The sequence below is a fragment of the Petromyzon marinus genome, chromosome 39 (assembly GCF_048934315.1).
Source record: "Petromyzon marinus isolate PM22_M1 ecotype Great Lakes invasive population chromosome 39, UKy_Petmar_22M1.pri1.0, whole genome shotgun sequence".
Taxonomy (NCBI): domain Eukaryota; kingdom Metazoa; phylum Chordata; class Hyperoartia; order Petromyzontiformes; family Petromyzontidae; genus Petromyzon; species Petromyzon marinus.
Window position 1 is genome coordinate 11,537,469 of NC_133705.1, and position 72,089 is coordinate 11,609,557.

The window sequence follows — 72,089 nt, forward strand, 5'->3', positions numbered from 1 at the left end:
CGAGTCTGTCTACTTTGTCACGCCAACATATTTGTACAGTTATTCACTGGGCATCTCGGTCATTAAACTGACGCTGCTGCTTTTTGGTGCGCAGGTGCTGTTGCAAGGTGAAGGCCACGAAGAGGATGAGCCTTCACCATCTCCCGAACGTCTTGGCCCTCTCCATCAAGAGATATGACCTGTTTGGAAACAAGATCAATCGGGTAATGTTTGGTTAATATACAAGTTTTTTTTACATTTCTCCTAAAATGTGGCTGCATTTTCTCCAATTTCTCATTGCATGTTTTTGTGCTGCTTCCTTTTTGAGTAATTTCTGTGATTTATTTCGCGTTATTTCTTTTGCCACGGTTTTAACCGAGATCACTCGTACAAATGTGACTTTTCATGTTCTCTCGAGCGCCCACCTGGTTAATCTACCTAAACTGGGCTCTATGGCGGTGAAATCTTAACCCCCTCCCCAAGCATACAGGTCGTGGGTTTGATCCCGATCCTAATGCCTGTATATTTGGAGTTTGCACGTTCTCCCTGTATTCACGTGGGTTTTTCTCCGGGTCCTCCAGTTGCTTCTAGAATATTTGGCTGCTAAAACTATTCACAGTGAAAAGCCACTTTGTTGAGCTATCATTTGTGGCTAGATCGCTTCTGAGAAAGAGCTATATAGTTCAGTCAGCATTACCTGGTAAAGTCAAAAAATAGAACAAAAATTATAATCAATAACTCGACCCTGCATCATTCTTCCCCTCTTCCCTGCCTAACACCATCTCTGTTTCTGCATCACTGCCTCCTTCCGCACCACTGCAGCATTGCCCGTACCCAGAGCACCTGGACGTGCGGCCATTCATGTCGCAGCAGGAGGACGCAGACCCTGTTGTGTACAGGTTATACTCAGTCCTTGTGCACTCCGGGAAATGCAGCACAGAGGGACATTACTACTGTTACAACAAGGTGATGTACTGCATTCATTATCACACAATCACACGCCAATCATTCGTACGCGTAGATCCTTTAAATAATTCGATTCAGTGAATAAAATCAAAACGATTCCTGCTCCTATGAGCCATGAGGTGGTGCTCATCTCCCATTTATAGGCCTCAGCCAGTGGTGAAAATTGTCCTTTGCTGTGACTGAGGGAGAGCGTATGCATAGAACAACCACTGGTGACTTCACCAAAAATGTGTAGTTACTTTATTGACCCTGGATAGATGATGGACCAAGTGAAGTCCCAACCAGGATTTGAACTTTCAAATGTAATTAATTATTTTTATGGATTATCGGTTCGATTACTCAACTTATAGGACAACACAATAATAGGTGGAATAAGAGGGTCACCTCTGTTCCTCATGTGTCATTTTACTAATATATGGGGAGTTTAGGTGCAATTGGATAATCGTCGTAATTAATCTTCGATGTTGTTTGCATACAGATCTGCGATGGGAGATGGTTCCGGATGGACGACGACTTGGTGACGCCGGTCGACACCAGGGTGGTCATGGAGAAACAGGCATACATCCTCTTCTACGTCAGGTGAGTAACCCACGAGTTGTATTTGTGGGTATGCACACAAGTGTGGTCAATGTGGAAGAGTAGACCAAATATCATCCAGAGTTTGTCTACTCGAGGATCCTCTGCCAGCAGTGGCATGAGCAAGAAATTTGAGCCACGCCGTTATCATTATAACTTTAACCTAAGTTGGGCAGGTTGCCTTCCACCTTTGCTGTTAAGGCTCGATCTCTGTTGAGCTCACGGGAAGTTCACCAGGTTGCCCTTTGGGCCAATGAAACTCACGTAGCGGTCGTTCCATGTGCTGTGTGCAGGTCTCCAGAGATGAAGGCCATACCCGTGTGCAGTCAAATCAACGGCGGACATGGGAAATGGCATCAAAAGAGGCGGCAGCGACGACCCCCGACCCCGGCGATCAACCGTCATCACTGATGGATGATATCACAAGGGACGTGGTCAAGTTGCTGCCCCTGCCACCACCGCTGCCACCACTGCAAGGGCGATGCACACCGGGTCCTGATGAATACCGCTGATACAACACAGCCCAGCAGCGCCAGCACCACATCCACAAAGAAGATTATTACCATTGTAAATGTGTACATTTTATAATTTTGTGAATACAATACGTACTTTAAAATAAAAAAAAGTTTGAATCAATTTCTTATTCTTGGGAATGATTCTGTATGTAGTTCGTAAGGCCATGTCCAGATCTAATAGCCAAGGGACATCCATACAGCAACGTGAACCTATGAAATGACTTAAATTTCGATTTAAAGCTTTCGTGACTGCAATGATTCATCTTCTTTGGTTCTTTCGGTAAAGTCACGTAAAATGAGAATAAAATAATAAATTGATCAAATAAAATAACACAATAATATTCTCACGACGTTTCGGCCACAACAACGATGGCAGCTATACAAAAATAAAAAGAGATCCCACCAACAGCCTGGTCACCAAATCGAACAAAATCATCTCTGATTCAACAGCATTAATTGATGAGATCAAACAGTTCTCGTTGAAACCCTCTGCTGCCAGACCACCAAGATTATATGGCCTTCCAAAGATACACAAAGAAGATACACCCCTTCGTCCCATCGTCTCTACTATCAACTCCCCCACCTACAAACTGGCACGTTTTCTTGCTGATATACTGCGACCTTTCACTGGAAAAAACACCTCTGCGGTACTAAATCCTACTCACCTGGTATCGACAATCAAAGGCATTTCCCTGTCCCCAGACGACCTGCTTGTCAGTTTTGATGTGGTGTCCTTGTTCACCAAAGTCCCGGTACCTGACACCATCGCTATCATTGAAGACCTGGTTCATCAAGGACTGCATACTGATGTACCCCCCCTGGTGAGACATTGCTTAACCAACACATACTTCACCTGGAATGGAACTTTCTACAAACAAACTGAGGGCACCCCAATGGGCTCCCCCCTATCTCCAGTTGTAGCCAACGTATTCATGGAAAAATTTGAAACTGACGCCATCCAGACTGCCACTCTACGCCCGACCTTATGGAAGAGGTACGTTGATGACACCTTTGTCATCTGGCCACATGGCCAGCCTGCTCTAGACCAATTCCGCGACCACATCAATTCCATACACCCAGCCATCAGATTTACCATGGAGGTCAAAAAAGATGGCAAACTACCCTTTTTGGATGTCTTAATTAAAAGGAGACATGATGGTTCAATGAGCCACTCTGTCTACAGGAAAGCTACCCATACAGATGCTTACTTGAAACCGGATTCCCACCACCATCTATCCCAGAAGAACTCCCTCATCAAGACTCTATACCATAGAGCCCAATGCATTTCCGACCAGGAACACATTTCCAGTGAACTCAAGCACGTACACCAGGCTCTCAGGGCTAATGGTTACTCCGACTACACAATCCGCAAAGCCATCACTCCAGTCATGAAGAAGGATCCTCTTGTGGAGCCACTCAAAACCATCACCTTACCCTACATTGCAGGGGTCACTAAAAATATCTCCAAGATCCTGAATAAACACAAGATCCAGGTCCGATTCAACACAGTACATAAAATCCGTGATTTAGTTCCATCTGTAAAAGATGCTGTTCCAGACATACAGTACCCGGGCGTTTACAAACTAAAGTGCCTCTGTGGTAGTAGCTACATTGGAGAAACCAAACGACATATCTCGGACCGCATCCGCGAACATAAAGCAGACTTGAAACACGGTAGGACGAACTCCTCTGCCGTGGCAGATCACTGTTATAATTCTGTGGGCTCACATGACATTGACTTCTCCAAGACGGAGGTTCTTTGCAAACCAACCGGCTACCATGAGAGATTCGTTCATGAGGCCATTCACATATACAAACACAGAGGCAATTTCAACCGAGAAGATGGATTCTGGCTTAGTAACCATTGGAAAGATGTTTTAAATCATTTCTGTTCTTAATTAATTGTATTTTACGATGACCTTCAGACCGCAGCTCTTTCGCCACCATTGACTCTTAATACCTCTCACACCACGGTTAATGGTATGGTTTACAACATGGAGTATGATAGCGCCTCGCAGCTGTCTCTCTCCCCCTCCTCTGTTCCGACCATGGATGAACTCGTCCGTCTGAACGGGGCCCGTAGCTATACGTGGTGCTAAAGTTGAGGGTAAGAATCCACCCATTTTTTCGCCATATAGCATTGTGATATATAACGACTTATTGTTGGTAGCTTAGCTGATTGGAGAATATAGAGTTTATTGATAACATTAAGGTAATTTATATTTTAGTTTTTTTTTATTGGTTGACTATATAGTACTGTGAATAGCTCAGATGTGTAGGCCTTGACTTCAACATAGTCATTTCTGTGACCAGTCACTAGCTAATCACTCAGTTATTTCAATGCTAAATTCGCCTAGTTATTTCAATGCTAAATTCTCCTGTTTGATTTGTACTAAGTGCCTCGGTGAATGTGTATGCTCTGACTTTAACGTAGCTATTTCTGTGACCAGTTACAAGCTAATCACTCAGCTATTTCAATGCTAAATTCTATGCTAATTCCTTTGTCAAGGGGTGCCTCTGCGGATATGTATGCTTTAACTTAGCTATTTCAATGCTAAATGCTATGCTAATTCCTTTATCAAGGGGTGCCTCTGCGGATGTGTATGCTTTAACTTTTAACATAGCTATTTCTGTGACCAGTCACAAGCTAATCACTCAGCCATTTCAATGCTAAATTATATGCTAATTCCTTTGTCAAGGCGCTTTGTTTGCTCTCACACAGCTTAAAGGTCGTGATCTGAACGTGGCTCTTTCACTCCAGCGCTGTCCTACCAGACAGTCTCGTCCCTTCATCTTTTGAAGGCCGCTTGTGTTGTGGCCGAAACGTCGTGAGAATATTATTGTGTTATTTTATTTTATCAATTTATTATTTTATTCTCATTCTACGTGACTTTATGAATGACTACTGCATTATTTCTGTGTTTAATAAAGTAGTGAATTTTGATGGCTGTTTTGCCATGCAGTTCAGATACCCACTTAATCCACGAGATGGCATCACTTCAGTGGTTGCAAATTCCAAATGTAGGGGCAAAAACAGTGAATTATTTGATAAACATTTGAAATGAGAGGTGTTGTATGCATGTTGAATTTATTTCGCACCATATGTAGCCGAGTGTATCAAGTAACACACTCATTAGGCGTATTTATCCGAAAGTGTGATTAAACATGCTACCTTACATTGTACCAATTACTGCTCTGGCCCATGGACTAAATAGCTCGATTACAACCGCTACATTTGAATGCATTAATTCCGCACGTAAATATACAATGACCAACGGTGTGTGGCTGCAATACCACAAGAGCTCCATGATAGAGTCAATGAAGCCTACAATCTCAATTTAATTGCCAGCTATGGGGAGCATCACTGGCTCGTGATACCTGAACCGATCCTACCACCCTGCACTCACCAGCGTGATGAAGTATGGCTCAACTCCTAGGAAATGTGTTTTTCGCCACACACTACACTATACATCACACCACATACGCTACACTTGACACCACACTACACTTTCCATCACATTTAATTTATTATACACGCTTTATGCAACACCACCTAAACAACACACAGTACAAAATATACACTGTACAACACACTATTCATATTCTAGATTTTAAGCTTTCGTGACTGCAAGGATCCATACTCTTTGGTTCTATTCGGTAAAGTCACGTAGGTAAAAAATAAAATAACAAAAATCACGACGTTTCAGCCACAACACAAGTGGCCTTCATCAGGTGAAGGGACCGTGCTGTCATGAGGACAGCGTTGGAGTGAAAACAGCCAAGCCCAGGTCGCATCCTTTATGCTGTGTGGGAGGAAGCAAAACGCTTTGACAAAGCAATTAGCATAAACATGAGCATGATGTACGTAGGAGGTGCATGGGCCATGATGGACCAGGAACGGGTGGGGACCATGACGGACCAGCAGCGGGGGGGGGGGGGGGGGAGTAGAGTGAGTGGAGTGAGTGAGTGGAGTGAGTGGAGTGAGTGAGTGGAGTGAGTGAGTGGAGTGAGTGAGTGGAGTGAGTGAGTGGAGTGATTGGAGTGAGTGAGTGGTGTGAGTGAGTGAGTGGAGTGAGTGGAGAGAAATAAGCAGCTGTGAAAGTTTGGGATACCAATACTTGAAAAAATTTACTGTACCATTGAAAATTAGTTTAATGTTTGGTTTCATTTAGAACATCTTTCCAATGATTACTTAATTTGAAACCATCCTCTCGGTTGAAATTGTGTCCGTGTTTGTAAATCTGAATTGCCTCGTGGACAAATCTCTGATAAAAACCCGTGGGTTTGCAGAGAACCTTGGTATCGGAGAAAACTATATCGTGATCACCCACAGCGTTGTAACAGTGGTCAGCTACGGCAGAAGAATTCGTTCTGCCGTGTTTCAAATCTAATTTGTGCTCGCGAATTCGGTCAGAGACATGTTGCTTCGTCTCCCCGATATAGCAATCACCACAAGTGCAGCTCAATTTGTAAACCCCGGGGTACTGAAAGTTAGGAGCGACATCCTTCACGGATGGGATCAGGTCACGGATTCTGTGTACTGTATTGAACCGGACCAGGATCTTGTGTTTGTTTAGAATTTTGTAGATCTTTTTAGTAACGCCTGTTATATATGGTTCTGTGATGGGTTTGACCGGAGTATCAAGTGGTTGTTTCTGTATGGAGGGAGAAACAGCTTGGCGGATGGTACGGTCAGAGTATCCGTTTCTCTTGAGGGCCAGGTGTACATGTTTTATTTCACTGGTCAGGTGGTATTGGTCCGAAATGCAATGTGCCCTGTGGTATAACGTTTTGATGAGAGAATTATTTTGAGCTGGGTGGTGGTGGGAATCAGGTTTCAAGTAGGAATCTGTGTGGGTGGGTTTCCTGTAGACAGAATGCCCCAGTGAGCCATCAGGTCTCCTCTCAAACAGAACATCCAAGAAATGTAGCTTGCCATCTTTCTACACTTCCATGGTGAACTTGATGGTGGGATGTCTAGAATTGATGTGGTATAGGAAAAGGTTGAAAGCTGGGAGGCCATGTGGCCAAATGCCTAAAGTGTCATCCACATATCTCTTCCACAGGGAAGGTCTGAGGGTGGAAGTCTGGATGGCGTCTGATTCAAATTTCTACATCAAAACATTGGCTATCACTGGTGATAAGGGAGAACCCATGGGGGTACCCTCATTTTGTTTGTAGAAGGTGCCATTCCAAGTAAAGTAGGTATTGGTGAGGCAGTGTCTAATCAGTGCAGGTGTATCGGGCCTAGTCCATGTTGTACCAAATTTTCAATTATTTCAATGGTATCAGGTGCCGGGTCCTTGGTAACAGGGAGACCACATCGAAGCTGACAAGGATATCGTCAGGGGACAGTACAACGTAGATGATATCATCTCTCAGGTCGATGTGGCCCTGAAAGGCATAGGACACATCCAAGCAGACGTTACGAGAGCTGAAATAGCCACTATTGTTAAGAATGCTAAGAAACCCATTGACAACATCAGCAAAAATGAACGCTCTGAACTCGCGAATTTAAAAAACAGAAGTGATATATAGGAATAGGTTTTACCCTTTTAACTGGCACAAAAACTGACACCTTTATTCAAGGCATCATGTTTGCAATAACCACAACACAAGCAGTCAAATATTTGCATTTTGGTTATTGCAAACATGATGCCTTGAATAAAGGTGTCAGTTTTTGTGCCAGTTAAAAGGGTAAAACCTATTCCTATATCTTGTTACTGGCAAAGGAGGTCTCATAATGTATAAGTGATATAGTCATCCTCTCAGCCGACAAAGGCAACGCTACTGTAATAATGGATAAAGATTCGTACAACAACAAAATCCAGAACCTACTCAACGATGGAAGTCACTCAAAAATTAAAAATGACCCTACTAATAGGCTAACTATAAAAACCAACAAGATCATCACAAGTTCGACCTCCCTAATCAAACCAACTAAACGTCCCTCCTTAAAACCTTCTGCTGCAAGACCCCCTAGATTCTATGGTCTCCCCAAGATTCATAAAGAAGGCACTCCACTACGACCCATCGTATCCACGATCAACTCCCCTACCTATAAGCTAGCACGTTTTCTGTCAGATACCTTGCTACCTTTCACTGGCAAGACCTCCTCAGCAGTACTTAACTCAGCTCATTTAGTCTTTATGGTCAAAGACGTTGTACTGTCCCCTGACAATATCCTTGTCAGCTTCGATGTGGTCTCCCTGTTCACCAAGGTCCCGGTACCTGATACCATTGAAATAATTGAAAATTTGGTACAACATGGACTAGATCCCGATACACCTGTGCTGATTAGACACTGCCTCACCAATACCTACTTTACTTGGAATGGCTCCTTCTACAAACAAAATCAGGGTACCCCCATGGGTTCTCCTTTATCACTAGTGATAGTCAATGTTTTCATGGAGAAATTTGAATCAGACGCCATCCAGACGTCCACCCTCAGAACTTCCCTGTGGAAGAGATATGTGGATGACACTTTAGGCATTTGGCCACATGGCCTCCCAGCTTTCAACCTTTTCCTATACCACATCAATTCTAGACATCCCGCCATCAAATTCACCATGGAAGTGGAGAAAGAAGGCAAGCTACCATTCTTAGATGTTCTGTTTGAGAGGAGACCTGATGGCTCACTGGGGCATTCTGTCTACAGGAAACCCACCCACACAGACTCCTACTTGAAACCTGATACCCACCACCACCCAGCTCAAAATAATTATCTCAACAAAACGTTCTACCACAGGGCACATTGCATTTTGGACCAACACCACCTGACCAGTGAATTAAAACATGTACACCTGGCCCTCAAGAGAAACAGATACTCTGACCTTACCATCCGCCAAGCTGTTTCTCCCTCCATACAGACACAACCACTTGATACTCCGGTCAAAACCATCACAGAACCATATATAACAGGCGTTACTCAAAAGATTTCCAAAATTCTAAACAAACACAAGATCCTGGTCCGTTTCAATACAGTACACAGAATCCGTGACCTGATCCCATCCGTGAATGATGTCGTTCCTGACTTACAGTACCCCGGGGTTTACAAATTGAGCTGCACTTGTGGTGATTGCTATATCGGGGAAACGAAGCGACATGTCTCTGACCGAATTCGCGAGCACAAATCAGATTTGAAACACGGCAGAACGAATTCTTCTGCCGTAGCTGACCACTGTTACAACGCTGTGGGTGATCACGATATAGTTTTCTCCGATACCAAGGTTCTCTGAAAACCCACGGGTTTTTATCAGAGATTTGTCCACGAGGCAATTCAGATTTACAAACACGGACACAACTTCAACCGAGAGGATGGTTTCAAATTAAGCAATCATTGGAAAGATGTTCTATATCAAACCAAACATTAAACTAATTTTCAATGGTACAGTAATTTTTTTCAAGTAGTGGTATCCCAAACTTTCACAGCTGCTTATTTATCTCCACTCACTCCACTCACTCACTCCACCCACTCACTCCACCCACTCACTCCACCCACTCACTCCACCCACTCACTCCACCCACTCACTCCACTCACTCACTCCACCCACTCACTCCACCCACTCACTCCACCCACTCACTCCACCCACTCACTCCACCCACTCACTCCACTCACTCACTCCACTCACTCACTCACTCCACTCACTCACTCCACTCATTCACTCCACTCACTCACTCCACTCACTCCACTCACTCCACTCACTCCACTCACTCACTCTACATCCCCCCCCCCCGCTGCTGGTCCATCATGGTCCCCACCCGCTCCTGGTCCATCATGGCCCATGCACCTCCTACGTACATCATGCTCATTTTTATGCTAATTGCTTTGTCAAAGCGTTTTGCTTCCTCCCACACAGCATAAAGGACGCGACCTGGGCTTGGCTGTTTTCACTCCAACACTGTTCTCATGACAGCACGGTCCCTTCACCTGATGAAGGCCACTTGTGTTGTGGCCGAAACGCCGTGATTTTTGTTATTTCATTTTTTACCTACGTGACTTTACCGAATAGAACCAAAGAGTACACTATTCATACTATACTTGACACTTCACACAACACTATATATGACACAGACTGTACTATCCACGTTATTGCACACTATACAGCACAAATTACAGACACTAGACGATAAACCACAAACTACAGACACTACACTATACACAACACTGTATACCACACTGCACGACACACTCCACACACAATACTCACTTTACACCACTCTCCAGTACATTACAACCCAGACACAAAATATACACCGAAAACAATACCGTAAAGGACGACCCCTGTGGAGACGAAGCGATGAATGAGTTCACGTGCAAGAGATGGACGGACGGTGGGAGCGATGGACCGTGAGTGAGGGCGACTGGTGGAAGATGCCTTCATCCAGCAGTGGAGAGACAATGGCAGGAGCCGACTGCAACGCGCGGCGGCACTCTCCCTCTTGAGTTTTGTGAATCTACAGAGGCACAGAAATCACAGAGACGGTTGCCTACAGCCACATTCCCCGAAATCCATGAGACGCGTCAGAAAGTAAGACGCACAAATCTGGTGACAAGTAAAAGAATCCTCGTGTAGCCTGTAACAGACTGTTGGGGCAAGTGCTGTTCGAGCGAGTAAGCAGCACCTATGAAAGATGAAAGCCAGCAGGGCACACGAGGGGGCGGGTGGTCAACAACCACGCCCGGCCGCCTTTGTCTCCGCAGCGGCGATGTTTACTGCACACCGCACCGGGAACTAACTTGAGGCTGAGTTGACCAAGGGGAGGCCCACAACCGGTTTAAATAATCGTCACCTGCTGTTGGTGGTCGTGAGCGGGAATCGAACTCGGTTCGCCGGGTTCGTAGAGTGCGCTAACCACTGCTCCAGCGCTCTACAAAGACAAAGCTCCCCCGTGTAGCCTGTAACAGACTGTTGGGGAAAGTGCTGTTAGCGAGTTGCACCTATGAAGACCGGAAACTGCACACGAGGCGTTGGGTTGGTCAGCACAACGCCCGGCCGCCTTTGTATCCCCACACACACATACAGGATTGTAAGTTGCACCCCCGACTTTTGCTTCACACTCGTGGGGGCCGGGCAGAGAGAGAGGAGGCGTCTGTCGTGTGTTGGGAGCGATGGTGCAGCGGTTAACGCTGCGCTACGAACCCGGTGACCCGAGTTCGAGTCCCGATCACGGCCACCAACACCAGGTGACGATTAACTGAACCGTTCCCGGGCCTCCCCAAGGTTGACTCAGCCTCAAATGAGCACCTGGTGCGGTGTGTAAACATCGCCACTGGGAAGACAAAGGCGGCTGGCCTTCAAAGGTGCTCGTTAACAGCAATTGCCCTCAACAGTCTGTTAAGATAATACGGGAAGTCTGTGTCTTGTATCTCGTTTGACCCCAGGCTGAGTGGACGCGACTCGCTGTGATGCGTAAACCTCCGCCCTCCAGTGGCCACATTGGTTAATTTCACTGCACCTGCTGAATCATTATCAGAATGAAACTAAAACTAGACTATTGTTTTTACGTTGCCAGGTAAGGCCCGCTGAGCTACATAGCTCTTTTTCAGAAGCGACCTGGCCATAGTTGATAGCTCAACGAAATGGCTTATTAAGTGGTCATTTATAGCAACCAAATACTCTAAACGCATGTTTATAAATGTGAAGGGGAGAACCCGGAGAAGAAAAACGACGCGACCCTGGGGAGAGAGACATGCAAACATCAAATATACAGAAGGTGTTAGGGTCGGGATCGAATCCACGACCTCCTGCACACCAGGCGAGGTAGTTAATATCTCGCCACCGGGGCACCCAAAATAGGCGGATATAAGGGTCCATGGGGGGGTCCAGAATATTTTAACCGGTTCTGGGCACCCCCTAGGTCGACTCAGCCTCAAATGAGTACCTGGTTCCCTGTGTAAACACCAGCATTTGGCAGACAAAGACGGCCGGACGAGGTGCTGGCAACCCACCCATCAGAATAATCGGCTATGATCTATCCACTGCTGGATGGTGGACTCCTCCAAATCCGTCGTCACCTGTCTCGAACTGGTGCCGCAACAATCCATGTCATCTCCAGCGCGTGAGCTGATGTCGTCGCTCCATCTCCGCGCTGGATTTCCTCCCCGCGGGCGCGTTCACACCCTTTGGGTGTCTCTCCGTCGTTAGTCTCGACCACTGGTCGTCGTCTCTTCTCGTGACGAGTCCTGTGTGGCTGGCTTCACTGGCGAGAGGAGCGGTGGTGCAGTGGTTAACGTGCTGTGTTATGAACGGAGTTTGATTTATGGCCACGGTTAACAGTGGAAAGTAATACTAGAACCGATCCTGCCCACTTCTCCTTCCCCCCCCACCCCGCTCACCTTCACCAACACTGAACACCGTGGGGGAAGTAAAATCAACCATCGCCAACATGGCGTGGGGGAGGTCTTCATCCAGCAGGGGACTGACAAAGGCGCTGTAAACTATACATTATTTTTATTTAATTATTGCAGTACTCAAAGACTGTCTACATAGTAACTGAGCCAATGCATTTTCAACCCAGCTTGTCTTCAATTTCTATCCTTGTGATGAGGCCAATGGGTCTGTCGTTCTTCAAGTCAAGTTTATATATATCAACGTTGAAGCGAGCAGTGGGTGGGGAACATTTTCCTTACTGAGGACCGAATAGGAGTTTTTGCGGGCCAATACAAAACCCCTACATGAACTTAACAGACTGTTGGGGCAAGTGCTGTTCCCTAGCACCTATGAAGACAAATACGGCATATGAGGGGGTGGGTGGCCAAAACTTCACCCGGCCGCCTCTGTGTCTCCCCAGTGCTGATATTTACACACCGCACCGGGTAACTCATTCGAAGGCTGAGTCGACCTAGGAGATGCCCAGGACCACTTCAAATATCCGCACTGTTATTGGTCGCGAGTAATCATATAAATTAATACAGCAGTCACTTGTAATAAAATAAACATTTAACAAATTACTTTCTGATCTGGATTCAAAACTGAATTTTGAAGATCACATTGATTATATTGGAAAAAAGACAAAAATAAAAATTGGTTTTCTGTATCGACACAAGCACTGCTTCCCCCCAATGTTCCGTTTGGAATTGATAAAAGCTACCATTCTGCCTCTACTTGACTACTGTGACATCGTGTATAAATCAGCCCCAAGCACTGTACTGAAGAAGCTTGATTCCATCTATCACTCGGCCTTAAGATTTACATTGAACTGCCCATATAGGACTCACCACTGTGATCTCTACATTGGGTCAAACTTAACATATCTTAATGTTCGACGGCTTGTGCACCAGATCTTATTTATTCACGATGAACTTACAAAAAAATCCGCAGACTACCTGCTGGATCTCCTCTCTGTTTCAAAGAACAAATTTGACCTCAGGTCTTCGCTCATTTGCCAGCTTCACCTTCCCTATTGCCGTACAAAAACTCGAGGAAGGGCCTTTGCTATTGATGCCCCCAGAGTCTGGAATGCTATTGCCAATAAACTGCAACTTGAATCTCTACCAATGAGATCTTCTCTCAAAACTGCTCTAGAGGAGTTGTACACCCCTAGCTGCCACTGCTATTCATTGGCGTAAAATAAAATAAAATGTTTCGCTCCGGATGACGCTGCCAAGTATTATGTATTTTGATTTTGCGTGCTGATCTTAAAGGTGCATTGAAAAATTTGATACTCCGACCGATGCTTCTGTTGTTGTGGAGTAACTAATGCAGCCAGCTATGTTTCTAGGGTTTGGTGTTACATGTTATTTATGTAGTTTATTGTAAAAATTCGGTTACAGCCCTTGTGATCACTGTTACGTTGCAATTATAGCTTTATTTTTTGGTGATTAGGAAAACGTTTTTTGGCTTGGACATGTTTGTTTTGTTGCAGTACGGAGTTAGACTGATGGCCTTAATCTAAGTTTTTGTGGTTATTGTTGTTTGACTTGCATCCCACTGGGATTTTTTGCACACAGCGTTGGTGTACGGTGCTTTTTTTTCAAGGATTTTCTGTTTGCACAGTCACATAGTCACTTTAAGATGTTTTTCTTGTTCGTGTTTTTGTTTTTTGTTGTGGTTGCACCCGCTTCAAGAGCCGGATGGCTCACAGGGCTATACCAAAATAAACTGAAATATAGAATTATTGTAAAATGGTTAAACCATTACAGTATTATGATTTAAGCCTTAAGACAAATAATTAATGATTTGCCTCAAAACTTTAATTACAGCATATTTCCCTATCGATTTTATTGTAATCATATACAAACATGCAAAATAGTTTTTTTTTTTTCGGGTAAGCTACGGAACTATGTTATTGTGAGTGTTTAAATATACATATCACATATTTAACATGCTTTTATAGACTTTAACAGCTATAAATGCTATATTTATTTCAAAAATATTTTTTATACAGAATTCTTACCAATCATATCGACTTTTGATTCTAGTCATAATTCCGCGTTTTGAGAATTACCTCAACTATATAACTGTTACTATGAATGTTGACATTAGCAACTTTAATCTGTAATGTTATTAAAGATTTACCTCAGAACGCTTGCAGACGCGTTAAACCCTTAATCAAATAACTCTTATGCGTACAAGTGGTGACCGTATCCCACTGCTACTTAACTCCAAGTATAATACATTAAACCAACCCAGTGACCCTTTATTTCACGTACCTGCACGCAAAAAGCGACACTTTGATTTCAGCCCTTTCCACTGGGGCGGAGACGGAGAGACGGAACGAGTTTGACGTGCAAGAGACGGACGCACGCTGGGAGCGAGGGACCGTGAGCGACGACCGGTGGAAGATGCCTTCATCCAGCAGTGGAGAGACAATGGCAGAAGCCGACTGTGACGCGCGACACTCTTCTCCCTGTTGAGCGACGCGGCGTCTCTCGTTCCTCGTCTCTACTCTCAGCAGACACCGACACAGAGGCCGCGAGGCCTTCCCGCGTGCCTACACGCCGCCCACGGGCACGTGGTTATTTTACCTCAGCTGAACAAATATTTGAGGCAAACATTAATTTGTGACGAAGAAACGACAACAATCCGACGAGTGGCAACTCTCCCTGCGCTTGTACTCACGCAAACGTTAACCATAACTGTGAACAAAAGTTGAGTAACTTTCATCGCGGCACAAATCATTATCACGATTGCTCCTATCTCCGAGAATGTCCGTGTCTCCGAGCTCTCGACAAGATGGCGATTCCCGCCAATCTATGCCGCGGCCACTTTCCCTTACGAAGATGCCTGCTCCTGTTTCCCTTGGTGATGCTGCCCCTTGCACTGCCCTATCCAAGATGGCAGGTCCTTTTAATTCTCAGGGGACTTGTTTTCCATTACGAAGATGGCCGTTAGTGCCTCTTCACTGGGGCGTCTCGGGTTCAGCTGGCGCTTTGCATTACCCTTACCAAGATGGCCGTCGCCGCCAAATCTCGTAAAAAGGTCGCCGGTACCGTTTTGTACGATGAAACACAATCCTCGTGAATAAAGAAATTGAGAGGCTACATGACATAGGGAGGTGGAACCACAACGGGGAACTGCAGAGATTAGACTCCTGACCCATGCTGCTGAATGTGAACGTTAAGAGCACCACTGAGTGGACGGAGCCCCGCCCCTACAGCTCGTGGCTGTGACGTGCGGCGTGATCGACGGGCAGCCACGAGGCTGTCGGTTGGGGCAATTAAACACAGGAATGAGATAATAGACAAATAGGGGAGAAATAGCAGTTGGAGTTCTGTTAAGCCTGGAGAGGAGAGGGAGTGGCTGCGTAGTCAAACTTAGACGTTACACCAGTGCTGCGGGGATTATTACATTAAGTGAAGCGATTTGAAGACAGTTTTAAATGTATTTTGCTTAGAGACAAGGACGGTGTCATTTGCAAGAGTAACTTAAGTCACCAAAATTACAAATACAAGAACATAAAGTACAACAATCATCTCGATTGAATATATCGTGAGACAAAGCATGCAAAAGGGCACAATCATAGATCAATATAAACTAAAATACATTTCCTGCAACGAATGTTATCTTGAGATAAATTACTTTTAAAAACAATTCATTATTAACATTCGTACAATTACAGACATAAAATGAATAGAGGGTGCTTGTTGCACAGGCAACGAGAATCACATTCCCACGGGGCACCATGTGACCTCAGTGCGCTGTGACATCAGTGTGACGTCACCATTATATCACGAATACATAGACCGTGTGACTCCAGTGCAATGACATCACTGTGACGTCACCATTATATCACGATTACATACACAACCATGTGACTCCAGTGCAATGACATCACTGTGATGTCACATCCGCCCACAAATTCAGTTGCTCATCTGGCACCGTGAGGTTCAGACATGTTCTGGGTTTTCTGTTGCAAATTTTTCAAAAAATCAAATCCAGCCATCATAATCTTGAGGACACGTTTTTGGATGCATTTTTATACTTTGCAACCACATCGCCACAATGTCGAAGGCCAAGAAAAAGGGCTTCATTAAACATCTCAAGAACATCTTCTGTTGCTTCTGCAGTGCTTCAGATGATGAGGTTTATGAGCCAAGCAGCTGTGTTCAGAGCTCTGCAGCAAGCCATGAGACGAGCCCAGTGGCTAGTCATGAGAAGACCGAGGTGGCAAGTCTTGAGGCGAGGCCAGTGGCTAACAATGAGATGGACCTGGAGACAAGCCGCGAGGTGGACACAGTGGATAACCGTGAGATGAGCCTGGTAGATAGCCATGAGATAGGCCCAGAGGCAAGCTGCAAGTTGGACCCAGTGGATAACTATGAGATGAGCCCGGTGGCTAGCCATGAGAAGACTGAGGTGGCAAGTCATGAGGCAAGCCTGGTAGATAAACATGAGATGGGCCTAGAAGCAAGCCACAAGGTGGACCCAGAAGATAATTGTGAGATTAGCTTCGTGGCTAGCAATGAGATGAGCCTGGTGGCTAGCCTTGAGACGAGCCCGGTGCCTAGCCAAGAGGCAAGTCAGATGGGTAGCTATGGGCCCAACCCAATAGCGGACAGCGGTTCAAACCGGGTGGCAGACCATGGGCCAAGCCCGGTGGTAGATCGGGAGCCGAGCCAAGATGAAGGGGACAAAGCGAGTCCAATTGCAAGCCACCAAGATATTCGTGCTGCTAGCAACAAGGCTGCTGAATGGAAGGGATGCCAGGTTACAAGCCACCAGGGCAGTCCAGGTTGCGGGAGTGCTCAGTCTGCTGGTCAAGGGCAAGGCGAGGCAGCAAATTGCGGGTTAGGCCAGGCAGCCGCTCAAGTGAGGAGACCAAGACGCCGGGGTGGCCAAGCTGCCCGAAGGAGGGGCAGCCAGCATACCGCTCATGGGAGGATGCCGGATGACAGACAGAAGAACGCCATTCCATCGACAGCGTCTGCCATCATCAGGCCCACCTCCCAGAAGCTAGCTGCCCATTCTGTGCCAGAAAAGATTGCCGTGGAAGGTAAGCTTGTACCAAAGTGACTCTGTAACCACTAGCTTGACTTTGGAATTCGCTCTCATGGTATCTTCTCCCAAGTTCTTATAACCTTGCTTAATCCCAAAAAGGTGTTAACGCTTATCTACTATAACTTCCCTGCTGGGTAATTGACGTGTTTGGCATTTGGGACTGCGTTCAGAAACAGTGGATAAAAACACGTCAATGTAGTTCAACTGCAATCTCATAAGCAACTCTGCAGTAGGGATTAGTTCCAGATAAAACGTTTGTCAGATATTTGCACAATGTACTGTGTTATATACTTACGTATAATCGGGATGGCAAAAGTGACACGAAGCCATGAGACACAATTTATGGAGGAAAATCAACGTGATATCCAGGATCCATCGATGCCCGTCGATAACCGTTCATTTCGAGGCAAAACTTGCATAGTCAAAATATTGGACAAGGACCAGGTTTATGCCCTATCCGTTGAATATTGTTACCCTGACCACGTTAACAGAAATTACGTCAAGAAACAGCTCACTGCAAGGTCACCTAGAGTTGAAAAATACATGGTTGTGAAAGGGTTAATAAAGAGCACCGCTAAAACAATATCACAAGTTCTGGCTTCACCACGCAACTTTCGAGCCAGTCTCCAGAGTGCCTCGAGTGTAAAGAGAAAATTTCCTGTATGTTTTGTGCGCAGATAACAACGATAATGGAGCTCCACGACTCGCGCCAGAATCGGGGGAAAACCTGAGCCTCACGTGGCAGTGGAACGCATGCGAGGGTGCTGGCCTTGACAACATGGGGAACACCTGTTTCCTCAATGCCACCCTGCAGTGCCTCACTTACACCGCACCACTGGCAAACTACCTGATCTCCAGGCACCACTCAGGAAGATGTGAGTTCCCAGAACACTTTGAAATACCAAGCTGAAAATAATTGTGTTCTGTGAAGATGTCCTTGCTGTGTGCTGCACCTACAGCTTAGCTGTTTGATCCGTGTTGTACTGATAGCATGTGCCACCTCTGCCTCATTTCACAGGTACATATAATGGATTTTGCATGATGTGCATAATGGAAAGGCACACCATTGCAACATTCAGCTCCAAGGGCAAGGTCATCAAGCCCTTGGAAATCGTCCAAAACCTCAAACGTGAGTTCTGTTCAGTACAACACAATTGTGCACATTGAATTTAGAACATATTCATTGGGTGGCAGAGTGGCGCATTGGTAAAACGTTTCCCTTGTAACCTTGTGGTCAAACCGCTTATGACCTCCATCCATTTACCCACAGGGATCGCCAAACACCTGCAGTTTGGCAAACAGGAGGACGTGCATGAGTTCTTCTGCTACATCGTAGAAGCTCTGCATCTCTCCTGCCCAATCAACCACCACAAGTAAGTAGTGCACGTCCTAGGCCACTGGTTCCCAACCTGTTACCAAAAATTCACAACAAAGTTTATAGAATATTATTTAAATAAGCGCTTGGCTGCAAAGTAACGTAGGGTCGAAACAAAAAGGAGTATAACTCTCCCATGAGCGCACTTGGTAAAGATGATGCATCTGGAAGCCACCGAATGTGTGATGTCATTCATTTCCACGTGCAGGCCAGAAGAACATGTGGAGAAGACCTCGGTGATTCACCAGATCTTCACAGGGCAGCTAAAATCGACAGGTGTGTGCCAGCTCCATGTGCAAAATCATCGCTGCAAGTAGCAATCACACCGAGTATGACGACGCATGCTGCACAGTGCAGATGAACCCTGCACTCATACGCATGTACCCAGCAGGACATAAGCAAAACACACAAATACAGAGATCTCCCTGAAGCCTTAACAGAATGCTGGAGCAATTGCTATTAGCAAGTACCTATGTAGGCCAACAGGGCACATGACAAGGTGGTGTGGCTAGCACCATGCCCGGCCACCTTCGGGTGGCTAGCACCAGTGCTGATGTTACACAATGCACCAGATACTAATTTGAGGCTGAATCGACCGTGAGCGAGGATCGAACTCAGTTCACCAGTGCGCTAACCGCTATATTTCCACTCCCCGCACAATAGAAAAATGCACAAGCACACAGACACAACAACCCATTTGATCAGATACAAACACATTTTATTCGATTCTGCTAATCAGAATGCTAACTTCCTCTAATTGCACGTGTGGATGTGTGCGCGTGCGTTTACTTGTGTTCCACAGTGGAGTGCACGCAGTGTTCCTGCACCTCGGACAGATTCGAAAACTGCCTGGACATCAGTCTTCACATCAACGTGAGAATCGAGGAATTCTTGATTTAATTAAATGGTATCTTTGCTCGTGACGAGTTTCGAATTTAAACGTTGGGATGAATATTTTCTCATTTTCAAGCAACACTTTTGATCTTTTTCGGATCGTGTACATTACACTAGTCGCGTCACTCAAACACATTAAGTTTGCCCATCGTCTGGAATGCTGCACATTGGATGAATCTGAAAATTGGGAGCACGTCCTTAATTACTGTCAACTAATGATAATGCCCTCTTATGTCACACAACAGCCAGTACAACATAAGGACTCACTGTTTTAACGGCTGCAAAATGTTTCCAGTGTTCTTTTCAAGCACTCATTTGCCTTCACATCGTTCTATTTGACAGAATTCGCCAGATCTGCTGACTGCTTTTGCAGATTTCACCAAGACAGAGACACTGGACGAATACACTTGCCAAAGGTGAGTATGGCACGACGTCAATGTCACGCGAGTCTGTCTACTTTGTCACGCCAACATATTTGTACAGTTATTCACTGGCATCTCGGTCATTAAACTGACGCTGCTGCTTTTTGGTGCGCAGGTGCTGTTGCAAGGTGAAGGCCACGAAGAGGATGAGCCTTCACCATCTCCCGAACGTCTTGGCCCTCTCCATCAAGAGATATGACCTGTTTGGAAACAAGATCAATCGGGTAATGTTTGGTTAATATACAAGTTTTTTTTACATTTCTCCTAAAATGTGGCTGCATTTTCTCCAATTTCTCATTGCATGTTTTTGTGCTGCTTCCTTTTTGAGTAATTTCTGTGATTTATTTCGCGTTATTTCTTTTGCCACGGTTTTAACCGAGATCACTCGTACAAATGTGACTTTTCATGTTCTCTCGAGCGCCCACCTGGTTAATCTACCTAAACTGGGCTCTATGGCGGTGAAATCTTAACTCCCTCCCCAAGCATACAGGTCGTGGGTTTGATCCCGATCCTAATGCCTGTATATTTGGAGTTTGCATGTTCTCCCTGTATTCACGTGGGTTTTTCTCCGGGTCCTCCAGTTGCTTCTAGAATATTTGGCTGCTAAAACTATTCACAGTGAAAAGCCACTTTGTTGAGCTATCATTTGTGGCTAGATCGCTTCTGAGAAAGAGCTATATAGTTCAGTCAGCATTACCTGGTAAAGTAAAAAAATAGAACAAAAATTATAATCAATAACTCGACCCTGCATCATTCTTCCCCTCTTCCCTGCCTAACACCATCTCTGTTTCTGCATCACTGCCTCCTTCCGCACCACTGCAGCATTGCCCGTACCCAGAGCACCTGGACGTGCGGCCATTCATGTCGCAGCAGGAGGACGCAGACCCTGTAGTGTACAGGTTATACTCAGTCCTTGTGCACTCCGGGAAATGCAGCACAGAGGGACATTACTACTGTTACAACAAGGTGATGTACTGCATTCATTATCACACAATCACACGCCAATCATTCGTACGCGAAGATCCTTTAAATAATTCGATTCAGTGAATAAAATCAAAACGATTCCTGCTCCTATGAGCCATGAGGTGGTGCTCATCTCCCATTTATAGGCCTCAGCCAGTGGTGAAAATTGTTCTTTGCTGTGACTGAGGGAGAGCGTATGCATAGAACAACCACTGGTGACTTCACCAAAAATGTGTAGTTACTTTATTGACCCTGGATAGATGATGGACCAAGTGAAGTCCCAACCAGGATTTGAACTTTCAAATGTAATTAATTATTTTTATGGATTATCGGTTCGATTACTCAACTTATAGGACAACACAATAATAGGTGGAATAAGAGGGTCACCTCTGTTCCTCATGTGTCATTTTACGAATATATGGGGAGTTTAGGTGCAATTGGATAATCGTCGTAATTAATCTTCGATGTTGTTTGCATACAGATCTGCGATGGGAGATGGTTCCGGATGGACGACGACTTGGTGACGCCGGTCGACACCAGGGTGGTCATGGAGAAACAGGCATACATCCTCTTCTACGTCAGGTGAGTAACCCACGAGTTGTATTTGTGGGTATGCACACAAGTGTGGTCAATGTGGAAGAGTAGACCAAATATCATCCAGAGTTTGTCTACTCGAGGATCCTCTGCCAGCAGTGGCATGAGCAAGAAATTTGAGCCACGCCGTTATCATTATAACTTTAACCTATGTTGGGCAGGTTGCCTTCCACCTTTGCTGTTAAGGCTCGATCTCTGTTGAGCTCACGGGAAGTTCACCAGGTTGCCCTTTGGGCCAATGAAACTCACGTAGCAGTCGTTCCATGTGCTGTGTGCAGGTCTCCAGAGATGAAGGCCATACCCGTGTGCAGTCAAATCAACGGCGGACATGGGAAATGGCATCAAAAGAGGCGGCAGCGACGACCCCCGACCCCGGCGATCAACCGTCATCACTGATGGATGATATCACAAGGGACGTGGTCAAGTTGCTGCCCCTGCCACCACCGCTGCCACCACTGCAAGGGCGATGCACACCGGGTCCTGATGAATACCGCTGATACAACACAGCCCAGCAGCGCCAGCACCACATCCACAAAGAAGATTATTACCATTGTAAATGTGTACATTTTATAATTTTGTGAATACAATACGTACTTTAAAATAAAAAAAGTTTGAATCAATTTCTTATTCTTGGGAATGATTCTGTATGTAGTTCGTAAGGCCATGTCCAGATCTAATAGCCAAGGGACATCCATACAGCAATGTGAACCTATGAAATGACTTAAATTTCGATTTAAAGCTTTCGTGACTGCAATGATTCATCTTCTTTGGTTCTTTCGGTAAAGTCACGTAAATGAGAATAAAATAATAAATTGATAAAATAAAGTAACACAATAATATTCTCACGACGTTTCGGCCACAACAACGATGGCAGCTATACAAAAATAAAAAGAGATCCCACCAACAGCCTGGTCACCAAATCGAACAAAATCATCTCTGATTCAACAGCATTAATTGATGAGATCAAACAGTTCTCGTTGAAACCCTCTGCTGCCAGACCACCAAGATTATATGGCCTTCCAAAGATACACAAAGAAGATACACCCCTTCGTCCCATCGTCTCTACTATCAACTCCCCCACCTACAAACTGGCACGTTTTCTTGCTGATATACTGCGACCTTTCACTGGAAAAAACACCTCTGCGGTACTAAATTCTACTCACCTGGTATCGACAATCAAAGGCATTTCCCTGTCCCCAGACGACCTGCTTGTCAGTTTTGATGTGGTGTCCTTGTTCATCAAAGTCCCGGTACCTGACACCATCGCTATCATTGAAGACCTGGTTCATCAAGGACTGCATACTGATGTACCCCCCCTGGTGAGACATTGCTTAACCAACACATACTTCACCTGGAATGAAACTTTCTACAAACAAACTGAGGGCACCCCAATGGGCTCCCCCCTATCTCCGGTTGTAGCCAACGTATTCATGGAAAATTTTGAAACTGACGCCATCCAGACTGCCACTCTACGCCCGACCTTATGGAAGAGGTACGTTGATGACACCTTTGTCATCTGGCCACATGGCCAGCCTGCTCTAGACCAATTCCGCGACCACATCAATTCCATACACCCAGCCATCAGATTTACCATGGAGGTCGAAAAAGATGGCAAACTACCCTTTTTGGATGTCTTAATTAAAAGGAGACATGATGGTTCAATGAGCCACTCTGTCTACAGGAAAGCTACCCATACAGATGCTTACTTGAAACCGGATTCCCACCACCATCTATCCCAGAAGAACTCCCTCATCAAGACTCTATACCATAGAGCCCAATGCATTTCCGACCAGGAACACATTACCAGTGAACTCAAGCACGTACACCAGGCTCTCAGGGCTAATGGTTACTCCGACTACACAATCTGCAAAGCCATTACTCCAGTCATGAAGAAGGATCCTCTTGTGGAGCCACTCAAAACCATCACCTTACCCTACATTGCAGGGGTCACTAAAAAGATCTCCAAAATCCTGAATAAACACAAGATCCAGGTCCGATTCAACACAGTACATAAAATCCGTGATTTAGTTCCATCTGTAAAAGATGCTGTTCCAGACATACAGTACCCGGGCGTTGACAAACTAAAGTGCCTCTGTGGTAGTAGCTACATTGGAGAAACCAAACGACATATCTCGGACCGCATCCGCGAACATAAAGCAGACTTGAAACACGGTAGGACGAACTCCTCTGCCATGGCAGATCACTGTTATAATTCAGTGGGCTCACATGACATTGACTTCTCCAAGACGGAGGTTCTTTGCAAACCAACCGGCTACCATGAGAGATTCGTTCATGAGGCCATTCACATATACAAACACAGAGGCAATTTCAACCGAGAAGATGGATTCTGGCTTAGTAACCATTGGAAAGATGTTTTAAATCATTTCTGTTCTTAATTAATTGTATTTTACGATGACCTTCAGACCGCAGCTCTTTCGCCACCATTGACTCTTAATACCTCTCACACCACGGTTAATGGTATGGTTTACAACATGGAGTATGATAGCGCCTCGCAGCTGTCTCTCTCCCCCTCCTCTGTTCCGACCATGGATGAACTCGTCCGTCTGAACGGGGCCCGTAGCTATACGTGGTGCTAAAGTTGAGGGTAAGAATCCACCCATTTTTTCGCCATATAGCATTGTGATATATAACGACTTATTGTTGGTAGCTTAGCTGATTGGAGAATATAGAGTTTATTGATAACATTAAGGTAATTTATATTTTAGTTTTTTTTATTGGTTGACTATATAGTACTGTGAATAGCTCAGATGTGTAGGCCTTGACTTCAACATAGTCATTTCTGTGACCAGTCACTAGCTAATCACTCAGTTATTTCAATGCTAAATTCGCCTAGTTATTTCAATGCTAAATTCTCCTGTTTGATTTGTACTAAGTGCCTCGGTGAATGTGTATGCTCTGACTTTAACGTAGCTATTTCTGTGACCAGTTACAAGCTAATCACTCAGCTATTTCAATGCTAAATTCTATGCTAATTCCTTTGTCAAGGGGTGCCTCTGCGGATGTGTATGCTTTAACTTAGCTATTTCAATGCTAAATTCTATGTTAATTCCTTTATCAAGGGGTGCCTCTGCGGATGTGTATGCTTTAACTTTTAACATAGCTATTTCTGTGACCAGTCACAAGCTAATCACTCAGCCATTTCAATGCTAAATTATATGCTAATTCCTTTGTCAAGGCGCTTTGTTTCCTCTTACACAGCTTAAAGGTCGTGATCTGAACGTGGCTCTTTCACTCCAGCGCTGTCTTACCAGACAGTCTCGTCCCTTCACCTGATGAAGGCCGCTTGTGTTGTGGCCGAAACGTCGTGAGAATATTATTGTGTTATTTTATTTTATCAATTTATTATTTTATTTTATCAATTTATTATTTTATTCTCATTCTACGTGACTTTATGAAATGACTACTGCATTATTTCTGTTTAATAAAGTAGTGAATTTTGATGGCTGTTTTGCCATGCAGCTCAGATACCCACTTAATCCACGAGATGGCATCACTTCAGTGGTTGCAAATTCCAAATGTAGGGGCAAAAACAGTGAATTATTTGATAAACATTTGAAATGAGAGGTGTTGTATGCATGTTGAATTTATTTCGCACCATATGTAGCCGAGTGTATCAAGTAACACACTCATTAGGCGTATTTATCCGAAAGTGTGATTAAACATGCTACCTTACATTGTACCAATTACTGCTCTGGCCCATGGACTAAATAGCTCGATTACAACGGCTACATTTGAATGCATTAATTCCGCACGTAAATATACAATGACCAACGGTGTGTGGCTGCAATACCACAAGAGCTCCATGATAGAGTCAATGAAGCCTACAATCTCAATTTAATTGCCAGCTATGGGGAGCATCACTGGCTCGTGATACCTGAACCGATCCTACCACCCTGCACTCACCAGCGTGATGAAGTATGGCTCAACTCCCAGGAAATGTGTTTTTCGCCACACACTACACTATACATCACACCACATACGCTACACTTGACACCACACTACACTTTCCATCACATTTAATTTATTATACACGCTTTATGCAACACCACCTAAACAACACACAGTACACAATATACACTGTACAACACACTATTCATATTCTAGATTTGAAGCTTTCGTGACTGCAAGGATCCATACTCTTTGGTTCTATTCGGTAAAGTCACGTAGGTAAAAAATAAAATAACAAAAATCACGACGTTTCAGCCACAACACAATTGGCCTTCATCAGGTGAAGGGACCGTGCTGTCATGAGGACAGCGTTGGAGTGAAAACAGCCAAGCTCAGGTCGCATCCTTTATGCTGTGTAGGAGGAAGCAAAACGCTTTGACAAAGGAATTAGCGTAAAAATGAGCATGATGTACGTAGGAGGAACATGGGCCATGATGGACCAGGAACGGGTGGGGACCATGACGGACCAGCAGCTGGGGGGGGGGGGGGAGTAGAGTGAGTGGAGTGAGTGAGTGGAGTGAGTGGAGTGAGTGAGTGGAGTGAGTGAGTGGAGTGAGTGGAGTGAGTGAGTGGTGTGAGTGAGTGAGTGGAGTGAGTGGAGAGAAATAAGCAGCTGTGAAAGTTTGGGATACCAATACTTGAAAAAATTTACTGTACCATTGAAAATTAATTTAATGTTTGGTTTGATTTAGAACATCTTTCCAATGATTACTTAATTTGAAACCATCCTCTCGGTTGAAATTGTGTCCGTGTTTGTAAATCTGAATTGCCTCGTGGACAAATCTCTGATAAAAACCCGTGAGTTTGCAGAGAACCTTGGTATCGGAGAAAACTATATCGTGATCACCCACAGCGTTGTAACAGTGGTCAGCTACGGCAGAAGAATTCGTTCTGCCGTGTTTCAAATCTGATTTGTGCTCGCGAATTCGGTCAGAGACATGTCGCTTCGTTTCCCCGATATAGCAATCACCACAAGTGCAGCTCAATTTGTAAACCCCGGGGTACTGTAAGTCAGGAACGACATCATTCACGGATGGGATCAGGTCACGGATTCTGTGTACTGTATTGAACCGGACCAGGATCTTGTGTTTGTTTAGAATTTTGTAGATCTTTTGAGTAACGCCTGTTATATATGGTTCTGTGATGGTTTTGACCGGAGTATCAAGTGGTTGTTTCTGTATGGAGGGAGAAACAGCTTGGCGGATGGTACGGTCAGAGTATCCGTTTCTCTTGAGGGCCAGGTGTACATGTTTTATTTCACTGGTCAGGTGGTATTGGTCCGAAATGCAATGTGCCCTGTGGTATAACGTTTTGATGAGAGAATTATTTTGAGCTGGGTGGTGGTGGGAATCAGGTTTCAAGTAGGAATCTGTGTGGATGGGTTTCCTGTAGACAGAATGCCCCAGTGAGCCATCAGGTCTCCTCCCAAACAGAACATCCAAGAAATGTAGCTTGCCATCTTTCTCCACTTCCATGGTGAACTTGATGGTGGGATGTCTAGAATTGATGTGGTGTAGGAAAAGGTTCAAAGCTGGGAGGCCATGTGGCCAAATGACGAAAGTGTCATCCACATATCTCTTCCACAGGGAAGGTCTGAGGGTGGAAGTCTGGATGGCGTCTGATTCAAATTTCTACATCAAAACATTGGCTATCACTGGTGATAAGGGAGAACCCATGGGGGTACCCTCATTTTGTTTGTAGAAGGTGCCATTCCAAGTAAAGTAGGTATTGGTGAGGCAGTGTCTAATCAGCGCAGGTGTATCGGGGCCTAGTGCATGTTGTACCAAATTTTCAATTATTTCAATGGTATCAGGTACCGGGACCTTGGTAACAGGGAGACCACATCGAAGCTGACAAGGATATCGTCAGGGGACAGTACAACGTAGATGATATCATCTCTCAGGTCGATGTGGCCCTTAAAGGCATAGGACACATCCAAGCAGACGTTGCGAGAGCTGAAATAGCCACTATTCTTAAGAATGCTAAGAAACCCATTAGCAACATCAGCAAAAATGAACGCTCTGAACTCGCGAATTTAAAAAAAACAGAAGTGATATATAGGAATAGGTTTTACCCTTTTAACTGGCACAAAAACTGACACCTTTATTCAAGGCATCATGTTTGCAATAACCACAACACAAGCAGTCAAATGTTTGCATTTTGGTTATTGCAAACATGATGCCTTGAATAAAGGTGTCAGTTTTTGTGCCAGTTAAAAGGGTAAAACCTATTCCTATATCTTGTTACTGGCAAAGGAGGTCTCATAATGTAGAAGTGATATAGTCATCCTCTCAGCCGACAAAGGCAACGCTACTGTAATTATGGATAAAGATTCGTACAACAACAAAATCCAGAACCTACTCAACGATGGAAGTCACTCAAAAATTAAAAATGACCCTACTAATACGCTAACTATAAAAACCAACAAGATCTTCACAAGTTCGGCCTCCCTAATCAAACCAACTAAACGTCCATCCTTAAAACCTTCTGCTGCAAGACCCCCTAGATTCTATGGTCTCCCCAAGATTCATAAAGAAGGCACTCCACTACGACCCATCGTATCCACGATAAACTCCCCTACCTATAAGCTAGCACGTTTTCTGTCAGATACCTTGCTACCTTTCACTGGCAAGACCTCCTCAGCAGTACTTAACTCAGCTCATTTAGTCTCTATGGTCAAAGACGTTGTACTGTCCCCTGACAATATCCTTGTCAGCTTCGATGTGGTCTCCCTGTTCACCAAGGTCCCTGTACCTGATACCATTGAAATAATTGAAAATTTGGTACAACATGGACTAGACCCCGATACACCTGTGCTGATTAGACACTGCCTCACCAATACCTACTTTACTTGGAATGGCTCCTTCTACAAACAAAATCAGGGTACCCCCATGGGTTCTCCCTTATCACTAGTGATAGTCAATGTTTTCATGGAGAAATTTGAATCAGACACCATCCAGACGTCCACCCTCAGAACTTCCCTGTGGAAGAGATATGTGGATGACACTTTCGGTATTTGGCCACATGGCCTCCCAGCTTTCAACCTTTTCCTATACCACATCAATTCTAGACATCCCGCCATCAAATTCACCATGGAAGTGGAGAAAGATGGCAAGCTACCATTCTTGGATGTTCTGTTTGAGAGGAGACCTGATGGCTCACTGGGGCATTCTGTCTACAGGAAACCCACCCACACAGATTCCTACTTGAAACCTGATTCCCACCACCACCCAGCTCAAAATAATTATCTCAACAAAACGTTCTACCATAGGGCACATTGCATTTTGGACCAACACCACCTGACCAGTGAATTAAAACATGTACACCTGGCCCTCAAGAGAAACAGATACTCTGACCTTACCATCCGCCAAGCTGTTTCTCCCTCCATACAGAAACAACCACTTGATACTCCAGTCAAAACCATCACAGAACCATATATAACAGGCGTTACTCAAAAGATTTCCAAAATTTTAAACAAACACAAGATCCTGGTCCGGTTCAATACAGTACACAGAACCCGTGACCTGATCCCATCCGTGAATGATGTCGTTCCTGACTTACAGTACCCCGGGGTTTACAAATTGAGCTGCACTTGTGGTGATTGCTATATCGGGGAAACGAAGCGATATGTCTCTGACCGAATTCGCGAGCACAAATCAGATTTGAAACATGGCAGAACGAATTCTTCTGCCGTAGCTGACCACTGTTACAACGCTGTGGGTGATCACGATATAGTTTTCTCCGATACCAAGGTTCTCTGAAAACCCACGGGTTTTTATCAGAGATTTGTTCACGAGGCAATTCAGATTTACAAACACGAGCACAACTTCAACCGAGAGGATGGTTTCAAATTAAGCAATCATTGGAAAGATGTTCTATATCAAACCAAACATTAAACTAATTTTCAATAGTACAGTAATTTTTTTCAAGTAGTGGTATCCCAAACTTTCACAGCTGCTTATTTATCTCCACTCACTCACTCCACCCACTCACTCCACCCACTCACTCCACCCACTCACTCCACCCACTCACTCCACCCACTCACTCCACCCACTCACTCCACCCACTCACTCCACCCACTCACTCCACCCACTCACTCACTCCACCCACTCACTCCACCCACTCACTCCACCCACTCACTCCACTCACTCACTCCACTCATTCACTCCACTCACTCACTCCACTCACTCCACTCACTCACTCTACATCCCCCCCCCCCCCCCCCCGCTGCTGGTCCATCATGGTCCCCACCCGCTCCTGGTCCATCATGGCCCATGCACCTCCTACGTACATCATGCTCATTTTTATGCTAATTGCTTTGTCAAAGCGTTTTGCTTCCTCCCACACAGCATAAAGGACGCGACCTGGGCTTGGCTGTTTTCACTCCAACACTGTTCTCATGACAGCACGGTCCCTTCACCTGATGAAGGCCACTTGTGTTGTGGCCGAAACGTCGTGATTTTTGTTATTTCATTTTTTACCTACGTGACTTTACCGAATAGAACTAAAGAGTACACTATTCATACTATACTTGACACTTCACACAACACTATATATGACACAGACTGTACTATCCACGTTATTGCACACTATACAGCACAAATTACAGACACTACACGATAAACCACAAACTACAGACACTACACTATACACAACACTGTATACCACACTGCACGACACACTCCACACACAATACTCACTTTACACCACTCTCCAGTACATTACAACCCAGACACAAAATATAAACCGAAAACAATACCGTAAAGGACGACCCCTGTGGAGACGAAGCGATGAATGAGTTCACGTGCAAGAGATGGACGGACGGTGGGAGCGATGGACCGTGAGTGAGGGCGACTGGTGGAAGATGCCTTCATCCAGCAGTGGAGAGACAATGGCAGGAGCCGACTGCAACGCGCGGCGGCACTCTCCCTCTTGAGTTTTGTGAATCTACAGAGGCACAGAAATCACAGAGACGGTTGCCTACAGCCACATTCCCCGAAACCCATGAGACGCGTCAGAAAGTAAGACGCACAAATCTGGTGACAAGTAAAAGATCCCCCGTGTAGCCTGTAACAGACTGTTGGGGCAAGTGCTGTTAGAGCGAGTAAGCAGCACCTATGAAAGATGAAAGCCAGCAGGGCACACGAGGGGGCGGGTGGTCAACAACCACGCCCGGCCGCCTTTGTCTCCGCAGCGGCGATGTTTACTGCACACCGCACCGGGAACTAACTTGAGGCTGAGTTGACCGAGGGGAGGCCCACAACCGGTTTAAATAATCGTCACCTGCTGTTGGTGGTCGTGAGCGGGAATCGAACTCGGTTCGCCGGGTTCGTAGAGTGCGCTAACCACTGCTCCAGCGCTCTACAAAGACAAAGCTCCCCCGTGTAGCCTGTAACAGACTGTTGGGGAAAGTGCTGTTAGCGAGTTGCACCTATGAAGACCGGAAACTGCACACGAGGCGTTGGGTTGGTCAGCACAACGCCCGGCCGCCTTTGTATCCCCACACACACATACAGGATTGTAAGTTGCACCCCCGACTTTTGCTTCACACTCGTGGGGGCAGGGCAGAGAGAGAGGAGGCGTCTGTCGTGTGTTGGGAGCGATGGTGCAGCGGTTAACGCTGCGCTACGAACCCGGTGACCCGAGTTCGAGTCCCGATCACGGCCACCAATACCAGGTGACGATTAACTGAACCGTTCCCGGGCCTCCCCAAGGTTGACTCAGCCTCAAATGAGCACCTGGTGCAGTGTGTAAACATCGCCACTGGGAAGACAAAGGCGGCTGGCCTTCATAGGTGCTCGTTAACAGCAATTGCCCTCAACAGTCTGTTAAGGTAATACGGGAAGTCTTTGTCTTGTATCTCGTTTGACCCCAGGCTGAGTGGACGCGACTCGCTGTGATGCGTAAACCTCCGCCCTCCAGTGGCCACATTGGTTAATTTCACTGCACCTGCTGAATCATTATCAGAATGAAACTAAAACTAGACTATTGTTTTTACGTTGCCAGGTAAGGCCCGCTGAGCTACATAGCTCTTTTTCAGAAGCGACCTGGCCATAGTTGATAGCTCAACGAAATGGCTTATTATGTGGACATTTATAGCAACCAAATACTCTAAACGCATGTTTATAAATGTGAAGGGGAGAACCCGGAGAAGAAAAACGACGCGACCCTGGGGAGAGAGACATGCAAACATCAAATATACAGAAGGTGTTAGCGTCGGGATCGAATCCACGACCTCCTGCACACCAGGCGAGGTAGTTAATATCTCGCCACCGCGGCACCCAAAATAGGCGGATATAAGAGTCCATGGGGGGGTCCAGAATATTTTAACCGGTTCTGGGCACCCCCTAGGTCGACTCAGCCTCAAATGAGTACCTGGTTCCCTGTGTAAACACCAGCATTTGGCAGACAAAGACGGCCGGACAAGGTGCTGGCAACCCACCCATCAGAATAATCGGCTATGATCTATCCACTGCTGGATGGTGGACTCCTCCAAATCCGTCGTCACCTGTCACGAACTGGTGCCGCAACAATCCATGTCATCTCCAGCGCGTGAGCGGATGTCGTCGCTCCATCTCCGCGCTGGATTTCCTCCCCGCGGGCGCGTTCACACCCTTTTGGTGTCTCTCCGTCGTTAGTCTCGACCACTGGTCGTTGTCTCTTCTCGTGACGAGTCCTGTGTGGCTGGCTTCACTGGCGAGAGGAGCGGTGGTGCAGTGGTTAACGTGCTGTGTTATGAACGGAGTTTGATTTATGGCCACGGTTAACAGTGGAAAGTAATACTAGAACCGATCCTGCCCACTTCTCCTTCCCCCCCCCACCCCGCTCACCTTCACCAACACTGAACACCGTGGGGGAAGTAAAATCAACCATCGCCAACATGGCGTGGGGGAGGTCTTCATCCAGCAGGGGACTGACAAAGGCGCTGTAAACTATACATTATTTTTATTTAATTATTGCAGTACTCAAAGACTGTCTACATAGTAACTGAGCCAATGCATTTTCAACCCAGCTTGTCTTCAATTTCTATCCTTGTGATGAGGCCAATAGGTCTGTCGTTCTTCAAGTCAAGTTTATATATATCAACGTTGAAGCGAGCAGTGGGTGGGGAACATTGTCCTTACTGAGGACCGAATAGGAGTTTTTGCGGGCCAATACAAAACCCCTACATGAACTTAACAGACTGTTGGGGCAAGTGCTGTTCCCTAGCACCTATGAAGACAAATACGGCATATGAGGGGGTGGGTGGCCAAAACTTCACCCGGCCGCCTCTGTGTCTCCCCAGTGCTGATATTTACACACCGCACCGGGTAACTCATTTGAAGGCTGAGTCGACCTAGGAGATGCCCAGGACCGCTTCAAATATCCGCACTGTTATTGGTCGCGAGTAATCATATAAATTAATACAGCAGTCACTTTTAATAAAATAAACATTTAACAAATTACTTTCTGATCTGGATTCAAAACTGAATTTTGAAGATCACATTAATTATATTGGAAAAAAGACAAAAATAAAAATTGGTTTTCTGTATCGACACAAGCACTGCTTCCCCCCAATGTTCCGTTTGGAATTGATAAAAGCTACCATTCTGCCTCTACTTGACTACTGTGACATCGTGTATAAATCAGCCCCAAGCACTGTACTGAAGAAGCTTGATTCCATCTATCACTCGGCCTTAAGATTTACATTGAACTGCCCATATAGGACTCACCACTGTGATCTCTACATTGGGTCAAACTTAACATATCTTAATGTTCGACGGCTTGTGCACCAGATCTTATTTATTCACGATGAACTTACAAAAAAATCCGCAGACTACCTGCTGGATCTCCTCTCTGTTTCAAAGAACAAATTTGACCTCAGGTCTTCGCTCATTTGCCAGCTTCACCTTCCCTATTGCCGTACAAAAACTCGAGGAAGGGCCTTTGCTATTGATGCCCCCAGAGTCTGGAATGCTATTGCCAATAAACTGCAACTTGAATCTCTACCAATGAGATCTTCTCTCAAAACTGCTCTAGAGGAGTTGTACACCCCTAGCTGCCACTGCTATTCATTGGCGTAAAATAAAATAAAATGTTTCGCTCCGGATGACGCTGCCAAGTATTATGTATTTTGATTTAGCGTGCTGATCTTAAAGGTGCATTGAAAAATTTGATACTCCGACCGATGCTTCTGTTGTTGTGGAGTAACTAATGCAGCCAGCTATGTTTCTAGGGTTTGGTGTTACATGTTATTTATGTAGTTTATTGTAAAAATTCGGTTACAGCCCTTGTGATCACTGTTACGTTGCAATTATAGCTTTATTTTTTGGTGATTAGGAAAACGTTTTTTGGCTTGGACATGTTTGTTTTGTTGCAGTACGGAGTTAGACTGATGGCCTTAATCTAAGTTTTTGTGGTTATTGTTGTTTGACTTGCATCCCACTGGGATTTTTTGCACACAGCGTTGGTGTACGGTGCTTTTTTTTCAAGGATTTTCTGTTTGCACAGTCACATAGTCACTTTAAGATGTTTTTCTTGTTCGTGTTTTTGTTTTTTTGTTTGTTGTGGTTGCACCCGCTTCAAGAGCCGGATGGCTCACAGGGCTATACCAAAATAAACTGAAATATAGAATTATTGTAAAATGGTTAAACCATTACAGTATTATGATTTAAGCCTTAAGACAAATAATTAATGATTTGCCTCAAAACTTTAATTACAGCATATTTCCCTATCGATTTTATTGTAATCATATACAAACATGCAAAATAGTTTTTTTTATCGTGTAAGCTACGGAACTATGTTATTGTGAGTGTTTAAATATACATATCACATATTTAACATGCTTTTATAGACTTTAACAGCTATAAATGCTATATTTATTTCAAAAATATTTTTTATACAGAATTCTTACCAATCATATCGACTTTTGATTCTAGTCATAATTCCGCGTTTTGAGAATTACCTCAACTATATAACTGTTACTATGAATGTTGACATTAGCAACTTTAATCTGTAATGTTATTAAAGATTTACCTCAGAACGCTTGCAGACGCGTTAAACCCTTAATCAAATAACTCTTATGCGTACAAGTGGTGACCGTATCCCACTGCTACTTAATTCCAAGTATAATACATTAAACCAACCCAGTGACCCTTTATTTCACGTACCTGCACGCAAAAAGCGACACTTTGATTTCAGCCCTTTCCACTGGAGCGGAGACGGAGAGACGGAACGAGTTTGACGTGCAAGAGACGGACGCACGCTGGGAGCGAGGGACCGTGAGCGACAACCGGTGGAAGATGCCTTCATCCAGCAGTGGAGAGACAATGGCAGAAGCCGACTGTGACGCGCGACACTCTTCTCCCTGTTGAGCGACGCGGCGTCTCTCGTTCCTCGTCTCTACTCTCAGCAGACACCGACACAGAGGCCGCGAGGCCTTCCCGCGTGCCTACACGCCGCCCACGGGCACGTGGTTATTTTACCTCAGCTGAACAAATATTTGAGGCTAACATTAATTTGTGACGAAGAAACGACAACAATCCGACGAGTGGCAACTCTCCCTGCGCTTGTACTCACGCAAACGTTAACCATAACTGTGAACAAAAGTTGAGTAACTTTCATCGCGGCACAAATCATTATCACGATTGCTCCTATCTCCGAGAATGTCCGTGTCTCCGAGCTCTCGACAAGATGGCGATTCCCGCCAATCTATGCCGCGGCCACTTTCCCTTACGAAGATGCCTGCTCCTGTTTCCCTTGGTGATGCTGCCCCTTGCACTGCCCTATCCAAGATGGCAGGTCCTTTTAATTCTCAGGGGACTTGTTTTCCATTACGAAGATGGCCGTTAGTGCCTCTTCACTGGGGCGTCTCGGGTTCAGCTGGCGCTTTGCATTACCCTTACCAAGATGGCCGTCGCCGCCAAATCTCGTAAAAAGGTCGCCGGTACCGTTTTGTACGATGAAACACAATCCTCGTGAATAAAGAAATTGAGAGGCTACATGACATAGGGAGGTGGAACCACAACGGGGAACTGCAGAGATTAGACTCCCGACCCATGCTGCTGAATGTGAACGTTAAGAGCACCACTGAGTGGACGGAGCCCCGCCCCTACAGCTCGTGGCTGTGACGTGCGGCGTGATCGACGGGCAGCCACGAGGCTGTTGGTTGGGGCAATTAAACACAGGAATGAGATAACAGACAAATAGGGGAGAAATAGCAGTTGGAGTTCTGTTAAGCCTGGAGAGGAGAGGGAGTGGCTGCGTAGTCAAACTTAGACGTTACACCAGTGCTGCGGGGATTATTACATTAAGTGAAGCGATTTGAAGACAGTTTTAAATTAATTTTGCTTAGAGACAAGGACGGTGTCATTTGCAAGAGTAACTTAAGTCACCAAATTTACAAATACAAGAACATAAAGTACAACAATCATCTCGATTGAATATATCGTGAGACAAAGCATGCAAAAGGGCACAATCATAGATCAATATAAACTAAAATACATTTCCTGCAACGAATGTTATCTTGAGATAAATTACTTTTAAAAACAATTCATTATTAACATTCGTTCAATTACAGACATAAAATGAATAGAGGGTGCTTGTTGCACAGGCAACGAGAATCACATTCCCACGGGGCACCATGAGACCTCAGTGCGCTGTGACATCAGTGTGACGTCACCATTATATCACGAATACATAGACCGTGTGACTCCAGTGCAATGACATCACTGTGACGTCACCATTATATCACGATTACATACACAACCATGTGACTCCAGTGCAATGACATCACTGTGATGTCACATCCGCCCACAAATTCAGTTGCTCATCTGGCACCGTGAGGGTCAGACGTGTTCTGGGTTTTCTGTTGCAAATTTTTCAAAAAATCAAATCCAGCCATCATCATCTTGAGGACACGTTTTTGGATGCATTTTTATACTTTGCAACCACATCGCCACAATGTCGAAGGCCAAGAAAAAGGGCTTCATTAAACATCTCAAGAACATCTTCTGTTTCTTCTGCAGTGTTTCAGATGATGAGGTTTATGAGCCAAGCAGCTGTGTTCAGAGCTCTGCAGCAAGCCATGAGACGAGCCCAGTGGCTAGTCATGAGAAGACCGAGGTGGCAAGTCTTGAGGCGAGGCCAGTGGCTAACAATGAGATGGGCCTGGAGACAAGCCGCGAGGTGGACACAGTGGATAACCGTGAGATGAGCCTGGTAGCTAGCCATGAGATAGGCCCAGAGGCAAGCTGCAAGTTGGACCCAGTGGATAACTATGAGATGAGCCCGGTGGCTAGCCATGAGAAGACTGAGGTGGCAAGTCATGAGGCAAGCCTGGTAGATAAACATGAGATGGGCCTAGAAGCAAGCCACAAGGTGGACCCAGAAGATAATTGTGAGATTAGCTTCGTGGCTAGCAATGAGATGAGCCTGGTGGCTAGCCTTGAGACGAGCCCGCTGCCTAGCCAAGAGGCAAGTCAGATGGGTAGCTATGGGCCCAACCCAATAGCGGACAGCGGTTCAAACCGGGTGGCAGACCATGGGCCAAGCCCGGTGGTAGATCGGGAGCCGAGCCAAGATGAAGGGGACAAAGCGAGTCCAATTGCAAGCCACCAAGATATTCGTGCTGCTAGCAACAAGGCTGCTGAATGGAAGGGATGCCAGGTTACAAGCCACCAGGGCAGTCCAGGTTGCGGGAGTGCTCAGTCTGCTGGTCAAGGGCAAGGCGAGGCAGCAAATTGCGGGTTAGGCCAGGCAGCCGCTCAAGTGAGGAGACCAAGACGCCGGGGTGGCCAAGCTGCCCGAAGGAGGAACAGCCAGCATACCGCTCATGGGAGGATGCCGGATGACAGACAGAAGGACGCCATTCCATCGACAGCGTCTGCCATCATCAGGCCCACCTCCCAGAAGCTAGCTGCCCATCCTGTGCCAGAAAAGATTGCCGTGGAAGGTAAGCTTGTACCAAAGTGACTCTGTAACCACTAGCTTGACTTTGGAATTCGCTCTCATGGTATCTTCTCCCAAGTTCTTATAACCTTGCTTAATCCCAAAAAGGTGTTAACGCTTATCTACTATAACTTCCCTGCTGGGTAATTGACGTGTTTGGCATTTGGGACTGCGTTCAGAAACAGTGGATAAAAACACGTCAATGTAGTGCAACTGCAATCTCATAAGCAACTCTGCAGTAGGGATTAGTTCCAGATAAAACGTTTGTCAGATATTTGCACAATGTACTGTGTTATATACTTACGTATAATCGGGATGGCAAAAGTGACACGAAGCCATGAGACACAATTTATGGAGGAAAATCAACGTGATATCCAGGATCCATCGATGCCCGTCGATAACCGTTCATTTCGTGGCAAAATTTGCATAGTCAAAATATTGGACAAGGACCAGGTTTATGCCCTATCCGTTGAATATTGTTACCCTGACCACGTTAACAGAAATTACGTCAAGAAACAGCTCACTGCAAGGTCACCTAGAGTTGAAAAATACATGGTTGTGAAAGGGTTAATAAAGAGCACCGCTAAAACAATATCACAAGTTCTGGCTTCACCACGCAACTTTCGAGCCAGTCTCCAGAGTGCCTCGAGTGTAAAGAGAAAATTTCCTGTATGTTTTGTGCGCAGATAACAACGATAATGGAGCTCCACGACTCGCGCCAGAATCGGGGGAAAACCTGAGCCTCACGTGGCAGTGGAACGCATGCGAGGGTGCTGGCCTTGACAACATGGGGAACACCTGTTTCCTCAATGCCACCCTGCAGTGCCTCACTTACACCGCACCACTGGCAAACTACCTGATCTCCAGGCACCACTCAGGAAGATGTGAGTTCCCAGAACACTTTGAAATACCAAGCTGAAAATAATTGTGTTCTGTGAAGATGTCCTTGCTGTGTGCTGCACCTACAGCTGAGCTGTTTGATCGGTGTTGTACTTATAGCATGTGCCACCTCTGCCTCATTTCACAGGTACATATAATGGATTTTGCATGATGTGCATAATGGAAAGGCACACCATTGCAACATTCAGCTCCAAGGGCAAGGTCATCAAGCCCTTGGAAATCGTCCAAAACCTCAAACGTGAGTTCTGTTCAGTACAACACAATTGTGCACATTGAATTTAGAACATATTCATTGGGTGGCAGAGTGGCGCATTGGTAAAACGTTTCCCTTGTAACCTTGTGTTCAAACCGCTTATGACCTCCATCCATTTACCCACAGGGATCGCCAAACACCTGCAGTTTGGCAAACAGGAGGACGTGCACGAGTTCTTCTGCTACATCGTAGAAGCTCTGCATCTCTCATGCCCAATCAACCACCACAAGTAAGTAGTGCACGTCCTAGGCCACTGGTTCCCAACCTGTTACCAAAAATTCACAACAAAGTTTATAGAATATTATTTAAATAAGCGTTTGGCTGCAAAGTAACGTAGGGTCGAAACAAAAAGGAGTATAACTCTCCCATGAGCGCACTTGGTAAAGATGATGCATCTGGAAGCCACCGAATGTGTGATGTCATTCATTTCCACGTGCAGGCCAGAAGAACATGTGGAGAAGACCTCGGTGATTCACCAGATCTTCACAGGGCAGCTAAAATCGACAGGTGTGTGCCAGCTCCATGTGCAAAATCATCGCTGCAAGTAGCAATCACACCGAGTATGACGACGCATGCTGCACAGTGCAGATGAACCCTGCACTCATACGCATGTACCCAGCAGGACATAAGCAAAACACACAAATACAGAGATCTCCCTGAAGCCTTAACAGAATGCTGGAGCAATTGCTATTAGCAAGTACCTATGTAGGCCCAACAGGGCACATGACAAGGTGGTGTGGCTAGCACCATGCCCGGCCACCTTCGGGTGGCTAGCACCAGTGCTGATGTTACACAATGCACCAGATACTAATTTGAGGCTGAATCGACCGTGAGCGAGGATCGAACTCAGTTCACCAGTGCGCTAACCGCTATATTTCCACTCCCCGCACAATAGAAAAATGCACAAGCACACAGACACAACAACCCATTTGATCAGATACAAACACATTTTATTCGATTCTGCTAATCAGAATGCTAACTTCCTCTAATTGCACGTGTGGATGTGTGCGCGTGCGTTTACTTGTGTTCCACAGTGGAGTGCACGCAGTGTTCCTGCACCTCGGACAGATTCGAAAACTGCCTGGACATCAGTCTTCACATCAACGTGAGAATCGAGGAATTCTTGATTTAATTAAATGGTATCTTTGCTCGTGACGAGTTTCGAATTTAAACGTTGGGATGAATATTTTCTCATTTTCAAGCAACACTTTTGATCTTTTTCGGATCGTGTACATTACACTAGTCGCGTCACTCAAACACATTAAGTTTGCCCATCGTCTGGAATGCTGCACATTGGATGAATCTGAAAATTGGGAGCACGTCCTTAATTACTGTCAACTAATGATAATGCCCTCTTATGTCACACAACAGCCAGTACAACATAAGGACTCACTGTTTTAACGGCTGCAAAATTTGTTTCCAGTGTTCTTTTCAAGCACTCATTTGCCTTCACATCGTTCTATTTGACAGAATTCGCCAGATCTGCTGACTGCTTTTGCAGATTTCACCAAGACAGAGACACTGGACGAATACACTTGCCAAAGGTGAGTATGGCACGACGTCAATGTCACGCGAGTCTGTCTACTTTGTCACGCCAACATATTTGTACAGTTATTCACTGGGCATCTCGGTCATTAAACTGACGCTGCTGCTTTTTGGTGCGCAGGTGCTGTTGCAAGGTGAAGGCCACGAAGAGGATGAGCCTTCACCATCTCCCGAACGTCTTGGCCCTCTCCATCAAGAGATATGACCTGTTTGGAAACAAGATCAATCGGGTAATGTTTGGTTAATATACAAGTTTTTTTTACATTTCTCCTAAAATGTGGCTGCATTTTCTCCAATTTCTCATTGCATGTTTTTGTGCTGCTTCCTTTTTGAGTAATTTCTGTGATTTATTTCGCGTTATTTCTTTTGCCACGGTTTTAACCGAGATCACTCGTACAAATGTGACTTTTCATGTTCTCTCGAGCGCCCACCTGGTTAATCTACCTAAACTGGGCACTATGGCGGTGAAATCTTAAGTCCCTCCCCAAGCATACAGGTCGTGGGTTTGATCCCGATCCTAATGCCTGTATATTTGGAGTTTGCATGTTCTCCCTGTATTCACGTCGGTTTTTCTCCGGGTCCTCCAGTTGCTTCTAGAATATTTGGCTGCTAAAACTATTCACAGTGAAAAGCCACTTTGTTGAGCTATCATTTGTGGCTAGATCGCTTCTGAGAAAGAGCTATATAGTTCAGTCAGCATTACCTGGTAAAGTAAAAAAATAGAACAAAAATTATAATCAATAACTCGACCCTGCATCATTCTTCCCCTCTTCCCTGCCTAACACCATCTCTGTTTCTGCATCACTGCCTCCTTCCCCACCACTGCAGCATTGCCCGTACCCAGAGCACCTGGACGTGCGGCCATTCATGTCGCAGCAGGAGGACGCAGACCCTGTTGTGTACAGGTTATACTCAGTCCTTGTGCACTCCGGGAAATGCAGCACAGAGGGACATTACTACTGTTACAACAAGGTGATGTACTGCATTCATTATAACACAATCACACGCCAATCATTCGTACGCGTAGATCCTTTAAATAATTCGATTCAGTGAATAAAATCAAAACGATTCCTGCTCCTATGAGCCATGAGGTGGTGCTCATCTCCCATTTATAGGCCTCAGCCAGTGGTGAAAATTGTCCTTTGCTGTGACTGAGGGAGAGCGTATGCATAGAACAACCACTGGTGACTTCACCAAAAATGTGTAGTTACTTTATTGACCCTGGATAGATGATGGACCAAGTGAAGTCCCAACCAGGATTTGAACTTTCAAATGTAATTAATGATTTTTATGGGTTATCGGTTCGATTACTCAACTTATAGGACAACACAATAATAGGTGGAATAAGAGGGTCACCTCTGTTCCTCATGTGTCATTTTACGAATATATGGGGAGTTTAGGTGCAATTGGATAATCGTCGTAATTAATCTTCGATGTTGTTTGCATACAGATCTGCGATGGGAGATGGTTCCGGATGGACGACGACTTGGTGACGCCGGTCGACACCAGGGTGGTCATGGAGAAACAGGCATACATCCTCTTCTACATCAGGTGAGTAACCCACGAGTTGTATTTGTGGGTATGCACACAAGTGTGGTCAATGTGGAAGAGTAGACCAAATATCATCCAGAGTTTGTCTACTCGAGGATCCTCTGCCAGCAGTGGCATGAGCAAGAAATTTGAGCCACGCCGTTATCATTATAACTTTAACCTAAGTTGGGCAGGTTGCCTTCCACCTTTGCTGTTAAGGCTCGATCTCTGTTGAGCTCACGGGAAGTTCACCAGGTTGCCCTTTGGGCCAATGAAACTCACGTAGCGGTCGTTCCATGTGCTGTGTGCAGGTCTCCAGAGATGAAGGCCATACCCGTGTGCAGTCAAATCAACGACGGACATGGGAAATGGCATCAAAAGAGGCGGCAGCGACGACCCCCGACCCCGGCGATCAACCGTCATCACTGATGGATGATATCACAAGGGACGTGGTCAAGTTGCTGCCCCTGCCACCACCGCTGCCACCACTGCAAGGGCGATGCACACCGGGTCCTGATGAATACCGCTGATACAACACAGCCCAGCAGCGCCAGCATCACATCCACAAAGAAGATTATTACCATTGTAAATGTGTACATTTTATAATTTTGTGAATACAATACGTACTTTAAAATAAAAAAGTTTGAATCAATTTCTTATTCTTGGGAATGATTCTGTATGTAGTTCGTAAGGCCATGTCCAGATCTAATAGCCAAGGGACATTCATACAGCAACGTGAACCTATGAAATGACTTAAATTTCGATTTAAAGCTTTCGTGACTGCAATGATTCATCTTCTTTGGTTCTTTTGGTAAAGTCACGTAAAATGAGAATAAAATAATAAATTGATAAAATAAAATAACAATAATATTCTCACGACGTTTCGGCCACAACAACGATGGCAGCTATACAAAAATAAAAAGAGATCCCACCAACAGCCTGGTCACCAAATCGAACAAAATCATCTCTGATTCAACAGCATTAATTGATGAGATCAAACAGTTCTCGTTGAAACCCTCTGCTGCCAGACCACCAAGATTATATGGCCTTCCAAAGATACACAAAGAAGAAACACCCCTTCGTCCCATCGTCTCTACTATCAACTCCCCCACCTACAAACTGGCACGTTTTCTTGCTGATATACTGCGACCTTTCACTGGAAAAACCACCTCTGCGGTACTAAATTCTACTCACCTGGTATCGACAATCAAAGGCATTTCCCTGTCCCCAGACGACCTGCTTGTCAGTTTTGATGTGGTGTCCTTGTTCACCAAAGTCCCGGTACCTGACACCATCGCTATCATTGAAGACCTGGTTCATCAAGGACTGCATACTGATGTACCCCCCCTGGTGAGACATTGCTTAACCAACACATACTTCACCTGGAATGGAACTTTCTACAAACAAACTGAGGGCACCCCAATGGGCTCCCCCCTATCTCCGGTTGTAGCCAACGTATTCATGGAAAAATTTGAAACTGACGCCATCCAGACTGCCACTCTACGCCCGACCTTATGGAAGAGGTACGTTGATGACACCTTTGTCATCTGGCCACATGGCCAGCCTGCTCTAGACCAATTCCGCGACCACATCAATTCCATACACCCAGCCATCAGATTTACCATGGAGGTCGAAAAAGATGGCAAACTACCCTTTTTGGATGTCTTAATTAAAAGGAGACATGATGGTTCAATGAGCTACTATGTCTACAGGAAAGCTACCCATACAGATGCTTACTTGAAACCGGATTCCCACCACCATCCATCCCAGAAGAACTCCCTCATCAAGACTCTATACCATAGAGCCCAATGCATTTCCGACCAGGAACACATTACCAGTGAACTCAAGCACGTACACCAGGCTCTCAGGGCTAATGGTTACTCCGACTACACAATCCGCAAAGCCATCACTCCAGTCATGAAGAAGGATCCTCTTGTGGAGCCACTCAAAACCATCACCTTACCCTACATTGCAGGGGTCACTAAAAAGATCTCCAAAATCCTGAATAAACACAAGATCCAGGTCCGATTCAACACAGTACATAAAATCCGTGATTTAGTTCCATCTGTAAAAGATGCTGTTCCAGACATACAGTACCCGGGCGTTTACAAACTAAAGTGCCTCTGTGGTAGTAGCTACATTGGAGAAACCAAACGACATATCTCGGACCGCATCCGCGAACATAAAGCAGACTTGAAACACGGTAGGACGAACTCCTCTGCCGTGGCAGATCACTGTTATAATTCAGTGGGCTCACATGACATTGACTTCTCCAAGACGGAGGTTCTTTGCAAACCAACCGGCTACCATGAGAGATTCGTTCATGAGGCCATTCACATATACAAACACAGAGGCAATTTCAACCGAGAAGATGGATTCTGGCTTAGTAACCATTGGAAAGATGTTTTAAATCATTTCTGTTCTTAATTAATTGTATTTTACGATGACCTTCAGACCGCAGCTCTTTTGCCAGCATTGACTCTTAATACCTCTCACACCACGGTTAATGGTATGGTTTACAACATGGAGTATGATAGCGCCTCGCAGCTGTCTCTCTCCCCCTCCTCTGTTCCGACCATGGATGAACTCGTCCGTCTGAACGGGGCCCATAGCTATCCGTGGTGCTAAAGTTGAGGGTAAGAATCCACCCATTTTTTCGCCATATAGCATTGTGATATATAACGACTTATTATTGGTAGCTTAGCTGATTGGAGAATATAGAGTTTATTGATAACATTAAGGTAATTTATATTTTAGTTTTTTTTATTGGTTGACTATATAGTACTGTGAATAGCTCAGATGTGTAGGCCTTGACTTCAACATAGTCATTTCTGTGACCAGTCACTAGCTAATCACTCAGTTATTTCAATGCTAAATTCGCCTAGTTATTTCAATGCTAAATTCTCCTGTTTGATTTGTACTAAGTGCCTCGGTGAATGTGTATGCTCTGACTTTAACGTAGCTATTTCTGTGACCAGTTACAAGCTAATCACTCAGCTATTTCAATGCTAAATTCTATGCTAATTCCTTTGTCAAGGGGTGCCTCTGCGGATGTGTATGCTTTAACTTAGCTATTTCAATGCTAAATTCTATGCTAATTCCTTTATCAAGGGGTGCCTCTGCGGATGTGTATGCTTTAACTTTTAACATAGCTATTTCTGTGACCAGTCACAAGCTAATCACTCAGCCATTTCAATGCTAAATTATATGCTAATTCCTTTGTCAAGGCGCTTTGTTTCCTCTCACACAGCTTAAAGGTCGTGATCTGAACGTGGCTCTTTCACTCCAGCGCTGTCCTACCAGACAGTCTCGTCCCTTCACCTGATGAAGGCCGCTTGTGTTGTGGCCGAAACGTCGTGAGAATATTATTGTGTTATTTTATTTTATCAATTTATTATTTTATTCTCATTCTACGTGACTTTATGAAATGACTACTGCATTATTTCTGTGTTTAATAAAGTAGTGAATTTTGATGGCTGTTTTGCCATGCAGTTCAGATACCCACTTAATCCACGAGATGGCATCACTTCAGTGGTTGCAAATTCCAAATGTAGGGGCAAAAACAGTGAATTATTTGATAAACATTTGAAATGAGAGGTGTTGTATATGCATGTTGAATTTATTTCGCACCATATGTAGCCGAGTGTATCAAGTAACACACTCATTAGGCGTATTTATCCGAAAGTGTGATTAAACATGCTACCTTACATTGTACCAATTACTGCTCTGGCCCATGGACTAAATAGCTCGATTACAACCGCTACATTTGAATGCATTAATTCCGCACGTAAATATACAATGACCAACGGTGTGTGGCTGCAATACCACAAGAGCTCCATGATAGAGTCAATGAAGCCTACAATCTCAATTTAATTGCCAGCTATGGGGAGCATCACTGGCTCGTGATACCTGAACCGATCCTACCACCCTGCACTCACCAGCGTGATTAAGTATGGCTCAACTCCTAGGAAATGTGTTTTTCGCCACACACTACACTATACATCACACCACATACGCTACACTTGACACCACACTACACTTTCCATCACATTTAATTTATTATACACGCTTTATGCAACACCACCTAAACAACACACAGTACACAATATACACTGTACAACACACTATTCATATTCTAGATTTGAAGCTTTCGTGACTGCAAGGATCCATACTCTTTGGTTCTATTCGGTAAAGTCACGTAGGTAAAAAATAAAATAACAAAAATCACAACGTTTCAGCCACAACACAAGTGGCCTTCATCAGGTGAAGGGACCGTGCTGTCATGAGGACAGCGTTGGAGTGAAAACAGCCAAGCCCAGGTCGCATCCTTTATGCTGTGTGGGAGGAAGCAAAACGCTTTGACAAAGCAATTAGCATAAAAATGAGCATGATGTACGTAGGAGGTGCATGGGCCATGATGGACCAGGAACGGGTGGGGACCATGACGGACCAGCAGCGGGGGGGGGGGGGGGGGGGAGTAGAGTGAGTGGAGTGAGTGAGTGGAGTGAGTGGAGTGAGTGAGTGGAGTGAGTGAGTGGACTGAGTGAGTGGAGTGAGTGAGTGGAGTGAGTGGAGTGAGTGAGTGGTGTGAGTGAGTGAGTGGAGTGAGTGGAGAGAAATAAGCAGCTGTGAAAGTTTGGGATACCAATACTTGAAAAAAATTACTGTACCATTGAAAATTAGTTTAATGTTTGGTTTCATTTAGAACATCTTTCCAATGATTACTTAATTTGAAACCATCCTCTCGGTTGAAATTGTGTCCGTGTTTGTAAATCTGAATTGCCTCGTGGACAAATCTCTGATAAAAACCCGTGGGTTTGCAGAGAACCTTGGTATCGGAGAAAACTATATCGTGATCACCCACAGCGTTGTAACAGTGGTCAGCTACGGCAGAAGAATTCGTTCTGCCGTGTTTCAAATCTAATTTGTGCTCGCGAATTCGGTCAGAGACATGTTGCTTCGTCTCCCCGATATAGCAATCACCACAAGTGCAGCTCAATTTGTAAACCCCGGGGTACTGAAAGTTAGGAACGACATCCTTCACGGATGGGATCAGGTCACGGATTCTGTGTACTGTATTGAACCGGACCAGGATCTTGTGTTTGTTTAGAATTTTGTAGATCTTTTTAGTAACGCCTGTTATATATGGTTCTGTGATGGGTTTGACCGGAGTATCAAGTGGTTGTTTCTGTATGGAGGGAGAAACAGCTTGGCGGATGGTACGGTCAGAGTATCCGTTTCTCTTGAGGGCCAGGTGTACATGTTTTATTTCACTGGTCAGGTGGTATTGGTCCGAAATGCAATGTGCCCTGTGGTATAACGTTTTGATGAGAGAATTATTTTGAGCTGGGTGGTGGTGGGAATCAGGTTTCAAGTAGGAATCTGTGTGGGTGGGTTTCCTGTAGACAGAATGCCCCAGTGAGCCAGCAGGTCTCCTCTCAAACAGAACATCCAAGAAATGTAGCTTGCCATCTTTCTCCACTTCCATGGTGAACTTGATGGTGGGATGTCTAGAATTGATGTGGTGTAGGAAAAGGTTCAAAGCTGGGAAGCCATGTGGCCAAATGACGAAAGTGTCATCCACATATCTCTTCCACAGGCAAGGTCTGAGGGTGGAAGTCTGGATGGCGTCTGATTCAAATTTCTACATCAAAACATTAGCTATCACTGGTGATAAGGGAGAACCCATGGGGGTACCCTCATTTTGTTTGTAGAAGGTGCCATTCCAAGTAAAGTAGGTATTGGTGAGGCAGTGTCTAATCAGTGCAGGTGTATCGGGGCCTAGTCCATGTTGTACCAAATTTTCAATTATTTCAATGGTATCAGGTACCGGGTCCTTGGTAACAGGGAGACCACATCGAAGCTGACAAGGATATCGTCAGGGGACAGTACAACGTAGATGATATCATCTCTCAGGTCGATGTGGCCCTTAAAGGCATAGGACACATCCAAGCAGACGTTGCGAGAGCTGAAATAGCAACTATTCTTAAGAATGCTAAGAAACCCATTAGCAACATCAGCAAAAATGAACGCTCTGAACTCGCGAATTTAAAAAACAGAAGTGATATATAGGAATAGGTTTTACCCTTTTAACTGGCACAAAAACTGACACCTTTATTCAAGGCATCATGTTTGCAATAACCACAACACAAGCAGTCAAATGTTTGCATTTTGGTTATTGCAAACATGATGCCTTGAATAAAGGTGTCAGTTTTTGTGCCAGTTAAAAGGGTAAAACCTATTCCTATATCTTGTTACTGGCAAAGGAGGTCTCATAATGTAGAAGTGATATAGTCATCCTCTCAGCCGACAAAGGCAACGCTACTGTAATAATGGATAAAGATTCGTACAACAACAAAATCCAGAACCTACTCAACGATGGAAGTCACTCAAAAATTAAAAATGACCCTACTAATAGGCTAACTATGAAAACCAACAAGATCATCACAAGTTCGACCTCCCTAATCAAACCAACTAAACGTCCCTCCTTAAAACCTTCTGCTGCAAGACCACCTAGATTATATGGTCTCCCCAAGATTCATAAAGAAGGCACTCCACTACGACCCATCGTATCCACGATCAACTCCCCTACCTATAAGCTAGCACGTTTTCTGTCAGATACCTTGCTACCTTTCACTGGCAAGACCTCCTCAGCAGTACTTAACTCAGCTCATTTAGTCTCTATGGTCAAAGACGTTGTACTGTCCCCTGACAATATCCTTGTCAGCTTCGATGTGGTCTCCCTGTTCACCAAGGTCCCGGTACCTGATACCATTGAAATAATTGAAAATTTGGTACAACATGGACTAGATCCCGATACACCTGTGCTGATTAGACACTGCCTCACCAATACCTACTTTACTTGGAATGGCTCCTTCTACAAACAAAATCAGGGTACCCCCATGGGTTCTCCTTTATCACTAGTGATAGTCAATGTTTTCATGGAGAAATTTGAATCAGACGCCATCCAGACGTCCACCCTCAGAACTTCCCTGTGGAAGAGATATGTGGATGACACTTTAGGCATTTGGCCACATGGCCTCCCAGCTTTCAACCTTTTCCTATACCACATCAATTCTAGACATCCCGCCATCAAATTCACCATGGAAGTGGAGAAAGATGGCAAGCTACCATTCTTAGATGTTCTGTTTGAGAGGAGACCTGATGGCTCACTGGGGCATTCTGTCTACAGGAAACCCACCCACACAGACTCCTTCTTGAAACCTGATACCCACCACCACCCAGCTCAAACTAATTATCTCAACAAAACGTTCTACCACAGGGCACATTGCATTTTGGACCAACACCACCTGACCAGTGAATTAAAACATGTACACCTGGCCCTCAAGAGAAACAGATACTCTGACCTTACCATCCGCCAAGCTGTTTCTCCCTCCATACAGAAACAACCACTTGATACTCCGGTCAAAACCATCACAGAACCATATATAACAAGCGTTACTCAAAAGATTTCCAAAATTCTAAACAAACACAAGATCCTGGTCCGGTTCAATACAGTACACAGAATCCGTGACCTGATCCCATCCGTGAATGATGTCGTTCCTGACTTACAGTACCCCGGGGTTTACAAATTGAGCTGCACTTGTGGTGATTGCTATATCGGGGAAACGAAGCGACATGTCTCTGACCGAATTCGCGAGCACAAATCAGATTTGAAACACGGCAGAACGAATTCTTCTGCCGTAGCTGACCACTGTTACAACGCTGTGGGTCATCACGATATAGTTTTCTCCGATACCAAGGTTCTCTGAAAACCCACGGGTTTTTATCAGAGATTTGTCCACGAGACAATTCAGATTTACAAACACGGACACAACTTCAACCGAGAGGATGGTTTCAAATTAAGCAATCATTGGAAAGATGTTCTATATCAAACCAAACATTAAACTAATTTTCAATGGTACAGTAATTTTTTTCAAGTAGTGGTATCCCAAACTTTCACAGCTGCTTATTTATCTCCACTCACTCCACTCACTCACTCCACCCACTCACTCCACCCACTCACTCCACCCACTCACTCCACCCACTCACTCCACCCACTCACTCCACCCACTCACTCCACTCACTCACTCCACCCACTCACTCCACCCACTCACTCCACCCACTCACTCCACCCACTCACTCCACTCACTCACTCCACTCACTCACTCACTCCACTCATTCACTCCACTCATTCACTCCACTCACTCCACTCACTCACTCTACATCCCCCCCCCCCGCTGCTGGTCCATCATGGTCCCCATCCGCTCCTGGTCCATCATGGCCCATGCACCTCCTACGTACATCATGCTCATTTTTATGCTAATTGCTTTGTCAAAGCGTTTTGCTTCCTCCCACACAGCATAAAGGACGCGACCTGGGCTTGGCTGTTTTCACTCCAACACTGTTCTCATGACAGCACGGTCCCTTCACCTGATGAAGGCCACTTGTGTTGTGGCCGAAACGCCGTGATTTTTGTTATTTCATTTTTTACCTACGTGACTTTACCGAATAGAACCAAAGAGTACACTATTCATACTATACTTGACACTTCACACAACACTATATATGACACAGACTGTACTATCCACGTTATTGCACACTATACAGCACAAATTACAGACACTAGACGATAAACCACAAACTACAGACACTACACTATACACAACACTGTATACCACACTGCACGACACACTCCACACACAATACTCACTTTACACCACTCTCCAGTACATTACAACCCAGACACAAAATATAAACCGAAAACAATACCGTAAAGGACGACCCCTGTGGAGACGAAGCGATGAATGAGTTCACGTGCAAGAGATGGACGGACGGTGGGAGCAATGGACCGTGAGTGAGGGCGACTGGTGGAAGATGCCTTCATCCAGCAGTGGAGAGACAATGGCAGGAGCCGACTGCAACGCGCGGCGGCACTCTCCCTCTTGAGTTTTGTGAATCTACAGAGGCACAGAAATCACAGAGACGGTTGCCTACAGCCACATTCCCCGAAACCCATGAGACGCGTCAGAAAGTAAGACGCACAAATCTGGTGACAAGTAAAAGATCCCCCGTGTAGCCTGTAACAGACTGTTGGGGCAAGTGCTGTTAGAGCGAGTAAGCAGCACCTATGAAAGATGAAAGCCAGCAGGGCACACGAGGGGGCGGGTGGTCAACAACCACGCCCGGCCGCCTTTGTCTCCGCAGCGGCGATGTTTACTGCACACCGCACCGGGAACTAACTTGAGGCTGAGTTGACCGAGGGGAGGCCCACAACCGGTTTAAATAATCGTCACCTGCTGTTGGTGGTCGTGAGCGGGAATCGAACTCGGTTCGCCGGGTTCGTAGAGTGCGCTAACCACTGCTCCAGCGCTCTACAAAGACAAAGCTCCCCCGTGTAGCCTGTAACAGACTGTTGGGGAAAGTGCTGTTAGCGAGTTGCACCTATGAAGACCGGAAACTGCACACGAGGCGTTGGGTTGGTCAGCACAACGCCCGGCCGCCTTTGTATCCCCACACACACATACAGGATTGTAAGTTGCACCCCCGACTTTTGCTTCACACTCGTGGGGGCCGGGCAGAGAGAGAGGAGGCGTCTGTCGTGTGTTGGGAGCGATGGTGCAGCGGTTAACGCTGCGCTACGAACCCGGTGACCCGTGTTCGAGTCCCGATCACGGCCACCAACACCAGATGACGATTAACTGAACCGTTCCCGGGCCTCCCCAAGGTTGACTCAGCCTCAAATGAGCACCTGGTGCGGTGTGTAAACATCGCCACTGGGAAGACAAAGGCGGCTGGCCTTCAAAGGTGCTCGTTAACAGCAATTGCCCTCAACAGTCTGTTAAGGTAATACGGGAAGTCTGTGTCTTGTATCTCGTTTGACCCCAGGCTGAGTGGACGCGACTCGCTGTGATGCGTAAACCTCCGCCCTCCAGTGGCCACATTGGTTAATTTCACTGCACCTGCTGAATCATTATCAGAATGAAACTAAAACTAGACTATTGTTTTTACGTTGCCAGGTAAGGCCCGCTGAGCTACATAGCTCTTTTTCAGAAGCGACCTGGCCATAGTTGATAGCTCAACGAAATGGCTTATTATGTGGACATTTATAGCAACCAAATACTCTAAACGCATGTTTATAAATGTGAAGGGGAGAACCCGGAGAAGAAAAACGACGCGACCCTGGGGAGAGAGACATGCAAACATCAAATATACAGAAGGTGTTAGGGTCGGGATCGAATCCACGACCTCCTGCACACCAGGCGAGGTAGTTAATATCTCGCCACCGGGGCACCCAAAATAGGCGGATATAAGGGTCCATGGGGGGGTCCAGAATATTTTAACCGGTTCTGGGCACCCCCTAGGTCGACTCAGCCTCAAATGAGTACCTGGTTCCCTGTGTAAACACCAGCATTTGGCAGACAAAGACGGCCGGACGAGGTGCTGGCAACCCACCCATCAGAATAATTGGCTATGATCTATCCACTGCTGGATGGTGGACTCCTCCAAATCCGTCGTCACCTGTCACGAACTGGTGCCGCAACAATCCATGTCATGTCCAGCGCGTGAGCGGATGTCGTCGCTCCATCTCCGCGCTGGATTTCCTCCCCGCGGATGCGTTCACACCCTTTTGGTGTCTCTCCGTCGTTAGTCTCGACCACTGGTCGTCGTCTCTTCTCGTGACGAGTCCTGTGTGGCTGGCTTCACTGGCGAGAGGAGCGGTGGTGCAGTGGTTAACGTGCTGTGTTATGAACGGAGTTTGATTTATGGCCACGGTTAACAGTGGAAAGTAATACTAGAACCGATCCTGCCCACTTCTCCTTCCCCCCCACCCCGCTCACCTTCACCAACACTGAACACCGTGGGGGAAGTAAAATCAACCATCGCCAACATGGCGTGGGGGAGGTCTTCATCCAGCAGGGGACTGACAAAGGCGCTGTAAACTATACATTATTTTTATTTAATTATTGCAGTACTCAAAGACTGTCTACATAGTAACTGAGCCAATGCATTTTCAACCCAGCTTGTCTTAAATTTCTATCCTTGTGATGAGGCCAATGGGTCTGTCGTTCTTCAAGTCAAGTTTATATATATATCAACGTTGAAGCGAGCAGTGGGTGGGGAACATTTTCCTTACTGAGGACCGAATAGGAGTTTTTGCGGGCCAATACAAAACCCCTACGTGAACTTAACAGACTGTTGGGGCAAGTGCTGTTCCCTAGAACCTATGAAGACAAATACGGCATATGAGGGGGTGGGTGGCCAAAACTTCACCCGGCCGCCTCTGTGTCTCCCCAGTGCTGATATTTACACACCGCACCGGGTAACTCATTCGAAGGCTGAGTCGACCTAGGAGATGCCCAGGACCGCTTCAAATATCCGCACTGTTATTGGTCGCGAGTAATCATATAAATTAATACAGCAGTCACTTTTAATAAAATAAACATTTAACAAATTACTTTCTGATCTGGATTCAAAACTGAATTTTGAAGATCACATTGATTATATTGGAAAAAAGACAAAAATAAAAATTGGTTTTCTGTATCGACACAAGCACTGCTTCCCCCCAATGTTCCGTTTGGAATTGATAAAAGCTACCATTCTGCCTCTACTTGACTACTGTGACATCATATTCTTAGTTTTTTCGGTAAAGTCACGTTGAAGAGAAACAACAAAATAACAAAATCTATATAAAACAATAAAAAATTCTCACGACGTTTCGACCATAACTCAAACGGTCATCATCAGGTGTGTTGGTTTGCATAAATTTATTTTTAAACGGCACATTTATTTATTTATAAAAACGTTGGCGTCACGCGCAGCGATTTGGCAGTTTGCCCAGGACTAGTGCATCTATTTTTTTTTTTAAAGAGGAGGGGGGAGACGAAATTTTTTATAATGTATGCTGTCTGAAAGCCACTGTAAGCGTGAACAATCAATTAAGAACTGAAATGGTTTATCAAATCTTTCCAATGATTGCTAAGATAGAATCCATCTTCTCGGTTGAAATTGTCTCTTTGCCGTTTAAAAATAAATTTATGCAAACCAACACACCTGATGATGACCGTTTGAGTTATGGTCGAAACGTCGTGAGAATTTTTTATTGTTTTATATAGATTTTGTTATTTTGTTGTTTCTCTTCAACGTGACTTTACCGAAAAAACTAAGAATATGAATTACTGCAGTCACGAAAGCTTTAAATCAAAAATTATTGTGACATCGTGTATAAATCAGCCCCAAGCACTGTACTGAAGAAGCTTGATTCCATCTATCACTCGGCCTTAAGATTTACATTGAACTGCCCATATAGGACTCACCACTGTGATCTCTACATTGGGTCAAACTTAACATATCTTAATGTTCGACGGCTTGTGCACCAGATCTATACAAAAACTCGAGGAAGGGCCTTTGCTATTGATGCCCCCAGAGTCTGGAATGCTATTGCCAATAAACTGCAACTTGAATCTCTACCAATGAGATCTTCTCTCAAAACTGCTCTAGAGGAGTTGTACACCCCTAGCTGCCACTGTTATTCATTGGCGTAAAATAAAATAAAATGTTTCGCTCCGGATGACGCTGCCAAGTATTATGTATTTTGATTTAGCGTGCTGATCTTAAAGGTGCATTGAAAAATTTGATACTCCGACCGATGCTTCTGTTGTTGTGGAGTAACTAATGCAGCCAGCTATGTTTCTAGGGTTTGGTGTTACATGTTATTTATGTAGTTTATTGTAAAAATTCGGTTACAGCCCTTGTGATCACTGTTACGTTGCAATTATAGCTTTATTTTTTGGTGATTAGGAAAACGTTTTTTGGCTTGGACATGTTTGTTTTGTTGCAGTACGGAGTTAGACTGATGGCCTTAATCTAAGTTTTTGTGGTTATTGTTGTTTGACTTGCATCCCACTGGGATTTTTTGCACACAGCGTTGGTGTATGGTGCTTTTTTTTTCAAGGATTTTCTGTTTGCACAGTCACATAGTCACTTTAAGATGTTTTTCTTGTTCGTGTTTTTGTTTTTTTGTTTGTTGTGGTTGCACCCGCTTCAAGAGCCGGATGGCTCACAGGGCTATACCAAAATAAACTGAAATATAGAATTATTGTAAAATGGTTAAACCATTACAGTATTATGATTTAAGCCTTAAGACAAATAATTAATGATTTGCCTCAAAACTTTAATTACAGCATATTTCCCTATCGATTTTATTGTAATCATATACAAACATGCAAAAGAGTTTATTTTTTATCGTGTAAGCTACGGAACTATGTTATTGTGAGTGTTTAAATATACATATCACATATTTAACATGCTTTTATAGACTTTAACAGCTATAAATGCTATATTTATTTCAAAAATATTTTTTATACAGAATTCTTACCAATCATATCGACTTTTGATTCTAGTCATAATTCCGCGTTTTGAGAATTACCTCAACTATATAACTGTTACTATGAATGTTGACATTAGCAACTTTAATCTGTAATGTTATTAAAGATTTACCTCAGAACGCTTGCAGACGCGTTAAACCCTTAATCAAATAACTCTTATGCGTACAAGTGGTGACCCTATCCCACTGCTACTTAACTCCAAGTATAATACATTAAACCAACCCAGTGACCCTTTATTTCACGTACCTGCACGCAAAAAGCGACACTTTGATTTCAGCCCTTTCCACTGGGGCGGAGACGGAGAGACGGAACGAGTTTGACGTGCAAGAGACGGACGCACGCTGGGAGCGAGGGACCGTGAGCGACGACCGGTGGAAGATGCCTTCATCCAGCAGTGGAGAGACAATGGCAGAAGCCGACTGTGACGCGCGACACTCTTCTCCCTGTTGAGCGACGCGGCGTTTCTCGTTCCTCGTCTCTACTCTCAGCAGACACCGACACAGAGGCCGCGAGGCCTTCCCGCGTGCCTACACGCCGCCCACGGGCACGTGGTTATTTTACCTCAGCTGAACAAATATTTGAGGCAAACATTAATTTGTGACGAAGAAACGACAACAATCCGACGAGTGGCAACTCTCCCTGCGCTTGTACTCACGCAAACGTTAACCATAACTGTGAACAAAAGTTGAGTAACTTTCATCGCGGCACAAATCATTATCACGATTGCTCCTATCTCCGAGAATGTCCGTGTCTCTGAGCTCTCGACAAGATGGCGATTCCCGCCAATCTATGCCGCGGCCACTTTCCCTTACGAAGATGCCTGCTCCTGTTTCCCTTGGTGATGCTGCCCCTTGCACTGCCCTATCCAAGATGGCAGGTCCTTTTAATTCTCAGGGGACTTGTTTTCCATTACGAAGATGGCCGTTAGTGCCTCTTCACTGGGGCGTCTCGGGTTCAGCTGGCGCTTTGCATTACCCTTACCAAGATGGCCGTCGCCGCCAAATCTCGTAAAAAGGTCGCCGGTACCGTTTTGTACGATGAAACACAATCCTCGTGAATAAAAAAATTGAGAGGCTACATGACATAGGGAGGTGGAACCACAACGGGGAACTGCAGAGATTAGACTCCCGACCCATGCTGCTGAATGTGAACGTTAAGAGCACCACTGAGAGGACGGAGCCCCGCCCCTACAGCTCGTGGCTGTGACGTGCGGCGTGATCGACGGGCAGCCACGAGGCTGTCGGTTGGGGCAATTAAACACAGGAATGAGATAATAGACAAATAGGGGAGAAATAGCAGTTGGAGTTCTGTTAAGCCTGGAGAGGAGAGGGAGTGGCTGCGTAGTCAAACTTAGACGTTACACCAGTGCTGCGGGGATTATTACATTAAGTGAAGCGATTTGAAGACAGTTTTAAATGTATTTTGCTTAGAGACAAGGACGGTGTCATTTGCAAGAGTAACTTAAGTCACCAAAATTACAAATACAAGAACATAAAGTACAACAATCATCTCGATTGAATATATCGTGAGACAAAGCATGCAAAAGGGCACAATCATAGATCAATATAAACTAAAATACATTTCCTGCAACGAATGTTATCTTGAGATAAATTACTTTTAAAAACAATTCATTATTAACATTCGTTCAATTACAGACATAAAATGAATAGAGGGTGCTTGTTGCACAGACAACGAGAATCACATTCCCACGGGGCACCATGTGACCTCAGTGCGCTGTGACATTTCTGTGACGTCACCATTATATCACGAATACATAGACCGTGTGACTCCAGTGCAATGACGTCACTGTGACGTCACCATTATATCACGATTACATACACAACCATGTGACTTCAGTGCAATGACATCACTGTGATGTCACATCCGCCCACAAATTCAGTTGCTCATCTGGCACCGTGAGGGTCAGACGTGTTCTGGGTTTTCTGTTGCAAATTTTTCAAAAAATCAAATCCAGCCATCATCATCTTGAGGACACGTTTTTGGATGCATTTTTATACTCTGCAACCACATCGCCACAATGTCGAAGGCCAAGAAAAAGGGCTTCATTAAACATCTCAAGAACATCTTCTGTTGCTTCTGCAGTGTTTCAGATGATGAGGTTTATGAGCCAAGCAGCTGTGTTCAGAACTCTGCAGCAAGCCATGAGACGAGCCCAGTGGCTAGTCATGAGAAGACCGAGGTGGCAAGTCTTGAGGCGAGGCCAGTGGCTAACAATGAGATGGGCCTGGAGACAAGCCGCGAGGTGGACACAGTGGATAACCGTGAGATGAGCCTGGTAGCTAGCCATGAGATAGGCCCAGAGGCAAGCTGCAAGTTGGACCCAGTGGATAACTATGAGATGAGCCCGGTGGCTAGCCATGAGAAGACTGAGGTGGCAAGTCATGAGGCAAGCCTGGTAGATAAACATGAGATGGGCCTAGAAGCAAGCCACAAGGTGGACCCAGAAGATAATTGTGAGATTAGCTTCGTGGCTAGCAATGAGATGAGCCTGGTGTCTAGCCTTGAGACGAGCCCGGTGCCTAGCCAAGAGGCAAGTCAGATGGGTAGCTATGGGCCCAACCCAATAGCGGACAGCGGTTCAAACCGGGTGGCAGACCATGGGCCAAGCCCGGTGGTAGATCGGGAGCCGAGCCAAGATGAAGGGGACAAAGCGAGTCCAATTGCAAGCCACCAAGATATTCGTGCTGCTAGCAACAAGGCTGCTGAATGGAAGGGATGCCAGGTTACAAGCCACCAGGGCAGTCCAGGTTGCGGGAGTGCTCAGTCTGCTGGTCAAGGGCGAGGCGAGGCAGCAAATTGCGGGTTAGGCCAGGCAGCCGCTCAAGTGAGGAGACCAAGACGCCGGGGTGGCCAAGCTGCCCGAAGGAGGGGCAGCCAGCATACCGCTCATGGGAGGATGCCGGATGACAGACAGAAGGACGCCATTCCATCGACAGCGTCTGCCATCATCAGGCCCACCTCCCAGAAGCTAGCTGCCCATCCTGTGCCAGAAAAGATTGCCGTGGAAGGTAAGCTTGTACCAAAGTGACTCTGTAACCACTAGCTTGACTTTGGAATTCGCCCTCATGGTATCTTCTCCCAAGTTCTTATAACCTTGCTTAATCCCAAAAAGGTGTTAACGCTTATCTACTATAACTTCCCTGCTGGGTAATTGACGTGTTTGGCATTTGGGACTGCGTTCAGAAACAGTGGATAAAAACACGTCAATGTAGTGCAACTGCAATCTCATAAGCAACTCTGCAGTAGGGATTAGTTCCAGATAAAACGTTTGTCAGATATTTGCACAATGTACTGTGTTATATACTTACGTATAATCGGGATGGCAAAAGTGACACGAAGCCATGAGACACAATTTATGGAGGAAAATCAACGTGATATCCAGGATCCATCGATGCCCGTCGATAACCGTTCATTTCGTGGCAAAATTTGCATAGTCAAAATATTGGACAAGGACCAGGTTTATGCCCTATCCGTTGAATATTGTTACCCTGACCACGTTAACAGAAATTACGTCAAGAAACAGCTCACTGCAAGGTCACCTAGAGTTGAAAAATACATGGTTGTGAAAGGGTTAATAAAGAGCACCGCTAAAACAATATCACAAGTTCTGGCTTCACCACGCAACTTTCGAGCCAGTCTCCAGAGTGCCTCGAGTGTAAAGAGAAAATTTCCTGTATGTTTTGTGCGCAGATAACAACGATAATGGAGCTCCACGACTCGCGCCAGAATCGGGGGAAAACCTGAGCCTCACGTGGCAGTGGAACGCATGCGAGGGTGCTGGCCTTGACAACATGGGGAACACCTGTTTCCTCAATGCCACCCTGCAGTGCCTCACTTACACCGCACCACTGGCAAACTACCTGATCTCCAGGCACCACTCAGGAAGATGTGAGTTCCCAGAACACTTTGAAATACCAAGCTGAAAATAATTGTGTTCTGTGAAGATGTCCTTGCTGTGTGCTGCACCTACAGCTGAGCTGTTTGATCGGTGTTGTACTGATAGCATGTGCCACCTCTGCCTCATTTCACAGGTACATATAATGGATTTTGCATGATGTGCATAATGGAAAGGCACACCATTGCAACATTCAGCTCCAAGGGCAAGGTCATCAAGCCCTTGGAAATCGTCCAAAACCTCAAACGTGAGTTCTGTTCAGTACAACACAATTGTGCACATTGAATTTAGAACATATTCATTGGGTGGCAGAGTGGCGCATTGGTAAAACGTTTCCCTTGTAACCTTGTGTTCAAACCGCTTATGACCTCCATCCATTTACCCACAGGGATCGCCAAACACCTGCAGTTTGGCAAACAGGAGGACGTGCATGAGTTCTTCTGCTACATCGTAGAAGCTCTGCATCTCTCCTGCCCAATCAACCACCACAAGTAAGTAGTGCACGTCCTAGGCCACTGGTTCCCAACCTGTTACCAAAAATTCACAACAAAGTTTATAGAATATTATTTAAATAAGCGCTTGGCTGCAAAGTAACGTAGGGTCGAAACAAAAAGGAGTATAACTCTCCCATGAGCGCACTTGGTAAAGATGATGCATCTGGAAGCCACCGAATGTGTGATGTCATTCATTTCCACGTGCAGGCCAGAAGAACATGTGGAGAAGACCTCGGTGATTCACCAGATCTTCACAGGGCAGCTAAAATCGACAGGTGTGTGCCAGCTCCATGTGCAAAATCATCGCTGCAAGTAGCAATCACACCGAGTATGACGACGCATGCTGCACAGTGCAGATGAACCCTGCACTCATACGCATGTACCCAGCAGGACATAAGCAAAACACACAAATACAGAGATCTCCCTGAAGCCTTAACAGAATGCTGGAGCAATTGCTATTAGCAAGTACCTATGTAGGCCAACAGGGCACATGACAAGGTGGTGTGGCTAGCACCATGCCCGGCCACCTTCGGGTGGCTAGCACCAGTGCTGATGTTACACAATGCACCAGATACTAATTTGAGGCTGAATCGACCGTGAGCGAGGATCGAACTCAGTTCACCAGTGCGCTAACCGCTATATTTCCACTCCCCGCACAATAGAAAAATGCACAAGAACACAGACACAACAACCCATTTGATCAGATACAAACACATTTTATTCGATTCTGCTAATCAGAATGCTAACTTCCTCTAATTGCACGTGTGGATGTGTGCGCGTGCGTTTACTTGTGTTCCACAGTGGAGTGCACGCAGTGTTCCTGCACCTCGGACAGATTCGAAAACTGCCTGGACATCAGTCTTCACATCAACGTGAGAATCGAGGAATTCTTGATGTAATTAAATGGTATCTTTGCTCGTGACGAGTTTCGAATTTAAACGTTGGGATGAATATTTTCTCATTTTCAAGCAACACTTTTGATCTTTTTCGGATCGTGTACATTACACTAGTCGCGTCACTCAAACACATTAAGTTTGCCCATCGTCTGGAATGCTGCACATTGGATGAATCTGAAAATTGGGAGCACGTCCTTAATTACTGTCAACTAATGATAATGCCCTCTTATGTCACACAACAGCCAGTACAACATAAGGACTCACTGTTTTAACGGCTGCAAAATGTTTCCAGTGTTCTTTTCAAGCACTCATTTGCCTTCACATCGTTCTATTTGACAGAATTCGCCAGATCTGCTGACTGCTTTTGCAGATTTCACCAAGACAGAGACACTGGACGAATACACTTGCCAAAGGTGAGTATGGCACGACGTCAATGTCACGCGAGTCTGTCTACTTTGTCACGCCAACATATTTGTACAGTTATTCACTGGGCATCTCGGTCATTAAACTGACGCTGCTGCTTTTTGGTGCGCAGGTGCTGTTGCAAGGTGAAGGCCACGAAGAGGATGAGCCTTCACCATCTCCCGAACGTCTTGGCCCTCTCCATCAAGAGATATGACCTGTTTGGAAACAAGATCAATCGGGTAATGTTTGGTTAATATACAAGTTTTTTTTACATTTCTCCTAAAATGTGGCTGCATTTTCTCCAATTTCTCATTGCATGTTTTTGTGCTGCTTCCTTTTTGAGTAATTTCTGTGATTTATTTCGCGTTATTTCTTTTGCCACGGTTTTAACCGAGATCACTCGTACAAATGTGACTTTTCATGTTCTCTCGAGCGCCCACCTGGTTAATCTACCTAAACTGGGCTCTATGGCGGTGAAATCTTAACTCCCTCCCCAAGCATACAGGTCATGGGTTTGATCCCGATCCTAATGCCTGTATATTTGGAGTTTGCATGTTCTCCCTGTATTCACGTGGGTTTTTCTCCGGGTCCTCCAGTTGCTTCTAAAATATTTGGCTGCTAAAACTATTCACAGTGAAAAGCCACTTTGTTGAGCTATCATTTGTGGCTAGATCGCTTCTGAGAAAGAGCTATATAGTTCAGTCAGCATTACCTGGTAAAGTAAAAAAATAGAACAAAAATTATAATCAATAACTCGACCCTGCATCATTCTTCCCCTCTTCCCTGCCTAACACCATCTCTGTTTCTGCATCACTGCCTCCTTCCGCACCACTGCAGCATTGCCCGTACCCAGAGCACCTGGACGTGCGGCCATTCATGTCGCAGCAGGAGGACGCAGACCCTGTAGTGTACAGGTTATACTCAGTCCTTGTGCACTCCGGGAAATGCAGCACAGAGGGACATTACTACTGTTACAACAAGGTGATGTACTGCATTCATTATCACACAATCACACGCCAATCATTCGTACGCGTAGATCCTTTAAATAATTCGATTCAGTGAATCAAATCAAAACGATTCCTGCTCCTATGAGCCATGAGGTGGTGCTCATCTCCCATTTATAGGCCTCAGCCAGTGGTGAAAATTGTCCTTTGCTGTGACTGAGGGAGAGCATATGCATAGAACAACCACTGGTGACTTCACCAAAAATGTGTAGTTACTTTATTGACCCTGGATAGATGATGGACCAAGTGAAGTCCCAACCAGGATTTGAACTTTCAAATGTAATTAATTATTTTTATGGGTTATCGGTTCGATTACTCAACTTATAGGACAACACAATAATAGGTGGAATAAGAGGGTCACCTCTGTTCCTCATGTGTCATTTTACGAATATATGGGGAGTTTAGGTGCAATTGGATAATCGTCTTAATTAATCTTCGATGTTGTTTGCATACAGATCTGCGATGGGAGATGGTTCCGGATGGACGACGACTTGGTGACGCCGGTCGACACCAGGGTGGTCATGGAGAAACAGGCATACATCCTCTTCTACGTCAGGTGAGTAACCCACGAGTTGTATTTGTGGGTATGCACACAAGTGTGGTCAATGTGGAAGAGTAGACCAAATATCATCCAGAGTTTGTCTACTCGAGGATCCTCTGCCAGCAGTGGCATGAGCAAGAAATTTGAGCCACGCCGTTATCATTATAACTTTAACCTAAGTTGGGCAGGTTGCCTTCCACCTTTGCTGTTAAGGCTCGATCTCTGTTGAGCTCACGGGAAGTTCACCAGGTTGCCCTTTGGGCCAATGAAACTCACGTAGCGGTCGTTCCATGTGCTGTGTGCAGGTCTCCAGAGATGAAGGCCATACCCGTGTGCAGTCAAATCAACGGCGGACATGGGAAATGGCATCAAAAGAGGCAGCAGCGACGACCCCCGACCCCGGCGATCAACCGTCATCACTGATGGATGATATCACAAGGGACGTGGTCAAGTTGCTGCCCCTGCCACCACCGCTGCCACCACTGCAAGGGCGATGCACACCGGGTCCTGATGAATACCGCTGATACAACACAGCCCAGCAGCGCCAGCACCACATCCACAAAGAAGATTATTACCATTGTAAATGTGTACATTTTATAATTTTGTGAATACAATACGTACTTTAAAATAAAAAAGTTTGAATCAATTTCTTATTCTTGGGAATGATTCTGTATGTAGTTCGTAAGGCCATGTCCAGATCTAATAGCCAAGGGACATCCATACAGCAACGTGAACCTATGAAATGACTTAAATTTCGATTTAAAGCTTTCGTGACTGCAATGATTCATCTTCTTTGGTTCTTTCGGTAAAGTCACGTAAAATGAGAATAAAATAATAAATTGATAAAATAAAATAACACAATAATATTCTCACGACGTTTCGGCCACAACAACGATGGCAGCTATACAAAAATAAAAAGAGATCCCACCAACAGCCTGGTCACCAAATCGAACAAAATCATCTCTGATTCAACAGCATTAATTGATGAGATCAAACAGTTCTCGTTGAAACCCTCTGCTGCCAGACCACCAAGATTATATGGCCTTCCAAAGATACACAAAGAAGATACACCCCTTCGTCCCATCGTCTCTACTATCAACTCCCCCACCTACAAACTGGCACGTTTTCTTGCTGATATACTGCGACCTTTCACTGGAAAAAACACCTCTGCGGTACTAAATTCTACTCACCTGGTATCGACAATCAAAGGCATTTCCCTGTCCCCAGACGACCTGCTTGTCAGTTTTGATGTGGTGTCCTTGTTCATCAAAGTCCCGGTACCTGACACCATCGCTATCATTGAAGACCTGGTTCATCAAGGACTGCATACTGATGTACCCCCCTGGTGAGACATTGCTTAACCAACACATACTTCACCTGGAATGAAACTTTCTACAAACAAACTGAGGGCACCCCAATGGGCTCCCCCCTATCTCCGGTTGTAGCCAACGTATTCATGGAAAAATTTTAAACTGACGCCATCCAGACTGCCACTCTACGCCTGACCTTATGGAAGAGGTACGTTGATGACACCTTTGTCATCTGGCCACATGGCCAGCCTGCTCTAGACCAATTCCGCGACCACATCAATTCCATACACCCAGCCATCAGATTTACCATGGAGGTCGAAAAAGATGGCAAACTACCCTTTTTGGATGTCTTAATTAAAAGGAGACATGATGGTTCAATGAGCCACTCTGTCTACAGGAAAGCTACCCATACAGATGCTTACTTGAAACCGGATTCCCACCACCATCTATCCCAGAAGAACTCCCTCATCAAGACTCTATACCATAGAGCCCAATGCATTTCCGACCAGGAACACATTACCAGTGAACTCAAGCACGTACACCAGGCTCTCAGGGCTAATGGTTACTCCGACTACACAATCTGCAAAGCCATTACTCCAGTCATGAAGAAGGATCCTCTTGTGGAGCCACTCAAAACCATCACCTTACCCTACATTGCAGGGGTCACTAAAAAGATCTCCAAAATCCTGAATAAACACAAGATCCAGGTCCGATTCAACACAGTACATAAAATCCGTGATTTAGTTCCATCTGTAAAAGATGCTGTTCCAGACATACACTACCCGGGCGTTTACAAACTAAAGTGCCTCTGTGGTAGTAGCTACATTGGAGAAACCAAACGACATATCTCGGACCGCATCCGCGAACATAAAGCAGACTTGAAACACGGTAGGACGAACTCCTCTGCCATGGCAGATCACTGTTATAATTCAGTGGGCTCACATGACATTGACTTCTCCAAGACGGAGGTTCTTTGCAAACCAACCGGCTACCATGAGAGATTCGTTCATGAGGCCATTCACATATACAAACACAGAGGCAATTTCAACCGAGAAGATGGATTCTGGCTTAGTAACCATTGGAAAGATGTTTTAAATCATTTCTGTTCTTAATTAATTGTATTTTACGATGACCTTCAGACCGCAGCTCTTTCGCCACCATTGACTCTTAATACCTCTCACACCACGGTTAATGGTATGGTTTACAACATGGAGTATGATAGCGCCTCGCAGCTGTCTCTCTCCCCCTCCTCTGTTCCGACCATGGATGAACTCGTCCGTCTGAACGGGGCCCGTAGCTATACGTGGTGCTAAAGTTGAGGGTAAGAATCCACCCATTTTTTCGCCATATAGCATTGTGATATATAACGACTTATTGTTGGTAGCTTAGCTGATTGGAGAATATAGAGTTTATTGATAACATTAAGGTAATTTATATTTTAGTTTTTTTTATTGGTTGACTATATAGTACTGTGAATAGCTCAGATGTGTAGGCCTTGACTTCAACATAGTCATTTCTGTGACCAGTCACTAGCTAATCACTCAGTTATTTCAATGCTAAATTCGCCTAGTTATTTCAATGCTAAATTCTCCTGTTTGATTTGTACTAAGTGCCTCGGTGAATGTGTATGCTCTGACTTTAACGTAGCTATTTCTGTGACCAGTTACAAGCTAATCACTCAGCTATTTCAATGCTAAATTCTATGCTAATTCCTTTGTCAAGGGGTGCCTCTGCGGATGTGTATGCTTTAACTTAGCTATTTCAATGCTAAATTCTATGCTAATTCCTTTATCAAGGGGTGCCTCTGCGGATGTGTATGCTTTAACTTTTAACATAGCTATTTCTGTGACCAGTCACAAGCTAATCACTCAGCCATTTCAATGCTAAATTATATGCTAATTCCTTTGTCAAGGCGCTTTGTTTCCTCTTACACAGCTTAAAGGTCGTGATCTGAACGTGGCTCTTTCACTCCAGCGCTGTCCTACCAGACAGTCTCGTCCCTTCACCTGATGAAGGCCGCTTGTGTTGTGGCCGAAACGTCGTGAGAATATTATTGTGTTATTTTATTTTATCAATTTATTATTTTATTTTATCAATTTATTATTTTATTCTCATTCTACGTGACTTTATGAAATGACTACTGCATTATTTCTGTTTAATAAAGTAGTGAATTTTGATGGCTGTTTTGCCATGCAGTTCAGATACCCACTTAATCCACGAGATGGCATCACTTCAGTGGTTGCAAATTCCAAATGTAGGGGCAAAAACAGTGAATTATTTGATAAACATTTGAAATGAGAGGTGTTGTATGCATGTTGAATTTATTTCGCACCATATGTAGCCGAGTGTATCAAGTAACACACTCATTAGGCGTATTTATCCGAAAGTGTGATTAAACATGCTACCTTACATTGTACCAATTACTGCTCTGGCCCATGGACTAAATAGCTCGATTACAACCGCTACATTTGAATGCATTAATTCCGCACGTAAATATACAATGACCAACGGTGTGTGGCTGCAATACCACAAGAGCTCCATGATAGAGTCAATGAAGCCTACAATCTCAATTTAATTGCCAGCTATGGGGAGCATCACTGGCTCGTGATACCTGAACCGATCCTACCACCCTGCACTCACCAGCGTGATGAAGTATGGCTCAACTCCTAGGAAATGTGTTTTTCGCCACACACTACACTATACATCACACCACATACGCTACATTTGACACCACACTACACTTTCCATCACATTTAATTTATTATACACGCTTTATGCAACACCACCTAAACAACACACAGTACACAATATACACTGTACAACACACTATTCATATTCTAGATTTTAAGTTTTCGTGACTGCAAGGATCCATACTCTTTGGTTCTATTCGGTAAAGTCACGTAGGTAAAAAATAAAATAACAAAAATCACGACGTTTCAGCCACAACACAAGTGGCCTTCATCAGGTGAAGGGACCGTGCTGTCATGAGGACAGCGTTGGAGTGAAAACAGCCAGGCCCAGGTCGCATCCTTTATGCTGTGTGGGAGGAATCAAAACGCTTTGACAAAGCAATTAGCATAAAAATGAGCATGATGTACGTAGGAGGTGCATGGGCCATGATGGACCAGGAACGGGTGGGGACCATGACGGACCAGCAGCGGGGGGGGGGGGGGGGGGGAGTAGAGTGAGGGGAGTGAGTGAGTGGAGTGAGTGGAGTGAGTGAGTGGAGTGAGTGAGTGGAGTGAGTGAGTGGAGTGAGTGGAGTGAGTGAGTGGTGTGAGTGAGTGAGTGGAGTGAGTGGAGAGAAATAAGCAGCTGTGAAAGTTTGGGATACCAATACTTGAAAAAAATTACTGTACCATTGAAAATTAGTTTAATGTTTGGTTTCATTTAGAACATCTTTCCAATGATTACTTAATTTGAAACCATCCTCTCGGTTGAAATTGTGTCCGTGTTTGTAAATCTGAATTGCCTCGTGGACAAATCTCTGATAAAAACCCGTGGGTTTGCAGAGAACCTTGGTATCGAAGAAAACTATATCGTGATCACCCACAGCGTTGTAACAGTGGTCAGCTACGGCAGAAGAATTCGTTCTGCCGTGTTTCAAATGTAATTTGTGCTCGCGAATTCGGTCAGAGACATGTTGCTTCGTCTCCCCGATATAGCAATCACCACAAGTGCAGCTCAATTTGTAAACCCCGGGGTACTGAAAGTTAGGAACGACATCCTTCACGGATGGGATCAGGTCACGGATTCTGTGTACTGTATTGAACCGGACCAGGATCTTGTGTTTGTTTAGAATTTTGTAGATATTTTTAGTAACGCCTGTTATATATGGTTCTGTGTAGCCTGTAACAGACTGTTGGGGCAAGTGCTGTTAGAGCGAGTAAGCAGCACCTATGAAAGATGAAAGCCAGCAGGGCACACGAGGGGGCGGGTGGTCAACAACCACGCCCGGCCGCCTTTGTCTCCGCAGCGGCGATGTTTACTGCACACCGCACCGGGAACTAACTTGAGGCTGAGTTGACCGAGGGGAGGCCCACAACCGGTTTAAATAATCGTCACCTGCTGTTGGTGGTCGTGAGCGGGAATCGAACTCGGTTCGCCGGGTTCGTAGAGTGCGCTAACCACTGCTCCAGCGCTCTACAAAGACAAAGCTCCCCCGTGTAGCCTGTAACAGACTGTTGGGGAAAGTGCTGTTAGCGAGTTGCACCTATGAAGACCGGAAACTGCACACGAGGCGTTGGGTTGGTCAGCACAACGCCCGGCCGCCTTTGTATCCCCACACACACATACAGGATTGTAAGTTGCACCCCCGACTTTTGCTTGACACTCGTGGGGGCCGGGCAGAGAGAGAGGAGGCGTCTGTCGTGTGTTGGGAGCGATGGTGCAGCGGTTAACGCTGCGCTACGAACCCGGTGACCCGAGTTCGAGTCCCGATCACGGCCACCAACACCAGGTGACGATTAACTGAACCGTTCCCGGGCCTCCCCAAGGTTGACTCAGCCTCAAATGAGCACCTGGTGCGGTGTGTAAACATCGCCACTGGGAAGACAAAGGCGGCTGGCCTTCAAAGGTGCTCGTTAACAGCAATTGCCCTCAACAGTCTGTTAAGGTAATACGGGAAGTCTGTGTCTTGTATCTCGTTTGACCCCAGGCTGAGTGGACGCGACTCGCTGTGATGCGTAAACCTCCGCCCTCCAGTGGCCACATTGGTTAATTTCACTGCACCTGCTGAATCATTATCAGAATGAAACTAAAACTAGACTATTGTTTTTACGTTGCCAGGTAAGGCCCGCTGAGCTACATAGCTCTTTTTCAGAAGCGACCTGGCCATAGTTGATAGCTCAACGAAATGGCTTATTATGTGGACATTTATAGCAACCAAATACTCTAAACGCATGTTTATAAATGTGAAGGGGAGAACCCGGAGAAGAAAAACGACGCGACCCTGGGGAGAGAGACATGCAAACATCAAATATACAGGTGTTAGGGTTGTGATCGAATCCACGACCTCCTGCACACCAGGCGAGGTAGTTAATATCTCACCACCGGGGCACCCAAAATAGGCGGATATAAGGGTCAATGGGGGGGTCCAGAATATTTTAACCGGTTCTGGGCACCCCCTAGGTCGACTCAGCCTCAAATGAGTACCTGGTTCCCTGTGTAAACACCAGCATTTGGCAGACAAAGACGGCCGGACGAGGTGCTGGCAACCCACCCATCAGAATAATCGGCTATGATCTATCCACTGCTGGATGGTGGACTCCTCCAAATCCGTCGTCACCTGTCACGAACTGGTGCCGCAACAATCCATGTCATCTCCAGCGCGTGAGCTGATGTCGTCGCTCCATCTCCGCGCTGGATTTCCTCCCCGCGGGCGCGTTCACACCCTTTTGGTGTCTCTCCATCGGTAGTCTCGACCACTGGTCGTCGTCTCTTCTCGTGACGAGTCCTGTGTGGCTGGCTTCACTGGCGAGAGGAGCGGTGGTGCAGTGGTTAACGTGCTGTGTTATGAACGGAGTTTGATTTATGGCCACGGTTAACAGTGGAAAGTAATACTAGAACCGATCCTACCCACTTCTCCTTCCCCTCCCCCCACCCCGCTCACCTTCACCAACACTGAACACCGTGGGGGAAGTAAAATCAACCATCGCCAACATGGCGTGGGGGAGGTCTTCATCCAGCAGGGGACTGACAAAGGCGCTGTAAACTATACATTATTTTTATTTAATTATTGCAGTACTCAAAGACTGTCTACATAGTAACTGAGCCAATGCATTTTCAACCCAGCTTGTCTTAAATTTCTATCCTTGTGATGAGGCCAATGGGTCTGTCGTTCTTCAAGTCAAGTTTATATATATCAACGTTGAAGCGAGCAGTGGGTGGGGAACATTTTCCTTACTGAGGACCGAATAGGAGTTTTTGCGGGCCAATACAAAACCCCTACATGAACTTAACAGACTGTTGGGGCAAGTGCTGTTCCCTAGCACCTATGAAGACAAATACGGCATATGAGGGGGTGGGTGGCCAAAACTTCACCCGGCCGCCTCTGTGTCTCCCCAGTGCTGATATTTACACACCGCACCGGGTAACTCATTCGAAGGCTGAGTCGACCTAGGAGATGCCCAGGACCGCTTCAAATATCCGCACTGTTATTGGTCGCGAGTAATCATATAAATTAATACAGCAGTCACTTTTCATAAAATAAACATTTAACAAATTACTTTCTGATCTGGATTCAAAACTGAATTTTGAAGATCACATTGATTATATTGGAAAAAAGACAAAAATAAAAATTGGTTTTCTGTATCGACACAAGCACTGCTTCCCCCCAATGTTCCGTTTGGAATTGATAAAAGCTACCATTCTGCCTCTACTTGACTACCGTGACATCGTGTATAAATCAGCCCCAAGCACTGTACTGAAGAAGCTTGATTCCATCTATCACTCGGCCTTAAGATTTACATTGAACTGCCCATATAGGACTCACCACTGTGATCTCTACATTGGGTCAAACTTAACATCTCTTAATGTTCGACGGCTTGTGCACCAGATCTTATTTATTCACGATGAACTTACAAAAAAATCCGCAGACTACCTGCTGGATCTCCTGTCTGTTTCAAAGAACAAATTTGACCTCAGGTCTTCGCTCATTTGCCAGCTTCACCTTCCCTATTGCCGTACAAAAACTCGAGGAAGGGCCTTTGCTATTGATGCCCCCAGAGTCTGGAATGCTATTGCCAATAAACTGCAACTTGAATCTCTACCAATGAGATCTTCTCTCAAAACTGCTCTAGAGGAGTTGTACACCCCTAGCTGCCACTGCTATTCATTGGCGTAAAATAAAATAAAATGTTTCGCTCAGGATGACGCTGCTAAGTATTATGTATTTTGATTTAGCGTGCTGATCTTAAAGGTGCATTGAAAAATTTGATACTCCGACCGATGCTTCTGTTGTTGTGGAGTAACTAATGCAGCCAGCTATGTTTCTAGGGTTTGGTGTTACATGTTATTTATGTAGTTTATTGTAAAAATTCGGTTACAGCCCTTGTGATCACTGTTACGTTGCAATTATAGCTTTATTTTTTGGTGATTAGGAAAAGTTTTTTGGCTTGGACATGTTTGTTTTGTTGCAGTACGGAGTTAGACTGATGGCCTTAATCTAAGTTTTTGTGGTTATTGTTGTTTGACTTGCATCCCACTGGGATTTTTTGCACACAGCGTTGGTGTACGGTGCTTTTTTTTCAAGGATTTTCTGTTTGCACAGTCACATAGTCACTTTAAGATGTTTTTCTTGTTCGTGTTTTTGTTTTTTTTTGTTTGTTGTGGTTGCACCCGCTTCAAGAGCCGGATGGCTCACAGGGCTATACCAAAATAAACTGAAATATAGAATTATTGTAAAATTGTTAAACCATTACAGTATTATGATTTAAGCCTTAAGACAAATAATTAATGATTTGCCTCAAAACTTTAATTACAGCATATTTCCCTATCGATTTTATTGTAATCATATACAAACATGCAAAAGAGTTTTTTTTTTATCGTGTAAGCTACGGAACTATGTTATTGTGAGTGTTTAAATATACATATCACATATTTAACATGCTTTTATAGACTTTAACAGCTATAAATGCTATATTTATTTCAAAAATATGTTTTATACAGAATTCTTACCAATCATATCGACTTTTGATTCTAGTCATAATTCCGCGTTTTGAGAATTACCTCAACTATATAACTGTTACTATGAATGTTGACATTAGCAACTTTAATCTGTAATGTTATTAAAGATTTACCTCAGAACGCTTGCAGACGCGTTAAACCCTTAATCAAATAACTCTTATGCGTTCAAGTGGGGACCGTATCCCACTGCTACTTAACTCCAAGTATAATACATTAAACCAACCCAGTGACCCTTTATTTCACGTACCTGCACGCAAAAAGCGACACTTTGATTTTAGCCCTTTCCACTGGAGCGGAGACGGAGAGACGGAACGAGTTTGACGTGCAAGAGACGGACGCACGCTGGGAGCGAGGGACCGTGAGCGACGACCGGTGGAAGATGCCTTCATCCAGCAGTGGAGAGACAATGGCAGAAGCCGACTGTGACGCGCGACACTCTTCTCCCTGTTGAGCGACGCGGCGTCTCTCGTTCCTCGTCTCTACTCTCAGCAGACACCGACACAGAGGCCGCGAGGCCTTCCCGCGTGCCTACACGCCGCCCACGGGCACGTGGTTATTTTACCTCAGCTGAACAAATATTTGAGGCAAACATTAATT

At 45.2% G+C, this 72,089-nt stretch overlaps 3 long non-coding RNA genes across 3 annotated transcripts in view; all 3 read right to left on the reverse strand.

Annotated features, from left to right (window-relative positions):
* Window positions 1-1,959, reverse strand: part of LOC142930482 (uncharacterized) — a 2,601-nt gene extending 642 nt beyond the window's left edge. The window contains exons 1-2 of the long non-coding RNA XR_012946407.1: window positions 1,786-1,959; window positions 1-179 (exon numbers count right to left, since the gene is read on the reverse strand). The exon at window positions 1-179 is cut by the window's left edge and continues 642 nt beyond it. This is a non-coding gene — a long non-coding RNA (uncharacterized LOC142930482). The remainder of the gene's footprint in view (window positions 180-1,785) is intronic.
* Window positions 1,960-19,550: 17,591 nt separating this feature from the next.
* Window positions 19,551-30,809, reverse strand: LOC142930483 (uncharacterized). The gene is made up of 2 exons (XR_012946408.1): window positions 30,456-30,809; window positions 19,551-20,370 (listed from the first exon to the last, which is right to left on the reverse strand). It is a non-coding gene; the product is annotated as an uncharacterized LOC142930483 (long non-coding RNA).
* An 8,896-nt stretch (window positions 30,810-39,705) lies between these two features.
* On the reverse strand, window positions 39,706-42,308 carry LOC142930484 (uncharacterized). The gene is made up of 2 exons (XR_012946409.1): window positions 42,135-42,308; window positions 39,706-40,528 (listed from the first exon to the last, which is right to left on the reverse strand). It is a non-coding gene; the product is annotated as an uncharacterized LOC142930484 (long non-coding RNA).
* Between the last annotated feature and the right edge of the window lie 29,781 nt (window positions 42,309-72,089).